The sequence below is a fragment of the Cherax quadricarinatus genome, chromosome 35 (genome assembly GCF_038502225.1).
Source record: "Cherax quadricarinatus isolate ZL_2023a chromosome 35, ASM3850222v1, whole genome shotgun sequence".
NCBI lineage: Eukaryota > Metazoa > Arthropoda > Malacostraca > Decapoda > Parastacidae > Cherax > Cherax quadricarinatus.
Genome location: NC_091326.1, coordinates 1,343,334 through 1,404,281, shown reverse-complemented (window position 1 = coordinate 1,404,281; position 60,948 = coordinate 1,343,334). Strand labels below are relative to the sequence as shown.

The 60,948-nt window shown below is 39.1% G+C and overlaps 2 protein-coding genes across 15 annotated transcripts in view; both read right to left on the bottom strand.

The window, feature by feature from the left end:
* Positions 1 to 2,950: 2,950 nt before the first annotated feature.
* Positions 2,951 to 44,192, bottom strand: LOC128695188 (galactosylgalactosylxylosylprotein 3-beta-glucuronosyltransferase P). 5 transcript variants are annotated; one of them, XM_070091289.1, is made up of 6 exons: positions 44,056 to 44,192; positions 26,259 to 26,456; positions 9,891 to 10,149; positions 8,784 to 8,938; positions 5,373 to 5,660; positions 2,951 to 4,551 (listed from the first exon to the last, which is right to left on the bottom strand). In XM_070091289.1, exons 2-6 carry the CDS (start codon positions 26,451 to 26,453, stop codon positions 4,414 to 4,416), a joined length of 1,035 nt encoding a protein of 344 aa, XP_069947390.1. In that variant the 5' UTR covers positions 26,454 to 26,456; positions 44,056 to 44,192; the 3' UTR covers positions 2,951 to 4,413. The 5 variants fall into 5 exon arrangements, with proteins under 5 accessions (XP_069947390.1, XP_053641664.1, XP_053641662.1 ...); XM_053785689.2 differs by lacking the exon at positions 44,056 to 44,192 and adding an exon at positions 43,889 to 43,991; XM_053785687.2 differs by lacking the exon at positions 44,056 to 44,192 and adding an exon at positions 30,984 to 31,146.
* A 15,650-nt stretch (positions 44,193 to 59,842) lies between these two features.
* IFT57 (intraflagellar transport 57) overlaps positions 59,843 to 60,948 on the bottom strand; it is a 14,405-nt gene continuing 13,299 nt past the window's right edge. For 7 of the 10 annotated variants that reach the window (XM_070091284.1, XM_070091281.1, XM_070091280.1 and 4 more), the window contains exon 8: positions 59,843 to 60,948. This exon is cut by the window's right edge and continues 3,059 nt beyond it. The gene's annotated coding sequence lies outside the window, so the exon portion shown is untranslated. The other 3 variants (XM_070091278.1, XM_053785686.2, XM_070091279.1) reach the window with 2 other exon arrangements.

Genomic DNA, 60,948 nt, shown 5'->3' with positions numbered 1-60,948 from the left:
CAGCCACTCAAGAGGGAGAGGTTTTTTAGTGCCAGGAAGGAAAAAAAACTGGCAGGAAATGGCAGAAATCGTACACCAAATCCAGTCATTCCTGGAGTGGAACCACAGTCGATGGCCTCCACTCCAAACCAACAGATACAGATACTAATGCCGGAAAAAAAAAAAATCCCCCCCCAGTACCAACAATACCACCAGTCCGATAACATTCTTCTTTGCAAATATACAGGGTCTAAAGCCAGCAACAAACAACAAAATACCTTTCATCCGTGGACTGCTTGCAGAGGCAAAGGCAATGTTCGCGGCTTTCACTGAGACCCACATAAAGGATCACTTGGACAACGAAATATGGATCCCAGGTTACAACCTATACAGATGTGACAGAGTGAACAGGCAAAAGGGGGGGGGGGGGGGTTGGCCTGTACATTGCAGAGTCACTTGTTTGCACAGAACTGCTTAATGCCTCAAATGACGTAGTGGAAGTTTTAGCAGTAAAGGTCGAGAACCAAAACCTAGTCATTGTGGTAGTCTACAAGCCTCCGGATGCAACATCCCAGCAATTCCAGGAACAGCTGTTAAAAATTGACCACTGTCTGGAAAATCTTCCAGCTCCTGCACCCAACATCTTGCTCCTGGGGGATTTCAACTTAAGGCACCTAAAATGGAGGAATATAGCAAATAATATTGTTGCAGTAATAACACCAGGAGGCAGCTCTGATGAAAACTCACACTCACACGAGCTTTTAAATCTCTGCACAAAATTCAATTTAAACCAGCAAATAATAGAGCCTACTAGACTGGAGAATACACTAGACCTCATCTTCACTAACAATGATGATCTGATAAGAAATGTCACCATATCAAAAACAATATACTCAGATCACAACATAATTGAGGTTCAGACATGTATGCGTGGAGCCCCAGACCGACAAAATGAGACTAGTCACGAGGGAGCATTCACCAAATTCAACTTCAATAACAAAAACATAAAGTGGGACCAAGTAAACCAAGTCCTAACCGATATAAGCTGGGAAGATATACTAAGCAACACAGACCCAAACTTATGCCTAGAACAGATTAACTCGGTGGCACTCGATGTATGCACAAGGCTTATTCCTCTAAGAAAAAGAAGGAGTAGATGTAAAATAGAAAGAGACAGGCGCTCCCTTTACAGGCGACGGAAAAGAATAACAGAGCGGCTAAAAGAGGTCAATATATCTGAAATGCGCAGGGAGACACTGGTCAGAGAAATAGCAAGCATCGAACTTAAGCTAAAAGAATCCTTTAGGAGTCAGGAATCGCGGGAAGAACTAAAAGCCATAAATGAAATCGAAAGAAACCCAAAGTATTTCTTCTCCTATGCCAAATCAAAATCGAGAACAACGTCCAGTATTGGGCCCCTACTTAAACAAGATGGGTCCTACACAGATGACAACAAGGAAATGAGTGAGCTACTCAAGTCCCAATATGACTCAGTTTTTAGCAAGCCGCTAACCAGACTGAGAGTCGAAGATCAAAATGAATTTTTTATGAGAGAGCCACAAAATTTGATTAACACAAGCCTATCCGATGTTATCCTGACGCCAAATGACTTCGAACAGGCGATAAATGACATGCCCATGCACTCTGCCCCAGGGCCAGACTCATGGAACTCTGTGTTCATCAAGAACTGCAAGAAGCCCCTATCACGAGCCTTTTCCATCCTATGGAGAGGGAGCATGGACACGGGGGTCGTCCCTCAGTTACTAAAAACAACAGACATAGCCCCACTCCACAAAGGGGGCAGTAAAGCAACAGCAAAGAACTACAGACCAATAGCACTAACATCCCATATCATAAAAATCTTTGAAAGGGTCCTAAGAAGCAAGATCACCACCCATCTAGAAACCCATCAGTTACACAACCCAGGGCAACATGGGTTTAGAACAGGTCGCTCCTGTCTGTCTCAACTACTGGATCACTACGACAAGGTCCTAAATGCACTAGAAGACAAAAAGAATGCAGATGTAATATATACAGACTTTGCAAAAGCCTTCGACAAGTGTGACCATGGCGTAATAGCGCACAAAATGCGCGCTAAAGGAATAACAGGAAAAGTCGGTCGATGGATCTATAATTTCCTCACTAACAGAACACAGAGAGTAGTCGTCAACAGAGTAAAGTCCGAGGCAGCTACGGTGAAAAGCTCTGTTCCACAAGGCACAGTACTAGCTCCCATCTTGTTCCTCATCCTCATATCCGACATAGACAAGGATGTCAGCCACAGCACCGTGTCTTCCTTTGCAGATGACACCCGAATCTGCATGACAGTGTCTTCCATTGCAGACACTGCAAGGCTCCAGGCGGACATCAACCAAATCTTTCAGTGGGCTGCAGAAAACAATATGAAGTTCAACGATGAGAAATTTCAATTACTCAGATATGGTAAACATGAGGAAATTAAATCTTCATCAGAGTACAAAACAAATTCTGGCCACAAAATAGAGCGAAACACCAACGTCAAAGACCTGGGAGTGATTATGTCGGAGGATCTCACCTTCAAGGACCATAACATTGTATCAATCGCATCTGCTAGAAAAATGACAGGATGGATAATGAGAACCTTCAAAACTAGGGAGGCCAAGCCCATGATGACACTCTTCAGGTCACTTGTTCTATCTAGGCTGGAATATTGCTGCACTCTAACAGCACCTTTCAAGGCAGGTGAAATTGCCGACCTAGAAAATGTACAGAGAACTTTCACGGCGCGCATAACGGAGATAAAACACCTCAATTACTGGGAGCGCTTGAGGTTTCTAAACCTGTATTCCCTGGAACGCAGGAGGGAGAGATACATGATTATATACACCTGGAAAATCCTAGAGGGACTAGTACCGAACTTGCACACGAAAATCACTCACTACGAAAGCAAAAGACTTGGCAGACGATGCACCATCCCCCCAATGAAAAGCAGGGGTGTCACTAGCACGTTAAGAGACCATACAATAAGTGTCAGGGGCCCGAGACTGTTCAACTGCCTCCCAGCACACATAAGGGGGATTACCAACAGACCCCTGGCAGTCTTCAAGCTGGCACTGGACAAGCACCTAAAGTCAGTTCCTGATCAGCCGGGCTGTGGCTCGTACGTTGGTTTGCGTGCAGCCAGCAGCAACAGCCTGGTTGATCAGGCGCTGATCCACCAGGAGGCCTGGTCACAGACCGGGCCGCGGGGGCGTTGACCCCCGAAACTCTCTCCAGGTAAACTCCAGGTAAACACCCTGCCTCGGTGGGATACGGCCGGTTTGTTGAAAGAAGAATGCTGTATTATCATAAAAGCAGAGACAATGCATTAACTGTATACAGAACAGTATTCCCATTAAAGTCCAAACATGAAAACTTATAAAGCTTACAGCTAAACAAACTCTATACTAAAAACACCTTTGTAAAAATTAATTAAGTTAGAGATCCAGTACTGAGTTCCTGAGTAATTAACTCACAAGCACACTATAATAGGTAATCAAGATAACAATCTAATTCAAACTCCATAACTGCAGTTAGCTAGCTCTGCTACCATTATATTCTTTTATATAACACATATAAAAAATAGCTAATGAACAAAAGCACTGTAGAAGAGTGTAATTCATATAAAAATAGTACAGTACTCCCTACAAATTTGCAGTAATCTAAATTCACTATTTTATTATTCATGATTTCTGCTATAGGGATTCTCATGAATACTCTAAATACATGCACATTTATGCTCATTTTTCTTTGGCTTGGCACATGATGCATAAATTTAAATTAAACCATAATATTTAGATGAAAACATGCTCACTGATTCCTCATACTCAAATCTCTCTTACTGAGCATCTTTCTTAGAGTGTCAATATTCATGAAAGTTGAACAAAATACAGTGGACCCCCGCTTAACGATCACCTCCCAATGCAACCAATCATGTAAGTGCGTTTGTACATGTATGTTTGGGGGTCTGAAATGGACTAATCTACTTCACAATATTCCTTATGGGAACAAATTCGGTCAGTACTGGCACCTGAACATACTTCTGGAATGAAAAAATATCGTAAACCGGGGGTCCACTGTACTGTGTAACAAAGTATGGCCTCTGCAACACAAAATGAGCCCATATATGAAACAAATTATTACAGCATTTCCAGTTTCTACTCACTGGGACTTCTAGCAACATATCTCTCTCAAATTTCTAGGGAGTACTGTGTATGTGTTCTGTACATTGATAAATATGTTATGAATAAATTTTATTCTTGAAATAAATTTATTCATGGTACACCTACTAAATAACTAATCATACAGGCAATAAGTTATATACAATATTAAACAGCTTTTTTTGTTAGATTTTAACCTCTCATTTATTTGTATTTATTGCTGTTTCTTTTTAATTTCCTATACAAAAAATATTTTTTAACTTTTAGTTTTAATTGCAGGTCCCTTCCATAACTGTTCACTAATTATTTTTAGATTAGTTCCCAAAGTGGCAATAGTATGGTTGATTGGTTTTGCAGGTTCATTCTTCTTCGTTTGTGTATGCCACACCCATATCTGTAAAAAAATAAGTTTGTTTATATAATGTAGAGAAAAGTGTACATGCTTTGGTGTACACGTGTACAAACATAACAGACAAGCAACCATACCACGGACAAGGATTGAAGTTGTGGAGAGTGAGTTTCATAACTCACTTGCCATAAATTCAATCCTTGCCTGAGGTATGGTTTGTTTGCAATCATGTCATTATGATTTCGTGAGTCAAAACAGATGAGATAAAGCACAAGTCTATGTTTATACATGTACCTAAAATTATACATGCATTTGTGAATGCATACATATTCAAAACAGAAGAGGTGAAGTTTTGGGAATGCACATTTTTTAATTTAATTGGCATGTCAATAATTTAATTTAAAAGCTTAACAGTACATACTATAATAAAGATGAATAATACAGTATTTATCTTTAAATTGCAGTTTCTGAAATGTATGTAAGTACAACAACACTGAACCAAAATTAAATCTATTTAATAGTATATCTAAAGCAGCACTTGCTAACCATGATTCCAAATATTATACTGCAAGCCTTGCTAACAATATTATTTGTAGAAAGAACAATATATAATATAGATATAGACATCAATGACTTGTTAGAATCAATAAACATTACTGAAGGGCTCTAGAGTCAAGGAATTGAAGCTACCCTCCCCATCTTTGGATCAAACCTGATTACTCCCATTTCCCAGACGATGTATGCTCCATACGAGTTTAATGCTTCCCCATGATAATGTTAATGCTAAACATCCCAATTTCCATTATGTAACACTACACCAGAAAACTGGCAACAGAATTGCTAACTATAACAGAGAAAAGTCTCACCTTTGTGCAATTGAATGCAAGTGGTTCTATCTCTGATGCTTTTATTCCTAGACTCTTTATGAAACCATCTTCTTCATAGCCAACCTTGTATGGCATTGACGCTAATGGTCGCTCTAAAAGGTACTGCACATTAACTGCAAACCCAGCCATGTCCACTGGGAACGTGCGTTTAGCAATCCAGCCATCATAGAAACCAACCACTTTTCCCTCCTTAACAATGGGTGTAGATACTCCAAGTTTGGTCACCAGTCCCACAGGAAACATCGACACCTTGCGAGTCCACCTAATCTATTAAGAAAAAAAAGTAAGATTATCATGCAAAATATTGATAAAAAAACATACACAGTACATAAACACTAAAAAAAAAAAGTGACTGCAGGATATCTCAGCCCTAAAATAACACCTGTACCATACCCCAGTATATATACTGTTACTCATGAAAAAAAGTAATTTTGAAATTTTTACAAAGACCTGCCTTCCTTCAAAGGAAAGTGCCTCAATTTTAATAAAGAGCTCTTGATCCAAGAAATGAGTTACCCTTCTTGGATGAAACCTGATTACTGTACCTCACAACCCCTTCTAGTGTAGTATACTTCCCCACAAATACAACATTAATAATAATAATACCATAATAATAATAATAATAATATTAATGCAATAATAATAATAAACATAGAAAAGAGTAAGGTAACAAAAGTAACAAAAAGTACAGTGGAACCTCAAAAATCGAACGTATCACATATCGAATGTTTCGAAAATAGGACCATTTTTTCGGACAAACTGTGTCCCTATTATCGAATGCGCCCCTATTTTCGGACCGCCGGGTACGGGACCTGTCTGCCGCCCGCTCTGTCCGCGTCCCCGCGCAGGCGCCATGAGCAGTCTAACTTTGTTTATGCTTGAGTGAACACTAACCTGCGCTCTCATTCACGCATTTTACGATTATTTCGTTGTGTTTAGTGCTTGTGGGACTGTGAAATAAGCTGCCATGGGCCCAAAGAAACTTGCTAGTGGTACCCCTGTGGTAAAGAAATTGAGAAACACCATAGATGTGAAGAAGGAAATAATACAGAAGTATGAGAGTGGTGTGAGACTTGTTGAGCTTGCAAGGATGTATGGGAAAAACAAGTCGACCATCGGTTCTATCCTGTCAAAGAAAGAACAAATCAAGGAAGCTGATGTTGCGAAGTGTTAATATAGGGAGTGGATGAGGTGCCTTCTTCAAAGATTAAAGAGATTTGTGCCAAGTGGAATGATGTCCAAATGTTTGTGCAGAAGTACCACCCCGAGCAAGCTGAAATAAGCCATCTTTGCAACAAGTTCAGTGACAGAACCATGTCCCATTTTAGGGAAATGTTAAAGAGGTGCCAGAAACAGAGGACTGTGGACAGTTATTTTGTGAGACAGGGGTCCAGTGACTCTCAAGCTGGTCCTAGTGACATTAAAAGACAGAGAAGGAAAGTAACTCCAGAGAGGGCTTTACCTGAAGTCCTCATGGAGGGGGATTCTCCTTCTAAACACTAATCCCAACTCCCTCTCTCCTCCTCCCTATCTTCCAGATGCCATCACCAATCTTCAATAAAGGTAAGTAAAAATGTTATTTTATATGTATTACTATACATAATTAAAAACTAGAGTATTTGTTGTATGTAAAACTGTAATTAATCTCTATAAAATGTATTTTTGTGTGAATATTTTTGGGTTTCTGGAACGGATTAATTGTATTTCCATTATTTCTTATGGGAAATATTGCTTCGAATTTCAGACTTTTCAAATTTAGAACTAGCTCTTGGAACAGATTAAGTTCGATTTTTGAGGTTCCACTGTATAGACATTGAAAGGTTAGATTTTAGACTGGAGGGAATATGGAGGAAAATGAGTCTATTGAAAGACAAAGAGAACCATAAAATAGATGAAGGGGGAAAAAGGTAGGTGGTGTACTGAGGCATCAGTAGAACAAAGAAGTTTATGGATGCAAAAATAGAAATATATCAGAGTATAGTGGGATCGACACTTTTATATGGGTGTGAAGCATGGGCTTTGGATGTTGCAGCAAGAAAGTTACAGACAGTGTGATATCAACTTACTGGAGTTACTGGTTAGTAGTCTGAGCTAATAACTCACAATCAGGCAAGTCTGACAGACAGAACAGCTATTTAGCAATAAGTGAGGGTATTTCTATGACTTAAGGGAGGTTCCTTGATGCTGATGAGGAGTAGTTGATCTAGGGAATTAGATCTGAACACCCTTTCCTTGGATCAAACCTGAATGCTGTATGACCCTTAGGGGTTTAGTGCTCCCCATGAATAAAATAATAATACTATATCTGATAAGAACAATAGAAATTGTTTTATTATAGCTTAAATGGAGTTTGGTGATAAAGCTTATACGTACAATATTTACAATATTCATATAGTGAGGTAAACCCATAGGTCATTAAGGGAAAAGTCAGATAATAAGAATATTATAGAGAAGCACACAACTCAGCAGGTGATCACAGACAAGTATGTCGAAACACAGACTAAGTTAAGAAGAGATACAGTATCAGAAATTTGTAATGACACAATTTGACCACTAAGTGTAGTAGTAGTCAGAATGATAACAAATTCCCACTACAGGCAGCACACTCCACCAATATTCAAAACACTAAACCTACTCACCATACAAAACACCCATACTTATTACTGCACCTATTACATACATAGAACACTTAACTCTGATATAAACCCTCCCCTCAAACATCTCCTTGCCAACCTCAACAGAACACATGACCATAACACAAGGCACAGATCACTCTTTGATGTTCCTCATGTCCATCTCACGCTATGCAAAAACTCAATGCACATAAAAGGCCCTAAAATCTGGAATTCATTACCTGTGAATATAAAAGAAACACTACCTGTTTATAAATTCAAGTCTCTTCTAAAAGATCACTTACTCACCCAAAACCAAATAAATACTGAATAACTGAACCTTATAAATTGTTTATCTTAAATGTTTCTCACAATTATATCACATAAATGTTAAACCTAAGACCCAATCTAACTTTGTTATCTTTTAAATACACTACCTAACAGAATACTCCACTCTACTGAATGTACAGCAATGCATGCAACCATATGACCTGTCTTTGTAATACTCATTTGTGCTTTATTGTTATCTGTTTACAATAATGTTTTATCACTGATTACAACATTGCTTAGTTAATCTAAAGTTAATTTTAAGCCTGCCCGTAATGCTATGCATACAAGTGGCTTTGGCATGCTACTCTTAACTGTATTTTTTTTTTTGTACCTCTGTATGCATGTTCAAATTATTAAATAAATAAATAAATAAATAAATAAAGCACTAAATTATATTTTTTACAAAATATTAGTTTACCATTATTATACTAATTAGGCATGAACCAACCTGTTCAAAAATACGTATGTCATATGTGTTGTCGTCATCAGCAAAGTACAAGACGCCATCTTTGGCATTTTCACGAACCCAATTTAATCCTGCCATACGGTTAGCCACGCCTCTGGGCTTGTTGCCTACTTTTTTGTATCTTGATGGCATCTGAACTGAGGATAAAAAAAGTATAGTCCATACATAATATAACCTATTAGAGTGGATAAAAAAGCAAAATGCAGACAAGTATGGGTATGAAGACACAATATGAAGAACAAGCTTTTACTGGGATTACATTTTGCTCAGGGTTTCACTCAACCCTGTGCAAAACAGTCCTAATAAAAGCTGCTGCAAATTGTGTCATTATACCCACAATTTATAAAAATCTATATTTCCCAAGCAGATAAAAAATAATGTACTCATATATATAAAACAAAGAATCCCAGAAGACTGCAAACTAGAGGCCTCCATCTTTCATCCTCCTTCACAGGGATGATTTGATGCTGATGAAGGGCTTCTGATCCAAGGAATTGGAACTACTTGTCTCTTCCTTGGATCAAACTTAAATGCTTTCCATACCTTCCTGTATAGCCCTTGTGGTTTAGTGCTTCCTTTTTATTATAATAATAATAATAATTTCCATATCTTCAGATGTATACACCTTATACTATATTTTATTTGGTTTTAGTTAGTAGATCAAAGTATGCCTTCAGTAAGTCATGGAACTATCTTTTGATTGCAATTTGTTTAGTTAGGAATCTAAACAGTACTTTCTGGCATCATATTTCACTTGATACTTACTTCAGGCTATACACAAAACTTTACATGAAACAGAGATTCACAATATAAACTAACAATAATGAAAAAATGTATACAAATATATTAATATGATTAAAAGTAATAATACCATGACTGGAACAACTGCCTCAAAAAGTCTACCCTTGGTGGGGAAAACATCAGATGACCATTATCAAGTCAGGTGTGACTTAATAATGGTTAATGACTTACCAAAATGTTGAGTAAAGTTTCTTCTTTAAAGTGAGGGTCATTTGTGAACACCATTAGATGATTTATGTTCAATTACACTAACTGCACACAGTCACTCTTAAAGAATATTGTACTTACCATGGAGATACACAGTGTTGAGACCTGATTCATTGAGATACTGAACTACTGATGTAGATGCAACAGTAGAGTCCTCAGACACAATCCATACCACATTTGGTACATTCATAAGCGTCTGAGCAGTACGTGTGAGCTCAGGCACCTGCTCAGCCCTCGGGTAGGTGGGCGTGATAATGTAGAGTGGAGGCAGACCCTCCACCCATTTTCCACTGCCACATCTGCCATTAACCAGGCTCACATGTTGAGTTTGCAACACATTCTGGAAAATATAGAGTTTAAGACTTGATTACACTGTCCTGTGTGTGTAGGCTAGACAGCCCACAGCTGCAAAGCTCGTATTAAAAGATATGTTCGTGTAAAAGATAATAACTTGTCAAGAAAACACAAAAACCATTATAGCGTGTTTGAAATACTTCACAAATAACTCACAATTGGAGAGGATCCTTTAGACAATGTTTCGGTTCATCAAATATTATTATTAAGTCCAGGAAGTAACAAAATATCTTCATAAAAATCTCTCCAAGGTGAGGGTTATTTAATAATCTTTAAATGTACATATGCATGTACGTATACATGCAAGCATGGCAGTGCCGTGTCAGAAGAATAACATTCTGCTGGCTAGAGAAATCAGCCTTTGGAACATACTCAAGATTCCTGAAGTGTCATGGACTCTTAACTAAACAATTCATTGCAATACAATTGTTCAAATTATTTTTACAAAAAACTACTTGTTTTATTATAATAAAAAATACACTACCATACTTGTAGTGTAACCTAGCACTCACACAAACTAGCCTCATCTGTGGGGGAGGAGAAGCTGCCCTAAAAACAGTGAGGAGCTCTTGATCCAAGGAACTGGGGATACCCTTTTTTTCCATAGATCAATTCTGGTTATCACCCATTCCCCAGAGGCTATGTGATCCCTATGGGTAAAGCACTTTTTTAATACAAAATACTATACAATACTATAATGACTCAGGAAAGTACAAAGGCTTTCTCAAAATAAAATTTTATTTAAAAAATACAGGGTACTGATTCAGCTCTGGGATTCCAGAACATACACATTTTTACTGGAAAGCCCCCTTGTTTTACACAGCATAATAATAATAATAATAATAATAATAATAATAATAATAATAATAATAATCACTCTTGCCAGAGGCATGCCCTCACTACAGTGATGGAGTGAATGATGAAAGTTTTCTTTTTCAGGCCACCCTGCCTTGGTGGGAAATGGCTGATGCATTAATAAAAATAATAATAATATTAATAATTATTATTTCTACATGTACAAGGTATACAGGTCTAGCTGATATCAATGACATACTACTACAGTATAGAGAAAGCCATTTGTTATGCAGAGCATTCTGGGCAATAAGTGAATTCTGTCTCCAAGAGGCGACCCACACCAGTTGACTAACACCCGAGTACCTATTTTACTGTTAGGTGAACATGGACAGCAGGTGCCTTAAAGGAACAGGTCCTGTTTCCACCTGCACCAGGGATCGAACCACAGACCTCGTTGTGCGAGCTAAGTGTACTAGCAATTGAGCTATTACCTGGAGTTTACCTGGAGAGAGTTCCGGGGGTCAACGCCCCCGCGGCCCGGTCTGTGACCAGGCCTCCTGGTGGATCAGAGCCTGATCAACCAGGCTGTTGCTGCTGGCTGCACGCAAACCAACGTACGAGCCACAGCCCGGCTGATCCGGAACTGACTTTAGGTGCTTGTCCAGTGCCAGCTTGAAGACTGCCAGGGGTCTGTTGGTAATCCCCCTTATGTATGCTGGGAGGCAGTTGAACAGTCTCGGGCCCCTGACACTTATTGTATGGTCTCTTAACGTGCTAGTGACACCCCTGCTTTTCATTGGGGGGATGGTGCATCGTCTGCCAAGTCTTTTGCTTTCGTAGTGAGTGATTTTCGTGTGCAAGTTCGGTACTAGTCCCTCTAGGATTTTCCAGGTGTATATAATCATGTATCTCTCCCTCCTGCGTTCCAGGGAATACAGGTTTAGGAACCTCAAGCGCTCCCAGTAATTGAGGTGTTTTATCTCCGTTATGCGCGCCGTGAAAGTTCTCTGTACATTTTCTAGGTCGGCAATTTCACCTGCCTTGAAAGGTGCTGTTAGTGTGCAGCAATATTCCAGCCTAGATAGAACAAGTGACCTGAAGAGTGTCATCATGGGCTTGGCCTCCCTAGTTTTGAAGGTTCTCATTATCCATCCTGTCATTTTTCTAGCAGATGCGATTGATACAATGTTATGGTCCTTGAAGGTGAGATCCTCCAACATAATCACTCCCAGGTCTTTGACGTTGGTGTTTCGCTCTATTTTGTGGCCAGAATTTGTTTTGTACTCTGATGAAGATTTAATTTCCTCATGTTTACCATATCTATGGGGCAAGATGTGGGAGTGTGGCTCATCTAGATACTTTAACATGATGGTTATGTTGTGGCAGCAGGGATGCTGCCACAACATACCCATCATGTTAAAGTATCTAGCTCAGGGTGTAGGACAGAATTTTATGTTTAGACTACGCATGTCTGTGCTTTAACAAAGGTCAACTCCAGTTAGTGAATGTTAACTTGTTGCTATGCCAGGTGCCCAATTTTGATTTATTGTCATCCATGTGTGTATTTTGTGTCTGACCTTTCAAAGGGGGAAAACTTGATACAGGCCAAGAGCTCTTGATACGAGGTATTGGAGCTACCCTCTCCTTCCTTGGATAAAACTTAAGTGACTTTTATTCTTCAGTCACTGTATGATCCCTATGGGTTAAGCACTGCCCCATAAATAATAATAATAATAATAATAATAATAATAATATTAATAATAATAGGTCCAATAATTAGATGTGTCAATCAATGAGTGATCTTACATTGGTATTCCCATATTCCTTCCAAGTAAGATACATCGGTGGTGAACAAAAACGGTGATTAAAAAAAGGCTTCCTTATCATACGAAAACCAAATTCAAGAATAGTTTATATAAACTTGACCAGAGGGCACTTGCATGTGTCAATATCTGCATAAACCTTTGTTATAGTCCATCTACTTTCAAAATTTGAGGCTGATTGGATGAAGTGTTCCTTAAGTTATAAGAAAAAAAACCTTGCAGAAAAAAATTAATGCAGCTACTCAAACATAACCCCCCTTTGAGATTAATAATAATAATAATAATAATAATAATAGTTTGTTGGATTATGTATTGGTAGATAAAAGACTGTTGAGTAGACTTCAGGATGTACATGTTTATAGAGGGGCCACAGATATATCAGATCACTTTCTAGTTGTAGCTACACTGAGAGTAAAAGGTAGATGGGATACAAGGAGAATAGAAGCATCAGGGAAGAGAGAGGTGAAGGTTTATAAACTAAAAGAGGAGGCAGTTAGGGTAAGATATAAACAGCTATTGGAGGATAGATGGGCTAATGAGAGCATAGGCAATGGGGTCGAAGAGGTATGGGGTAGGTTTAAAAATGTAGTGTTAGAGTGTTCAGCAGAAGTTTGTGGTTACAGGAAAGTGGGTGCAGGAGGGAAGAGGAGCGATTGGTGGAATGATGATGTAAAGAGAGTAGTAAGGGAGAAAAAGTTAGCATATGAGAAGTTTTTACAAAGTAGAAGTGATGCAAGGAGGGAAGAGTATATGGAGAAAAAGAGAGAAGTTAAGAGAGTGGTGAAGCAATGTAAAAAGAGAGCAAATGAGAGAGTGGGTGAGATGTTATCAACAAATTTTGTTGAAAATAAGAAAAAGTTTTGGAGTGAGATTAACAAGTTAAGAAAGCCTAGAGAACAAATGGATTTGTCAGTTAAAAATAGGAGAGGAGAGTTATTAAATGGAGAGTTAGAGGTATTGGGAAGATGGAAGGAATATTTTGAGGAATTGTTAAATGTTGATGAAGATAGGGAAGCTGTGATTTCGTGTATAGGGCAAGGAGGAATAACATCTTGTAGGAGTGAGGAAGAGCCAGTTGTGAGTGTGGGGGAAGTTCGTGAGGCAGTAGGTAAAATGAAAGGGGGTAAGGCAGCCGGGATTGATGGGATAAAGATAGAAATGTTAAAAGCAGGTGGGGATATAGTTTTGGAGTGGTTGGTGCAATTATTTAATAAATGTATGGAAGAGGGTAAGGTACCTAGGGATTGGCAGAGAGCATGCATAGTTCCTTTGTATAAAGGCAAAGGGGATAAAAGAGAGTGCAAAAATTATAGGGGGATAAGTCTGTTGAGTGTACCTGGTAAAGTGTATGGTAGAGTTATAATTGAAAGAATTAAGAGTAAGACGGAGAATAGGATAGCAGATGAACAAGGAGGCTTTAGGAAAGGTAGGGGGTGTGTGGACCAGGTGTTTACAGTGAAACATATAAGTGAACAGTATTTAGATAAGGCTAAAGAGGTCTTTGTGGCATTTATGGATTTGGAAAAGGCGTATGACAGGGTGGATAGGGGGGCAATGTGGCAGATGTTGCAAGTGTATGGTGTAGGAGGTAGGTTACTGAAAGCAGTGAAGAGTTTTTACGAGGATAGTGAGGCTCAAGTTAGAGTATGTAGGAAAGAGGGAAATTTTTTCCCAGTAAAAGTAGGCCTTAGACAAGGATGTGTGATGTCACCGTGGTTGTTTAATATATTTATAGATGGGGTTGTAAGAGAAGTAAATGCGAGGGTCTTGGCAAGAGGCGTGGAGTTAAAAGATAAAGAATCACACACAAAGTGGGAGTTGTCACAGCTGCTCTTTGCTGATGACACTGTGCTCTTGGGAGATTCTGAAGAGAAGTTGCAGAGATTGGTGGATGAATTTGGTAGGGTGTGCAAAAGAAGAAAATTAAAGGTGAATACAGGAAAGAGTAAGGTTATGAGGATAACAAAAAGATTAGGTGATGAAAGATTGAATATCAGATTGGAGGGAGAGAGTATGGAGGAGGTGAACGTATTCAGATATTTGGGAGTGGACGTGTCAGCGGATGGGTCTATGAAAGATGAGGTGAATCATAGAATTGATGAGGGAAAAAGAGTGAGTGGTGCACTGAGGAGTCTGTGGAGACAAAGAACTTTGTCCTTGGAGGCAAAGAGGGGAATGTATGAGAGTATAGTTTTACCAACGCTCTTATATGGGTGTGAAGCGTGGGTGATGAATGTTGCAGCGAGGAGAAGGCTGGAGGCAGTGGAGATGTCATGTCTGAGGGCAATGTGTGGTGTGAATATAATGCAGAGAATTCGTAGTTTGGAAGTTAGGAGGAGGTGCGGGATTACCAAAACTGTTGTCCAGAGGGCTGGGGAAGGGTTGTTGAGGTGGTTCGGACATGTAGAGAGAATGGAGCGAAACAGAATGACTTCAAGAGTGTATCAGTCTGTAGTGGAAGGAAGGCAGGGTAGGGGTCGGCCTAGGAAGGGTTGGAGGGAGGGGGTAAAGGAGGTTTTGTGTGCGAGGGGCTTGGACTTCCAGCAGGCATGCGTGAGCGTGTTTGATAGGAGTGAATGGAGACAAATGGTTTTTAATACTTGACGTGCTGTTGGAGTGTGAGCAAAGTAACATTTATGAAGGGATTCAGGGAAACCGGCAGGCCGGACTTGAGTCCTGGAGATGGGAAGTACAGTGCCTGCACTCTGAAGGAGGGGTGTTAATGTTGCAGTTTAAAAACTGTAGTGTAAAGCACCCTTCTGGCAAGACAGTGATGGAGTGAATGATGGTGAAAGTTTTTCTTTTTCGGGCCACCCTGCCTTGGTGGGAATCGGCCGGTGTGATAATAAATAAAAATAAAAAAATAATAATAATAATAATAATAATAATAATAATAATAATACATGTAATTCCTTTCCTGGGAATAATGGGAGGCAAAAGGGTTCCCCTCAAGGGAAGGACAAATCCAATTCTTTGGATCATGAGCTCCTCACAACATCAAAGAATCTTCCTCAATAAGTTTAACTCCTCTTAGTTGTGTGTTTAAAGTAACAACTTAATGCTACGTGACCAGGAAAAGAAAGTGTAAGAAAGCGCCTGTGTCGGGGATCGATCCCGTTCCCACAGTGTGTGAGCTGAGTATTTTATGTCCCCAATCCACCCTGAGGCTCCAAGTCACACCCACTGAAGGAGCACTGCTGCAGGTCAACTGGCCCAAGCCAGTCAGGTCAACTCACACCCACCCACACTCACTAATATTGTTGAAAATACTGTATATATTTTCCAGAAATTCAGTATTTGTATGTAAATAGATGGCCATACTGTATTTAATAATATTTATGTCATAGAAAATGGAAAGCCTGCGTCTGCGCAGACGAGACTGGCCATCTTGGTTTTGAATTGGGTACAATGTTAGCGTAAGGGGAAGGAATTTTCATGCTCTAGAGGTTAAAATTGGGCTGACACCTCTCAAATAGGAGGCGAAATTGTTGGACATGCATTCCTGCATAACTTGAGATATCAGACAACTGGACAAGACAGCTCCAGAAACCTCAGATAAGCTCTCTAGATTTGTGTGTAATTCTGGCCAGCATTATTTTAACAGATTTAGTTAGAGAGAGATTTTCTGAGTATGATACACCTTAATCTCCAGTCAAATTGGTGAGTTTTTAAGATATTCTCCTTCTGTTATGTAAATGTGTTTATAGATAATCATTTTTTAATTTTAATTTTAATATACAGTCCACAAATTTATATATTTACCAGCATTCCTGGTGATGTATATTTCATTTAATTAATAGGTCCAGAGCAACTTGTTTACCTGGAGTTTACCTGGAGAGAGTTCCGGGGGTCATCGCCCCCGCGGCCCGGTCTGTGACCAGGCCTCCTGGTGGATCAGAGCCTGATCAACCAGGCTGTTACTGTTGGCTGCACGCAAACCCACATACGAGCCACAGCCCGGCTGGTCAGGAACCGACTTGTGGATATGACAGTTGTAGGTATCGAAGGGGAACATTTTTTGCGACCTAGGTGTCCCAAATTCCTACTTGTCTAACTGATAAATAATAATTATCAATGTTCATTTACTGTTATGTATATAATAATGCATTCAGATAAATGCAATTTTCCACATTTCAATTGCCCGTTGGTCCTTCTTGAACCGGAGGTAATTAGTGAAGTCATTAATTGGTTAATTACTTAATAATTATATGTGAAATGACAGAAGGAGGTGGATGTTAAGTTCACAGATTTACTTAATGTGTAGTGGATTATAATTATTACAATACAGTGGACCCCCGGTTAACGATATTTTTTCACTCCAGAAGTATGTTCAGGTGCCAGTACTGACCGAATTTGTTCCCATAAGAAATATTGTGAAGTAGATTAGTCCATTTCAGACCCCCAAACATACACGTACAAACGCACTTACATAAATACACTTACATAATTGGTCGCATTCGGAGGTAATCGTTATGCGGGGGTCCACTGTATTAATTTTGATAAGTCAAGTCTGCCTAAGTTTACATTAATTCTATAATATTAATTTGAAAAGAAAATTCTGGCCAAGATTTATATCAATGTATGTGTAATTGATAAGAAAAGTGTGTCTAAAGATTATATTGTGTATAATAATTTTGCTATGCCAAATTCTGGCAAGGATTTATTAATTTGTATAATATTAATTTTGATGAGCCAAGTTTGTATTAATGTACATTTAAAATTTATATTATACATGTAATTGCTAAGCTCAGGTAGCTAGGATTTATTCAAAGGTAAGTTGTACTATTTACCTTTATAAAGTACATAATTTAGTACATAATCAGTGTTATTAAGTTGAATTTAATACATTGCATCATGGCTGAAATTGAGGAAATTAATATAGAAGACAAACATATGGAATATAGAGCAAAAAAAGCTTCACTGCAAGCTAGGAAGGGGCATGTAACAAAAGCATACAATAAATGTTTGGAATTAATGAATCAAGAAACTGCGAATACTGATGATTTAAAATTGTATTTAGATGCTTTAGGTAATAGATATGATTCATACAAATTATATTAGAACAAATATGAAGGAGATTTGTTTGTAAACTGTGTAGATGAGACTGAAGTAGATCTTATGATTAATCAGTATTATGAATTAGAGGAAAAGATTCTTTCTTGTAATAGTCAGGCCTTGAATAAATTAAAATGTGTAAACCAGGCAGTTGGTCAGTCTGCTCCAACAAATAATATGTTTTTGCCAAAACTCCCAGAATTGTGTTTGCCTGTGTTTAATCCTGGAGAAAACTGGGAGGAATTTTGGTCAATTTTTAAAGCAGCTGTGCATGACAGGAGCGACCTAGCCTGTGTAACTAAATTATTTTACCTAAAAGGACAGGTAAGAGGAGATGCTTACATACTCATACAAGCCTTTCCCAATGTAGATGACTCTTACAAGGAAGCAGTTGACTTGTTGAAGGTCACTTATGGTAATATAGAACAAAGTAGGTTGGATCTAGTGAATATCATTGTAAATTTAAAATCTCCAGATCACACTTACAAAGGTTTACAGCAGTTTCGAGTTAAACTGGAGAGCACTCTCAAAACTTTAAGTAATAAATATAATCTGAAGGAATCAGACTGGTTATTGAGTGCCATGGTACAGAATAAATTAAGCTGTAAAACACTTGAATGGCTCACGAATAAATATCACAAGGGTTATTTTGGTCTGGAGGAAATAAGACTAGGTCTACAAGAATTAATTGTTCAGTTGCAGACCAGCCAACTAACTCATTTTAAAGATGCAACACATAATAACTCTGAGGTAGCTGTCAAGTTTCATAAAGGGAAAAATTATACCAATAGTAATAATCAAAATTCATTTCCTAAAAAGAGTTGCATAGGTGCATATCAAGTAGCAGGAATCAGAAATAATGATTCTCCACAAGGTAAGAAGAATAAGTACCCTCCTAAGAGTATCCCAGTTAACAGGAAACCAGTCAAAGAAAAGAGAGATTGTCTTTTCTGCAAGGGTACTCATTTTTCTCAGAATTGCAATGCATACAATTCATGGAATGATAAAGTTGAAAGATTGGAGGAACTTGACAGATGTATCAGGTGTTTGGGCAATCACAATGTAAAGGATTGTTATGCCAAATTAAACTTCTGTTATCAATGTCACAAAGGAAGACACCATATAGTCATGTGTAAAGGTCTATATGATAATGTTGATAATAATGATAATGTTGACAATCCTGACACAACAGTGGCTAATGTAAAAATTGCTGCTAATGTTAATAATGATGGTTTGGCTGAAGTAGCCTTACCTGTGTTACAGGTAAAAATTGATGATAAAAGGCATAAATCAAAAAATGTGAATGCATTATTGGACCAGGGATCCCAGCGTACTTTCATAAAACGTAAATGTCTTGATGGTATGAAAGTACAGATGGGAGATCCCACAACTTTAAAATTATCTGTTTTTCTCTCAGATAAAAGAGCTCAATTGTATGACACTGTTTATGTAACTGTCAGGTTGGGCAATGAGAAAAATCGTGTTAATGCAGTAATTGTAGATAGACTTCCAGAGAAAATATCTACAGTAGGGCTTAGTAAAGCTACAGAAAGACTCTCACATAATGTAAATTTAGCACCTTCTGGTGTAAGTGATGATTCTGTAGGCCCAATAAATATTTTGATAGGTAGTGACTATTATGCCTCCTTTGTAAAGGGTATGATAAAGAAATGTGGTGTCACCCTTTTGAAGACTACTGGAGGCCATGTAATGTATGGCAGGATTCCTCGTAATAATAATTCATGACTAGAGGAAACTACAAATACCATAACTGTGTGTCTTACTCATGAAATCGTGCCCCAGCATAATTCTTCCATAGAGGATGGTGTTGAGCCAGTGCATAAATTGTGGGAATTAGATAGCATTGGAATAAATGTAAATGAAGAAAGTCCAGACGATTCTTTTACTCAGGAGCAATACCTGAGAGATGTAAAATTTGAATCTGGACAATACTGGGTACGACTTCCATGGAGACTGAACCATCCAGAATTGCCCACTAATTACAGAATGGCATATAGACAATTAAAGGCTCAGCTCTGCGAACTGAGTAAGACACCAGAATTGTTAACTGCCTATAATGATATAATTGCTGAGCAGTTAATTAATAAATTTATAGAAGAGGTACCTCCTGAGCAAGCCAAAATTTATGGTCACTATTTGCCACATCACGGAGTGAAGGATTCTAAGACCACTCCTCTGAGAATTGTGTTTAATTGTAGTGCCAGGAGTAACAAAAATGTACCTAGTTTAAATGACTGTTTGATGACAGGTCCGTCGTTGACGGAAAAATTAGGAGATATCTTATTAAATTTCAGGATGAAAAATTATGCCTTTACGGCTGACATAAGTAAAGCTTTCCTAAGAGTGGGTTTACAAGAGGCTGACCGGGATTGTACCCACTTCTTATGGCCTGAGAATCCTAGTGACCCACTTAGCCTCTGAAAACCTTTCGCTTTAGGAGCGTATTATTTGGTGCTACATCCAGTCCGTTCCTACTTCAAGCGACGATAAATGCACACCTTATATGTATGGAAAGTCCATTGAGTAAAGTAATGAGCAAACTATTTTATGTGGACAATTTCCTGGGTGTGATGTCAGCTGAAGAGGAACTGTTAATGACTTATGGAGAGGCTAATAAAATAATGCAGGGTGTAAATATGCCTCTGAGGGAATGGAATAGTAATTCGTCCAAATTAAAGGACAAAATAAGTAAAGATTACCCTGGAGATGAAGTGCCAAAATGTAGTAATGTATTGGGTTTAACTTGGGATACTGAGAGAGATTTGTTAATGTTAAAACCTAATAATTACAGTATGCCCAATAAATTAACTAAGAGAGTTTTGCTTGCTGAAGTTTCCAAATGTTTTGATCCACTAGGTTTAGTGTCACCCCTTACTATAAGAGGGAAATTATTAATTCAGGAAGCATGGAAACTTAAATGTGCTTGGGATGAAATTCTACCTGAGGAATTCATTAACAGGTGGGATGAATTAATTGGTGATTATGAAAAAATTCCAATGTTGGAGTTCCCACGCCAGGTGGCCAATCCAAATGGGAAAAATGTACTTCACATTTTTTGTGATGCTTCAAAATTGGCATATGGAGCAGTTGCTTACCTTCAATGTAATAGTGTTATTTCTCTTGTTATGTCTAAGGCTAAAGTGTCTCCAATTAAATTCCTTACCTCAGTTAGAATTAACAGCCATTTATGTAGGTGTCAAATTAGCTAATTATATAAGAAATAAGTTGCAGGAGATAAATATTAGCGACACTGTAATTTGGTCTGATAATGAGGTATCCTTACAATGGATTCGTAATGGAAACAGTAAAATTGTGTACGTACAAAACAGAGTCGCTGAAATTGATCAGATGCAAGAGAAGTATAATAGTTTGGGTCAGCATATGTTAACATTTAATCATATACCTGGTGAGGAGAATCAAGCTGATTTCTTGTCTCGAGGTTTACCTTATGCTAAATTTGTAAATGCTGCATCATGGTTTAAAGGACCGAGCTGGTTGGTAAATAAAGCTAATTGGCCTGTACAAAAGGTGTATATTGCTCCTGTTGAAATTACTGTGACCACTGCTCCAATAGTTTGTCCTTCCTTAGCCATTGATATAAATAGGTATTCTTCTTTACCCAAACTAATCAATGTAACTAAGTTGGTGTTTAAATTTCTAAATAAGATGAATATTTCATATAAGTTTTCACATCCTCTTGAATATTGGATAAAGAGGGTACAAGAAGAAATCTATGGAAATGAGATTAAATTGATGATGGAAAGAAAATTTGTGAAAGGTTCCATAATAGAGAAATTGGGGCTGTATTTAGAGAACAATGTAATTAGGTGCAGAAGTAAGTTACAAAATGCTGAATTGGGTGATTATGCTAAACACCCTATCTTACTGCCCAAAACTCATCATCTAACAAATTTAATTGTTCTAAATGCCCATAAAAATGTAATGCATGGTGGGGTACAAGATACCTTAAATTGTATTAGGGAAACTTTCTGGATTCCACAAGGACGGCAAAGTGTAAAAAGGGTGATTAAATCTTGTGTAATATGTCGCCGTGTGGATGCCAGATCCTATATGTACCCAGGTCCTCCACCATTCTCAAATGAGCAATTTGAGTCGTTTAGCAACGAACTCCGGCCAGCCGCAGTGTGGAAAATACTGTATATATTTTCCAGAAATTCAGTATTTGTATGTAAATAGATGGCCATACTGTATTTAATAATATTATGTCATAGAAAACGGAAAGCCTGCGTCTGCGCAGACGAGACTGGCCATCTTGGTTTTGAATTGGATACAACGTTAGCATAAGGGGAAGGAATTTTCTTGCTCTAGAGGTTAAAATTGGGCTGACACCTCTCAAATAGGAGGCGAAATTGTTGGACATGCATTCCTGCATAACTTGAGATATCAGACGACTGGACAAGACAGCTCCAGGAACCTCAGATAAGCTCTAGATTTGTGTGTGATTCTGGCCAGCATTATTTTCATAGATTTAGTTAGTGAGATTTTCTGAGTATGATACACCTTAATCTCCAGTCAAATTGGTGACTTTTTAAGATATTCTCCTTCTGTTATGTAAATGTGTTTATAGATAATCATTTTTTAATTTTAATATACAGTCCACAAATTTATATATTTACCAGCATTCCTGGTGATGTATATTTCATTTAATTAATAGGTCCAGAGCAACTTGTGGATATGGCAGTGGTAGGTATCGAAGGGGGACATTTTTTGCGACCTAGGTGTCCCAAATTCCTACTTGTCTAACTGATAAATAATAATTATCAATATTCATTTACTGTTATGTATATAATAATGCATTCAGATAAATGCAATTTTCCACAAATATTTCTCTTATGCTGTACAAAGGTAATGCAGTTTACATGTAATAAAACATAGTTACCTGGACCTGGAGTTTACCTGGAGAGAGTTTCGGGGGTCAACGCCCCCGCGGCCCGGTCTGTGACCAGGCCTCCTGGTGGATCAGCCCCTGATCAACCAGGCTGTTGCTGCTGGCTGCACGCAAACCAACGTACGAGCCACAGCCCAGCTGATCAGGAACTGACTTTAGGTGCTTGTCCAGTGCCAGCTTGAAGACTGCCAGGGGTCTGTTGGTAATCCCCCTTATGTGTGCTGGGAGGCAGTTGAACAGTTAGGCACAAAATAAAACCGCTAGAATGCAATTACGAAGGTAGTGATCCAATTTCCACTGTAATACCATTGCGTCGTTTGACTCATCCTGATTTAACTGGAGTTTACCTGGAGAGAGTTCCGGGGGTCAACGCCCCCGCGGCCCGGTCTGTGACCAGGCCTCCTGGTGGATCAGGGCCTGATCAACCAGGCTGTTACTGCTGGCTGCACGCAATCCAACGTACGAGCCACAGCCCGGCTGGTCAGGTACCACTTGTTCCTTGTTAATATTACATCTTTAATGGTAGTGGATTACCCTGATGTTACAGAAGGGTTTTTCATAACGGAATTGAATAAAATCTGATTACCTCCCGTTGTGACTAACAATAACCAATAATAGTACTAAATGACCCCATGGCTTTAGCATCTTCTGTGACTATATTCCCCTCAAGGAAGGTTCCTTGATCTTGGTGAGGGGCTCTTGATTTAGGGAATTGGATCTGTGCTCCAGTTCCCCGAATTAAGCCTGAATGCCTTCCACATCCCCCCCCCCAGGCGCTGTATAATCCTCCGGGTTTAGCGCTTCCCCCTTGATTATAATAATAATAATGCGACTATATTAGCAATAAGGTACTTATGTGTACTTGTGCCTAAATAAAATTACCAACACTGCATGACCCTTTCGGGTTTAGCACTGGATTAAATTATTATTATTCTTGTGACGATGATAATAATTCTAAGAGAACGTCGTTTTTTGCTGCAATATAGGAGTGACTAAATTTTTTAACAACGCGTGTTTTCCAATGTATAGATTTAAATGCGTTTTTCGTGGTTCCCGTTTTCTGTTACATGAGAAAATAAAGGCATTATTGCCTTTAGTAGTTTGTACTTTTTATTATAATTGGTTAATTTTGGCTTATCTGCAGTAACATAACATGAAATTATAGCATATGTAAGGAGACTGCTTTAATCTATACAGGATAAAATGACTTCTTGGTAAGTTGCGAATTTGGATGTTCTCGGTTGTAATTAATATTTGTGTTAACTGTCTTGTAGGTAGGACAGAATATTAACTGTGAATGGTCTAAGCTAAGGTATACAGATGAATTCTAAAGGCAATAATAACGTGTTGTCTGAGGGTCACGGCTCCCAAGATCCGATCTTAAACCAGGTCTCCTAAATTGGAAAGGAAATATTAAAGGTCTACGAACCCTTACGAAAAATGCAGGAAATTAAAGACAAAATGCGTATTGAATTTAAATAAAGTTCATGAGATTTGTCTCTCATCTTACATGTTCACCAGACAAAGATCAGCAATCCTGCCAGAGTGCAAATCGTTTAACGGGTTTCACCTCGTGTTAAGACGGATGGTTACTCTTTACCAACCCATTAACAGTCCACGTGGGCAACTGGACATTTTACGTGCCACTCATGGTTATTAATTTTATGTTGATGAAATCACGTAATAGATGAAAAACTATTTCGGGCTCCACCAATATACATCTACTAGACCCTTTTGGGTTTAATAATAAAATTATTATTATTATTACTAATTATCACGGGGGAGCGCTAAACCCGTAGGATTATACAGCGCATGTGGGGGGGATGTACTCAGGCTCAATCAGGGAACCGGAGCACAGATCCAATTCCCTAAATCAAGAGCCCCTCACCAGCGTCAAGGAACCTCCCTTAAGGGGGAATAATAATAATAATAATACATAACTGTGTTGTGGCCACAAATGATATTACATATTCACGTGGTAGTGCTAGTCCCGTAGGGGTCATATAGAGCATGAGAAATGGGAGGCAATCAAGTTTGATCCAAAAGGAGGGTATCTCTAATTCCTCGAAACAAAATCCTTCTACCACTTTTTTTTTTTTTTGAAGAGTTCTTGCAACATTAACACCACACAACGTGTCTGCCATGACCAATAACGGTACTGTAACGGCTATTGCCAATAATGATGCTGGTAATGGTGTTGTGGCTGTCATTACCTGTAGTGATTACACAGATGTCAGGTAATGGTGTTGGGTAAGTGGTGTTGTATGTGGCCTTCGGGTGCACAATCCATGGGTGGTCACGGCCAAGCCTGCCAGACAGCTAACACAGACTAAACACACAGTCATTTGTAAAAGCAACGCGGATATTTACCCAAGTTCAGATGTAAAGTTCTACGTCTGCCAGCATTCCTCCAAAACCTTTCATACATTCTGTGTATTTATTTATTTATTTTTTTGACAAATTGATTAAAGATGCAGCTTATTTTAAACTCGTCTGAGCAAGACTGCGATGAACATATTAATAAATGCTATGTTAATAAATGCTAACTTGATACAAAGAATTATTCAATACTTGTCCAACCTTTGGACGAAGACCTACTTACACAAGTGGATGGTTCCATTGTGATCCTAACCATACATTCACAAAATAACGGTGATCAGGTACAGAGTAGAACGGTGTCAATCACATCAAATTCGGAACGCTACCTAAACCTGAAGACCAACCCTGCATTAACACCAAACCTGTATTAGCGCCAAACCTGTATAACACCAAACTTGTATCAATACCAAATCTGTATCATTACTAAACGTTCATTAACACCAAACCTGTATGAGCATCAAATCTGCATCAATACCAGTCCCAGTCCTATATCAATACCAGTCTCAGTTCTGTATCAATACCAATTCCAGTCTTATATCAATACCCGTCCTGTATCAACACCTGTCCTGTATCAACACCTGTCCTGTATCAACAGACCTGCATCAACACAGTCCTGCAATAACATACCTGAATCAACACCAGATCTGCATCAACAACAGACCTACATCAACACCAGTCTTGCAACAACAGACCTAAATAGCTCAGTATGAATCGTCCAAAAGGCGTGTTCAATTAGTCATCTTTTATCAACAATTATGATAATCTAGAAAAAATAAATCACAATCTTACTGTTATATGCTGGAAAGATAGTGTAATGTGAATTTAAGCCAGTGTCACAAGAGGGTGGATTTAGTGGTACTAGAAAATTTTTTACTCATTCATTTAAGGATAAACAAAATATTCAAATTAGAAAGAGAATGACGCTCCTTGTACAGGAGAAAAATAATCACAGAACTTGTCAAAGATTCCAGACTTTATGGAGAATATTCATAAATATAAATGAAATTACAATGCCCAGGAGAGAGAGAGAACATCACTCGTGATGTGAGGCTGGTGTGTGAGTTTTAAGGGGGGAGGGCAGGGGTCAGTGTTTCCTGGTGTTTGTGCACTCACCTGTGGGTGAGGTTGAGCTGGAGGTTGCACTGGCAGCGGCCGCTGCACTGCACTCAGGGCTCTGACGGCGCTTCGAACCTGGCCCCCGTCATCGTCCCTGCGGGCTGAGTTCCTTGTCGCCAGCACTACCAGCAGCACCAGCACCAGCGCCACCAGCCAAGATATCACCAGCCGCTGGTTTCCACCTCGCACCATTTTCTGTCGTAGAACACGAAACATTGTAGTGCTGGAGTTGTGCTGAGGCACCATAGTAACAGCCGGTGTTGACACACCGTCCTTGACATTACGAGCTAAAATACGATAAGCTAAATTCCCAATAAGATACATTAGTTGTATTCTTACGTTAACAGTGTACGTATCTGCAAGGAAAATCCCAGTTATGAACATTACTAGCAATCTTAATTAATCCTGGGTGATTAATTTGGCTTAGTCTATCAAATACACCTGGTAACCACTACTCAAGAAAACTTTAATCCCTCGAAGACGGATCAAACTCTCAGCATATATACACTGAGACATACCTCACGGTGTATACATCCTTCGTGTATCTACTGTGTAAACCCCTTTTATTAAATTAACGCTCATCGTATTTTGAACCTATAGAACATAGTGTTCTCAATTACATTGTATCCATGTGCTTATTGCACCTGTAGAGCATAATGTTCTCAGTTACATTGTATCACTCTGCCTGTATGTGAGTTGCTGTGTAATGTCTGTATGGATGTTGAGTACATCAGTGAATTGAGTCTGATGAGTCATTAGTGTAGTGAATATTTAGTGTGAAGGAGAGAACAGAGCCTTGGGGTATTCTTATACAATGAGAAAAATCAGTGTTGCTTTTGAAATTTTATTAGCATTATGGTATTATATAAAAAGTTGAAGTGTCTGTGTGGTGCTTGGGATGTTGAAATTGTTACAGATTTTGTACTTTAGCTGCAGTGCCAGTGTCAAACACTTCTTTGATATCCTTTTCGAAGAGTGCTCTTATAAGACCTTGGGTTTTGTTTATGTACAAATACTTAATGATGATGTTTAGAGCGTTTTGTGTTGATCTGTGACATCTGAAGCCAAACTGTTTTTCTATTAGGATGTTATTAGTTTCAAGGTTTTTGCGGAAGCATTGGTTGATGAGTCTTTCAAATGTTTTGAAAGGTGTTTCAAGCAAACTGGTTTGGTTGAAACGTTTCGTAGTGAAACATTTCCTCTAATAAATGTTCTGAATTGTACATAAGTGTCTTTTTCCACATTTCTCGTCATGTAAAAGGAAAGGTGGTAGTTCTCGGTATATGTAGTAAAAGGTGGCATTCCCCAATGTATGTACAGTAAAGGATGGTATCCCTTGAGGGTACATACAAATTATTATTATAATCAAAAAGAAGCGCTAAGCCACAAGGACTATACAGCACGGGTACATACAAAGAGGCGGATATCTGACTCACGAAATCGTAATGACACGATTGTAAACAAATCATACCACGGTCGGGGTTAGAACCCGCGATGTCTCAAAACTCCAGACCGTCGCGTTAGCCACTGGGCTAGCGAGACTGATCGCGGGTTCTAACCCCGCCCGTGGTATTTTTTTTTTTTAGGCGGATATCTCAATGCATATATACAAACTATATTCTGTGTACATACAAAGCTTACCTTAATCCCTATTATAAAGTTTAAGAGTATTCTCAAGTGTATAGGTGAACTGCAGCCTCAATTACCCACCTGTGATCCCTAGGCTTTAAACCTAACAGACTGACTGACTACTACAGGTCTTGAATATGGAGCCGTGAGTGTAAGCAGGTGAATGTAGACAGGAGAATGAACAAAAAGGCACAATACTGTGACCGGAATAATGTACAAATAACCCACACATAGGAGAAGCTTACGACGACGTTCCGGTCGGACTTGAACCATTTTGCAAGTCAAGTGTGACTTGAAGATGGTCCCATGTGCGGGTTATTTGGAGTAGATAAGTGTTTCTTGTGTAGACAGTTGATTCTTATACAATTACCCATATTTGTAGTAACAGGAGCAGAGCTATACTCGTGGATGTGGCACTACATCCTCTTATAATCTTATAAATACACAAATAACCAGCACACAGGAGAAAGAAACTTATGATGACGTTGTTATAAGGTTTTTTTTTCTCTTGTGCGGATTACGTATTTTGTATTGTTCCAGACACGGTATTGTGCCATTTTTGTTCTTTTTATTTTCTTGCAATCCATTAAATTGTTCTAGAAATGTTATTTCATAGTATTCTTTTGACCGATTTTTTTTTCAGTTAACAACTAAGTCCATCTTGTATTAATGTTGGTGGAATTACCGACAATATGTAAAGTAAAAGGACACAAGTGCAACTAATGTGACATTTTATTGTGGCAACATTTCGGTCTCCAGGACCCCTCAAGGAAGGTTCCTTGATGTTGGTGAGGGGCTCTTGATTTAGGGAATTGGATCTGTGCTCCAGTTCCCCGAATTAAGCCTGAATGCCTTCCACATCCCTTCCCCCAGGCGCTGTATAATCCTCCGGGTTTAGCGCTTCCCCCTTGATTATAATAATAATCGGTCTCCAGGAGCTTTATATTATTATAATCAAGGGGGAAGCGCTAAACCCGGAGGATTATACAGCGCCTGGGGGGATGTGGAAGGCATTCAGGCTTAATTCGGGGAACGAGCACAGATCCAATTCCCTAAATCAAGAGCCCCTCACCAACATCAAGGAACCTTCCTTGAGGGGATCTGTGACTGTAACTTAGTGGTGTCACCGAATTCCCGTTTCTCGCTTCGATAAGAGCCTATCCCTGTCTACTTCATCAATGGCCATGAATGTTTTTTTATGTTATCGTCGCCTTCTGGTTATCTTCCCATGTCGTTAGGTTCAATTCAGTTAGCCTCTCCTCGTTGCTCACGCCCTTTAGCTTAGAAACAAGCCTTGTTGCACACTTCTACAGTTTCCTAAACATTTTTTTTTTCAAGTGCGGATTCCATACTGGCGCTGCATATTCCAAAACAGGCTTTATGTACATTGTATAAAGGGCCCGAAATGACTGTTGAGATTCCTAAAGGCTACCTACTCTTAGATTTGCCAGACAAGCACTGAATGCAGAGATTATTCGCTGATGTGAGCATCTAGCGTTATACTGGTCACTGTGCTTACCCTAGGGTCTTTGTGAGTGAATTTTGCAGCCTCTTCCCCCACCTTAGTCTATACCTCATTTGTTTTTATTCTCATTAGTTTTACATTATTAACAAACAGAGATATATTTATATCAATCCCATATGGAATGTCATTCAAATAAACCAGAAACAGTACTAGCTCTAAAACCGATCCTTGAAGAGCCCCGCTAGTTACTTTTCCCCATTCTGACGTCTCTTACCTGACAATTACTTTTTATTACCTTTCCTATGATATTCTTTGATCCACCATGTGTGTGAGTTTATTAAAGGCAGGAAGTGTTGCTATATATCTCGTCTCTAATAGACAACAAAAACTACACGTCTGCTTTTATATCTACTAGTGATAAGACATACAACAACAGTGCCTCCTCGGATACACAAACCCTCCACCACCAGGCCAAGTATCTAGCGATAAGCGCCTTTGACAACTAGTAACTACTACTACTACACACACAAAAAGCTCGAGTAGCAGGTAGGGATAACAGGAAAACACTGCAATGGATCAGGGAATACTTTACAGGAAGGACACGAGTGATGGTCCGTGATGTGGAGTCGGAATGGGTGCACGTGTCGAGTGGGGTTCCAGAAGGGTCAGTCCTAGGCCTGGTGTTGTTTTTCGTATACGTGAATGACATGACAGAAGGGACAGAGTCAAAGGTATCTTTATTCGCAGATTACGTGAAACTAATGAGGAGAATACAAACTGACGAGGACCAGGAAAGGCTACAAAGGAATCTGGATAGGCTACAAGCCTGGTCCGACAAATGGCTCCAAGATTTGACTTGAGAAACGTGATCATGTTATCAGGTTTGACTTGAGAAAACTCATAAATAGGATTAATAGACTACAAGAAATGAAGATTGAAGACAGTAAACTAAAGAAATATAATGGTCTATAATATTAATATACATTTTAAGTTAGGTTTACCTGTATATTATTTGTAGACAAATAAAATGGACTATAATATTAAGGCATTTATACTTGAGTTTACCTGCAGATTATCTGTAGACTATTTCAGGGCACACCGCCCCCACGGCCCGGTCTCAAACCAGGCCTCTATGCTGCTGGCCTAATCGACCAGGCTGTGGAGGGCGGCACTCTATCAAGATTGTGCATCACAGCCCGGTTTATCAGAAAATAATTTGAGGAATTTCTCAAGTTTCCTCTTGAAGACTACTAGAAGAATGTTGGTATTCCTTTTACGTATGTAGAGGACGTGTTGAGTCTTGATCCCCCTTATACTTAATGAATTGTTTCTTGGTGTGCTTGTCTCGCCCCTGCTTTTCATCGGAGGCATTTTGCACAGCTTGCCAAACCTCTTCTTGTTTTCTTAAGTGATTCTAATATGTTGATGTGGGACCAAGGTTACGTTATGTTGGCTTGCAACCGTTACATTAACTTAGAAAAACAATATTTAATCCCAAATAAGTACACAATAGTCCAATATAGTTTGGCAATATAAATATATCACTGGTGGTGGAAGAACGGGTTATGTATGAAAACCATTTCAGTAGTATCACCAGTGGGTTGATAAGCATAGAGAACAACACTCACGAGTCTTCTTTTAATACTCATGGCGCCAGGCGTGTGAGGGTGACAACCCAACTTCAGTAAGTTCACCCGCTGCCTTCCTCGTCTACAATGACCGTGCCCTCACTCGTATCTAGTACCAACACCAGCACCAGCACCATTACTGCTTATCACCATTGTCACCACCAACATAATCACTATCACCTCCACCAATACTGCCTGAGACCAGACCGGTGTATCACTGGTAGTATCAGGAGCTGTAGCTCAATATATTCGAGACCCTGGAGTTGAAACTCAACTCTGTTAAACTGTGTAGCATGACCTACGTCCACTAGAGGGCAAGCTTTCTTGCGATGTCACCTCCAGCTGCTTCACCTCACTTCTGCTCTAATATATAAGGTTTGACTCAAGAAATCGTAATGACACGATTGCAAACAAACCATACCCCCGGCCGGGATTGAACCCGCGGTCATAGAGTTTTGAGACTCTATGACCGCGGGTTCAATCCCGGCCGGGGGTATGGTTTATATAAGGTTTCACCGAAAGTCTTTGCTTTATAAGCTTGAGGGACTGATCACGTCAAATCAAATACTACTATCTCCAATTTTATATTCGACTGAAGAAGCTTGTTGTGTAAGTGAAAAGTTTCGAGAGTAAAGATACCCAAGTGTTGAACATGTATTTTAGTCTTCAGAAAACCATCTCTTATCATGCAAGGGGTAAAACTACACACCGTGTCAACCGGAAATATTTCAACACCGGCTCGGTACAAGTGGAAGTGTGTAATAAACATACGAGGCTTCCTTGAAGCTGTATCATCAATAATCATGAAACAATACAACTGCTCGTATCACAGCCAGACATACCCTCACTCCTTCCATCTCTTCACCACAGCAACACTCAACCTCTTTCCATCTCTTCACCAAAGCAACACTCTACCTCCTTCCATCTCTTCACAGCAACACCCTACCTCCATCTCTGCCCCACAGCAACACCCTTCCTACATTTCTGCACCACAGCAATACCCTCCGTCCATCTCTGCACCACAGCAATACCCTCCGTCCATCTCTGCCCCACATCAACACCCTTCCTCCATCTCTGCACCACAGCAATACCCTCCGTCCATCTCCGCACCACAGCAATACCCTCCGTCCATCTCTGCACCACAGCAATACCCTCCGTCCATCTCTGCACCACATCAACACCCTCCCTCCATCTCTGCCTCACAACAATACCCTCCGTCCATCTCTGCACCACAGAAACACCCTCAGTCCATCTCTGCTCCACAGCAACACCCTCCGTCCATCTCTGCACCACAGTAATACCCTCCGTCCATCTCTGCACCACAGCAATACCCTCCGTCCATCTCTGCACCACAGGAACACCCTCCGTCCATCCCTGCAACACAGCAATACCCTCCCTTCCCCACAGACTTACCCTTCCTCCTTCTACTACCAAACCCTCCCTTTCTCCTTTATAGCCAAACCCTCACTCTCCCCACCACAGCTCAGCTAATCGTAACGTCAGCAGGTAGTAGGCTTTCCAGTGTCTGGGTAAATGCTGGCTGTAACCAGTCATACACCCTGTTAGTTTAACAGTTTAACATCTTTATTATGCACCCCATACCCATCCTGTGGGCGGTAGTCAAAACAGTACAGAGGTACATAAAGAGTCCAGGGACTGGGCCCCAAAGTTTTGATAGCTGAGCAAGTTACAAAGGTAATGAATTCCAGGTAGATCTGGTCACAATCATGACAAGTTACAAAGGTACCCTGGCAGCCAACAATTCCCCGTTGCCTTCAAACTCCCCTAACCCAATCCCTGAGTAGTAAAAATCAACCTGGATCGTATTCTTCACTGCTAACTCGCATGTGAAAGTTAGCGTGTGAATCAGATGTAATACTAAATCACAAGTTGGGGTGGGTGTGAGGCCTCTATTCCTTCCCCCTCTTTACCTCTAAAAGTTAAACAAAAAAATCCCAACGTTATACGTACACATAATACTTTAAATTCAGCAGTGAAAAAAAAAAATATATATATCAAAATGAACCACTGTATGATTCTGCACTTGTGAAGCGACATGTCAGAGGTGAGACTTTCTGGAAGTGATGTGGAATTAGGCATGAACTAGTCAAGAGTTAAATATAAGTTTTTGAATTGTAAAAACAGGTAGAAAAAAAATCTTTATTTAACAATCCTGGATATATAACCATTAGGCTATATATCCAGGAATGTTGCATGATAGAACCACAAGCTAGTTATATTTCCTCTGTTTTATTCCATTACACAGGATGGGTGGTTGTATACATGAGGTAATGAAAATGTGTCAGCCTGAGCTAGAAGACTTCAGGAAGGCGATGAGGAAATGGTCAAGCACTCTAGTATGAGTTCAGTAGTTACGGCAGATTTTCAGGTTTCCTTCCAGCAGGGTTGGAACTACTTTTACCATCTCTTATGAGCTGCCAGACTTTGAGAAAAGGAATGGAAAGGCGAGGAGGGCCAATGGAAACATCATCAATAAGTGTCTAGATTCTGGACATAAGATAACACAAACAGGTACCTAGAAAACAGTGTGGGGTCATGCATGGGGATCTATATAGTCCAGATACTCGATGCTATTTTTTTTCTTTTACACAGCTGAATTTAGAGGCTAAGAGCTGTTATCCTGCCATAGCTCATTTCAAAGCCAAGTCCTATATGAGGTATACTAACACCCCTTGGGATGTGGCCCACAAAAGCCGATAACATCCAAGTTTTAACTGCCAGGTTAATAGGGGTAACAGGTGTAAGGAAACATGCCCTACGTTTCACCCTTGCTGGGGCTCGAACCCCGGACCTCAAGAATACGAGCTGAGAGCGCTACCAACTGAACCACAGATGAGGATCAGTGATAAGCTTTATTCAAAAAGTCTACAAATTATTTTGTACACAAAAGCATAAATTTATACGATGATTCTGGGGCACATAGATGTACGCATACCACATGCAGCTATAACCTATGATGACACTTAAAAATCAGTGTCACTTTATTTCAAATGAAGTTTTACATTTCACTGCAGCCCCTGCCTATGGTTTTCTCAGTAGCACTGTAATAGTTTAATATTTGCACAAGGATCTGGCTGTGTGTTACCACACAACCTGTGAAACCCCATGTCATCGTCCCCTTTCCCTGGTGTCGGCCTCTGCCTGGTATGCAAGCGCGCGTCTGTCAGCTCAACCTGAACTTCTCCTTGCCTGGGTCTTCGTGAATGCATTATATATATATATATATATATATATATATATATATATATATATATATATATATATATATATATATATATATATATATATATATATATATATATATATATATATATATATCTATATATAATGTGTATTTTTTTTTTTTTTTATTATCACACCGGCCGATTCCCACCAAGGCAGGGTGGCCCGAAAAAGAAAAACTTTCACCATCATTCACTCCATCACTGTCTTGCCAGAAGGGTGCTTTACACTACAGTTTTTAAACTGCAACATTAACACCCCTCCTTCAGAGTGCAGGCACTGTACTTCCCATCTCCAGAACTCAAGTCCGGCCTGCCGGTTTCCCTGAATCCCTTCATAAATGTTACTTTGCTCACACTCCAACAGCACGTCAAGTATTAAAAACCATTTGTCTCCATTCACTCCTATCAAACACGCTCACGCATGCCTGCTGGAAGTCCAAGCCCCTCGCACACAAAACCTTCTTTACCCCCTCCCTCCAACCCTTCCTAGGCCGACCCCTACCCCGCCTTCCTTCCACTACAGACTGATACACTCTTGAAGTCATTCTGTTTCGCTCCATTCTCTCTACATGTCCGAACCACCTCAACAACCCTTCCTCAGCCCTCTGGACAACAGTTTTGGTAATCCCGCACCTCCTCCTAACTTCCAAACTACTAATTCTCTGCATTATATTCACACCACACATTGCCCTCAGACATGACATCTCCACTGCCTCCAGCCTTCTCCTCGCTGCAACATTCATCACCCACGCTTCACACCCATATAAGAGCGTTGGTAAAACTATACTCTCATACATTCCCCTCTTTGCCTCCAAGGACAAAGTTCTTTGTCTCCACAGACTCCTAAGTGCACCACTCACTCTTTTTCCCTCATCAATTCTATGATTCACCTCATCTTTCATAGACCCATCCGCTGACACGTCCACTCCCAAATATCTGAATACGTTCACCTCCTCCATACTCTCTCCCTCCAATCTGATATTCAATCTTTCATCACCTAATCTTTTTGTTATCCTCATAACCTTACTCTTTCCTGTATTCACCTTTAATTTTCTTCTTTTGCACACCCTACCAAATTCATCCACCAATCTCTGCAACTTCTCTTCAGAATCTCCCAAGAGCACAGTGTCATCAGCAAAGAGCAGCTGTGACAACTCCCACTTTGTGTGTGATTCTTTATCTTTTAACTCCACGCCTCTTGCCAAGACCCTCGCATTTACTTCTCTTACAACCCCATCTATAAATATATTAAACAACCACGGTGACATCACACATCCTTGTCTAAGGCCTACTTTTACTGGGAAAAAATTTCCCTCTTTCCTACATACTCTAACTTGAGCCTCACTATCCTCGTAAAAACTCTTCACTGCTTTCAGTAACCTACCTCCTACACCATACACTTGCACCATCTGCCACATTGCCCCCCTATCCACCCTGTCATACGCCTTTTCCAAATCCATAAATGCCACAAAGACCTCTTTAGCCTTATCTAAATACTGTTCACTTATATGTTTCACTGTAAACACCTGGTCCACACACCCCCTACCTTTCCTAAAGCCTCCTTGTTCATCTGCTATCCTATTCTCCGTCTTACTCTTAATTCTTTCAATTATAACTCTACCATACACTTTACCAGGTACACTCAACAGACTTATCCCCCTATAATTTTTGCACTCTCTTTTATCCCCTTTGCCTTTATACAAAGGAACTATGCATGCTCTCTGCCAATCCCTAGGTACCTTACCCTCTTCCATACATTTATTAAATAATTGCACCAACCACTCCAAAACTATATCCCCACCTGCTTTTAACATTTCTATCTTTATCCCATCAATCCCGGCTGCCTTACCCCCTTTCATTTTACCTACTGCCTCACGAACTTCCCCCACACTCACAACTGGCTCTTCCTCACTCCTACAAGATGTTATTCCTCCTTGCCCTATACACGAAATCACAGCTTCCCTATCTTCATCAACATTTAACAATTCCTCAAAATATTCCTTCCATCTTCCCAATACCTCTAACTCTCCATTTAATAACTCTCCTCTCCTATTTTTAACTGACAAATCAATTTGTTCTCTAGGCTTTCTTAACTTGTTAATCTCACTCCAAAACTTTTTCTTATTTTCAACAAAATTTGTTGATAACATCTCACCCACTCTCTCATTTGCTCTCTTTTTACATTGCTTCACCACTCTCTTAACCTCTCTCTTTTTCTCCATATACTCTTCCCTCCTTGCATCACTTCTACTTTGTAAAAACTTCTCATATGCTAACTTTTTCTCCCTTACTACTCTCTTTACATCATCATTCCACCAATCGCTCCTCTTCCCTCCTGCACCCACTTTCCTGTAACCACAAACTTCTGCTGAACACTCTAACACTACATTTTTAAACCTACCCCATACCTCTTCGACCCCATTGCCTATGCTCTCATTAGCCCATCTATCCTCCAATAGCTGTTTATATCTTACCCTAACTGCCTCCTCTTTTAGTTTATAAACCTTCACCTCTCTCTTCCCTGATGCTTCTATTCTCCTTGTATCCCATCTACCTTTTACTCTCAGTGTAGCTACAACTAGAAAGTGATCTGATATATCTGTGGCCCCTCTATAAACATGTACATCCTGAAGTCTACTCAACAGTCTTTTATCTACCAATACATAATCCAACAAACTACTGTCATTTCGCCCTACATCATATCGTGTATACTTATTTATCCTCTTTTTCTTAAAATATGTATTACCTATAACTAAACCCCTTTCTATACAAAGTTCAATCAAAGGGCTCCCATTATCATTTACACCTGGCACCCCAAACTTACCTACCACACCCTCTCTAAAAGTTTCTCCTACTTTAGCATTCAAGTCCCCTACCACAATTACTCTCTCACTTGGTTCAAAGGCTCCTATACATTCACTTAACATCTCCCAAAATCTCTCTCTCTCCTCTGCATTCCTCTCTTCTCCAGGTGCATACACGCTTATTATGACCCACTTCTCGCATCCAACCTTTACTTTAATCCACATAATTCTTGAATTTACACATTCATATTCTCTTTTCTCCTTCCATAACTGATCATTTAACATTACTGCTACCCCTTCCTTTGCTCTAACTCTCTCAGATACTCCAGATTTAATCCCATTTATTTCCCCCCACTGAAACTCTCCTACCCCCTTCAGCTTTGTTTCGCTTAGGGCCAGGACATCCAACTTCTTTTCATTCATAACATCAGCAATCATCTGTTTCTTGTCATCCGCACTACATCCACGCACATTTAAGCAACCCAGTTTTATAAAGTTTTTCTTCTTCTCTTTTTTAGTAATTGTATACAGGAGAAGGGGTTACTAGCCCATTGCTCCCGGCATTTTAGTCGCCTCATACGACACGCATGGCTTACGGAGGAAAGATTCTTTTCCACTTCCCCATGGACAATAGAAGAAATAAAAAAGAACAAGAGCTATTTAGAAAAAGGAGAAAAACCTAGATGTATGTATATATATATATGCATGTGCGTGTCTGTGAAGTGTGACCAAAGTGTAAGTAGGAGTAGCAAGATATCCCTGTTATCTTAGCGTGTTTATGAGACAGAAAAAGAAACCAGCAATCCTATATATATGTATATATATGTATATATATATATACACAAGTGGTGTCCTATCGTCTATTATAAATTATCATACGAGTTGCTAAAATTTCAATGTTCTTGACAATTTTTATTGATTCTATGCTAGCTATCTACCCTTTTCTTCTTTTTATTAATATTACCAAGAAATATACTTTTATATTGTTTTATAAACGTGTATGTAGTTATTCATGTCTTACAACTAGCGCATTTCCTGTATTTTATTCTTTCTTCCAAACTCATATTTCCGAATTCTAGAATCCAATTAGTAGTATATCTTTCAGATTTGTCTATTTAGTTATGTTTTCAAAGTGCGTATACCATAGTACAGCCGCATACTGCAACATGTCTTTCCTTCATGTGGTCACTGAAAAATATTCTCCCACTCAACCCATCTTGAGGGTGTCTGAGCAGCACCACTACTACTACTACTACTACTACTCTTACTACTACTCTTCCTCCTCCTCCTCTTCCTCTTTCTCCTACTCTTCCTCCTCCTCCTTCTCCTCCCCCCCAAAAAAGCCGTCTGACCCTACAATTGTAGAGCTACACTATCCCAAAACAGAAAGCCATATACTCATAAACTTGTCTACATAATTTTGAAGCACTAACTACTGCCAATTCTGAAACCCTTAAGATGCCAAGTTGATACCTGAGCTGAACACTATAACCACCACCAAAAAAAAAAAAAAAAAAAAAAAAAAAAAAAAAAAAAAAAAAAAAAAAAAAAAAAAAAAAAAAAAAAAAAAAAAAACTCAACGCTACCACAAACAGAGCTACAAATATCACCCGGTGACCATTACGGCGAGGGTCTGGGTTCGATACCCAGCCAGGGTAGAAACATCGGGCGTGTTTCTTTACACCTGTTGTTTATGTTCCCCATCAGTAAATTGGGTACCTGGGTGTTAGTCGACAGGTGTGGGTCGCATCCTGGGACACTGGCCTAATTTGCCCGAAATGCTCAGCATAACAAGGGGCTTTCTATATAGTAGTATGTCATTGATGTCAGCTAGGCCATGTACATGTACTTGTAGTAAATAAATATATTATTATATTATTATTATTAGTTAGCGATAGACGAGGCATCACATGAATTTAGCACCCGAGGTGGATCGTCGTGTACCGAACGACAGTAAGTTGTCTCTGACAACTGCTATTCGGTTTATTAACCCCCAATGGATTAGTAACCCATAATAAACCAAGATAGACAAGCACCGTGGTTTATTTTCTTTGGGGTCTTTATTGCCTCTTCCCTTGAATGCAAAAAAAAATAAAAAATACTACTTACTCAACCCCTGGGTATTTATTTACTTCCAGGATATAGCCCCACTTCATAAAGGTGGCAGCAAAGCGATAGCTAAGAACTATAGACCAGTAGCTCTAACGTCCCATATCATGAAAAAAAAGAAGAGTTCTAAGAAGCATCATCACAAATCACTTGGTTTCCCAAAATTGCACAATCCGGGGAAGCATGGTTTAGAGCACGTCGATCCTGCCTCACGCAACTACTGGACCACTATGATATAGTCCTGGGTGCACTAGATGACAAACAATGCAGATTTTGCAAAAGCCTTTGACAAGTGCGATCATGGTATAATACCACACAAAATGCGTGCTACAGAGTGGGCAGATGGATCTTCAACTTTCTAACCAATCGAACACAGAGAGTAGTGGTAAACAGAGTAAGTCAGAGGATGTCACAGTGAAAAGCCCCCCAACCTGTTCCTCATCCTCATATCAGACATAGAGATGTAAACCATAGCACCGTGTCATCTGCATGAAACTGTCCTCCACTGAGGACACGGTAAATCTCCAAGCAGATATAAACCAAGTTTTCCAGTGGACAACGGAAAACAACATAACACTTAATGAGGACAAATTTCAACTACTCCGTTATGGAAAACTGGAGGAAATAATAGCTAGAACTGAGTATACTACAAACTCTAATCACACAATAGTGGAAAAGTAGTGTGAAGGACTTGGGAGTGTTAATGTCAGAGGATTTCTCTCCCAAATCTGCACACACAAATCCCTCCATACGAAAGCAAAAGACTAGGGAGATAGTGCAACATACCCCCAATGAAAAGTAGGGGTGCTATTAATACACTAAAAGAAAACACATTAAGTGTCAGGGGCCCCAGATTATTCGACAGCCTCCCACCTGTCTCCAGGTGGGAGGCTGCCTCCCACCAAGAGACCTCTGGCTGCTTTCAAGAGGGAACTGGACAGATACCTGTCAGTACCCAGTCAGTCTGGTTGTGGTTCGTACGCTGGACGAACCCTGATCCACCAGGCCTGGTCAAGGACTGGGCGGAGGAGGCGTTCACCCCCGGCACACCCTCTAGGTCTAGGTGAACAGGGACAGAAAGTGTTAAGTGGCCTGTCCATTCGCCTCACCTCCCCCTAGATTAAATTTTAATATTCAAATGACTTGAATACCTTCTTCAATACTGTTTTAAGGGGAAAGGAAGGTGTAATATCCATTACGTGGAAGGGGTAATAACCATTACATGGAGCAACACCTCAGCCTCTGCAGGATGTGGCGGTCTCCACCAACACATGCTACACTATACTTGCCAGCACAGAGTTTGTAAATATTCCAGGTGCCTGTTCAATAAGACTGTCATGTTTGGCTCCCACAATTTTCATGATTATTGATGGACAGGCTGGAGCTGTGGTGATTTAGTGAAAGTCAGGTTATAGACCCCACTCTCTTTTAATGGATTTCTATCTTAAAATGTTTAACAGTTAATTGCGACAATACTGCCACTATTCCTGTGTTATAAATCCTTACAGAGAATTAGTCTACTCTACAGAGCGAATGAACATCAACGAGAACACATATCGAGGATCCTACGAATCTAGAATCTACTTATAACAATTTCATAGTTTAATTTCTTGGCGATTACCAATTTCATCACTGTATTCACTTGTTAATAACTCATAATATGCTCAGAGGTGAAGTCAGGTTTAGATATTAAAAAAAAATAATGCACAAAGCATATGGATTCTATCTCATACTGACTTGTTCTTACGTAAGGCTGATGAATTACTCTGAATGAAGCAGTCGCTTATAACTTTAGGCTGTGTCAAGCATTAGGAATATTACGAGATAATTAAAAAAATAATTTAAATGCTACAGGAATGCAGTTTGATCTATAACATGTTATAATAACATGAACGTAGATCAACACATTTAAACAGTAACTTGCAATTTAAAGAGACTGGTGGATGTTGGAGTAGCCAGGTATAGACTTGGTTTGGGCTACAGCTACTTCTGGCAATCTGGCATCTACACACACGATGATGTAACTAAATGTAATGTATACGGTCAGTATTATAGTTACTTTCTTGAACGCCATGTATTTGTGTATTCATTTATCGAGGAATACTGGACTAGGCAGTACACTAAACTATATGCTATGTCAAGATATCTTACAAACGAAAGTAAGGCCGATGTTAAGCAATCATCCTACATTTGTTTCAAAATAAAGGAATAACACAGCGATGTATGACCCTTGTGGGTTTAGCGCTTAGTTTTGATATAATAATAATAATAATAATAATAATAATAATAATAATAATAATAATAATAATAATAAATAAATAAATAAATGGCAAATTGTAAATAATATACAGTATCCCCAAGGAAACGTTATATGCAAATTAATCTTTTATATATATATATATATATATATATATATATATATATATATATATATATATATATATATATATATATATATATATATATATATATATATATATATAGTTCCTTGATATTGTGAGTCGTCACGAAAGCGCTTGGAATTTCTCTATTCTTTCACAGTGGTTGTTTTGCATATTCTGAAATCACCTGTTTACTGTGATCTTATTGTGTGTATATATATATATATATATATATATATATATATATATATATATATATATATATATATATATATATATATATATATATATATATATATATATATATATATATATATATATATATATATATATATATATATATATATATATATATATATATATATATATATATATATATATATATATATATATATATATATATATATATATATATATATATATATATATATATATATATATATATATATATATATATATATATATATATATATATATATATATATATATATATATATATATATATATATATATATATATATATATATATATATATATATATTAAGTAAATTTCGGCAAGGTCAGGCTAGGATATAAGTTTATTATGTGTACCAAGTTTGTTGTTTTCAATGGAGGGAAGGGAAGCACTCCCCAGGTGATGCTGCATGCGTCAAGAAATATTAAATTTATTTTTACAAGGCTAACCACAATTAAAATTCAAACATTTGCTGTGCGTAATTTCTTAGAAATAAATTTCTCCAAAACATCAGTAAATTGTAAGTTGAGAACATCTCTGGAGGCCCTCCAGCCCCTTGGGAAGGCCCATGGGTTGTACCCCCTAAAGTTCATGCCTAATTCAACCCTGACTGCTGACGTAAGTTTTTCACTCCATAAAAAAAAAACAGGTTTTTCACTCCGTTAAGAGAGAGAGAGAGAGAGAATCACTGCATAGTGGTGTCCTAAAATATTGTGATTACCTTATTGCATTCATGCACTCTGCGTTATTGTCTATAGTCTATATGATGGCTATAGCATGCACAAAAGATAAGATTTGTTCAGATTTTTAACCCGGAGGGTTAGCCACCCAGAATAACCCAAGAAAGTCAGTGCATCATTGAGAAATGGTCTATTTCCATTGGGATCCTTCAATCTTGTCTCCCAGAATGCGACTAACACCAAGGTGCGTACTTATTGCTAGGTGATCAGGGGCAGCAAGTGTCAGGAAACATACCCAACGTTTCCACCCATGCCAGGGATTGAACCACGGACAAACAACGTGAGACGAAGTGTTACCAACCAAGCCACTAGACTACCATGGCAGTAGCTTCCTCGGCTAATTCTAGTATCTAACGGAAATGAGATATGTGGCAAGGGATATGTTGGTAAAAATTTCACCTAAAAAACAACACCCCATAAAATATAATTTAGGTGTCCTGTGGCTCGGTTGATAGCGCACACCACTCACATACCGAGTATCCGCTGTTCAATCCTCGGCATGAGTGGAAACATACGGCATGTTTCCTTATACCTTCTGTCCTTGTTCACCTAGCAGTAAGTAGGTACCTGGGTGTTAGCCGACTGTTGTGGGTCGCATCATGAGGAACAAGCTTAAAGAACACTGATGTAAATACATCAGTCCTCGATGACGCACTGACTAATTTTATTGGGCTCTCCTGGGTGACTAACACTGGATTAAATACCCAAGCAAAATCTTATTTTATCTAGAATGTGATTGAATTTACTGAGCTAGCATGTTAGTTTTTAAACGCTGAAAAAAAGGTATTAGCATTAGAATCTGAAGGTGACATAAAATGTCATTTGTGTCTACCTATAGTATATGCAATTTGTAATTATTTAAAATACATTATATATAATGTAATCACCTGTGTATCCTTTATTATATAATTAAATATATAATTTTTCATTAGGATTACATTCATGAAAAGCGCTAAACTCATTGGCATCACAGCGCCTAAGAGTTGATCCAAGGGAGGGGCAGCCCCAATTCCTTGGATCAAGAGCCCTTTACAAGCATGAAGGCACTTTATCAAGGGCCTTTGGGTCGTAAGTCCTTCACCAGCATCAAGACACACCTCCCTGCAGGGTTATATATCTGATATACTTACCAAATAAACGGACCTAAATTTCACTCAATAGCTGCCTAGAGTACGTGATTTGTTCCTATAAATGTTTGCTGTTAGTTGAAACACAAGTGGTTAAGTACGTTAAGTCCTCGTGCACTGAGAGAGAACTTTTATATGTACTTAAGGAACCGAAAATATAACAAAACTTCAAGTTAGGCTACGACATCTTCCACTACTGTGACTTGCTGCCGTTGAAGTCCCTATCCAGGGCCAGTCTTTTATGAGGCCAACACTGGTTAATACCTGTCATATACCTGTGTGATGTGTGGTCAGTACATAGATTATCAAGGTCGCAGTAGTTGGTGAGGTTAAGAGGAGGAGCAACACGTAGTACCACTATCACTGCTGAAGGACTACTGAGCTTCTGCTGCAGGATGGAATATAGGATGCCACACTACGTTGCCACTTACCTTTATTCATGTATACCCTAATTATTATTATACTCAAAGTTATGCGCCATATCCGTCGGAGCTATACAGCGCTTGAGAAACGGGAGGTAATCAGATTTGATCCAAGGAAAGTGAGAATATGTAATTCCAGAGTTCAAAAGCCTTCACTGGCACCCAGACACCTCCCTTCAAGGGATGTACATCCCAAATGTCGTACACTGGCACAAGTAATACCAAATTTGCACACTGGGTGTCTTCTTGCAAATTTAAACACTATCTTCAGTCCTGCCATCCAAGGAACGGGAGCTACGCTCCCCTTCCTTGGATCAAATCCGATTACCTCGCATTTCCCAGCAGCTATATGACCTATTACGGACTGAGTGCTTTGCCATTAATATAATGCAACTACTAATAATAATGCTAATCCTGCTAAAACTTTTATGTTTGGCAAAATTCCTGTTAATGGGTAAGAAACTCTAGTCTTGTTAGAAGTCATCCTGTAAATATATTTCAAGCTTAAAACTATAAATAAACATAAGCAGCATTTGTCATGAAAAATTAGGTTTGGCATACCACTTAACAATATACCGTAGAAGGTTATTATTAATCTTTTAATTAAACTTACAAAAGACTTGCATAGTAACAGCCATTGTACACTGATATAACAGAATATAATTAAAGCCAATTAAAGTGCGCAAACCAAAACTGAAATACTACAATGAAGCTAAATGTAATACACTCACAAAACAATACACAAAAAGTATACACAAATTACTATTCTCACAATACATCAAAGCTGATGACACCATAACACAGTGAGCCTTCATACATAATAAAGTGTAATAAATACACCACAGAACTGAAACATTACTGATAAACCATACTAAAATATAAGGTAAACCACAGATACTGAAATATAAGGTAAACCACAGATACTGAAATATAAGATAAACCACAGATACTAAAATATAAGGTAAACCACAGATACTAAAATATAAGGTAAACCACAGTTACTAAAATATAAGGTAAACCACAGATACTGAAATATAAGGTAAACCACAGATACTAAAATATAAGGTAAACCACAGATACTAAAATATAAGGTAAACCACAGATACTGAAATATAAGGTAAACCACAGATACTGAAATATAAGATAAACCACAGATACTGAAATATAAGGTAAACCACAAATACTGAAATATAAGGTAAACCACAGATACTAAAATATAAGGTAAACCACAGATATTGAAATATAAGGTAAACCACAGATACTGAAATATAAGGTAAACCACAGATACTGAAATATAAGGTAAACCACAGATACTGAAATATAAGATAAACCACAGATACTGAAATATAAGGTAAACCACAGATACTGAAATATAAGATAAACCACAGATACTGAAATATAAGGTAAACCACAGATACTGAAATATAAGATAAACCACAGATACTGAAATATAAAATAAACTATTGATGACGAAATATAAGATAAACCATATAATACTGAAACAAATCATACCACGTGTGTACTCACCTATTTGTGGTTGCAGGGGTCGATTCATAGCTCCTGGCCCCGCCACTTCAATGATTTCTACTAGGTCCTCTCTCCCTGCTCCATGAGCTTTATCATACCTCGTCTTAAAACTTAAAACTGTGTGTGTGTGTGTGTGTGTGTGTGTGTGTGTGTGTGTGTGTGTGTGTGTGTGTGTGTGTGTGTGTGTGTGTGTGTGTGTGTGTGTGTGTGTGACTCAACAATCAATATTCGCACCAATAACTCATTACAGTTGTGACCAGATGTGGACGTGTGAATTGTTCATTACTCTATAATTTGTTCATGATTGTAGCCATGTATAAATGTAAGTAAGTAAATTTACTTACAGGATTCTTTACCTTTGTAACTTGTGAGTTCATTACCTTTGTACCTAGTTCAGCTATTAAAACTTTGGGTGCCCAGTCCCTGGACCCATTATGTACCTCTGTAATCTGTAAATACCTTTGTAACTTCTCATGATTGTGACCAGATCTACCTGGAGTTCATTACCTTTGTAACTTGCTCAGCTATCAAAACTTTGGGACCCAGTCCCTGGACCCATTCTGTACCTCTGCAATCTTTTAACTGCCGCCCACAGGATAGGTATGGGATGCATAATAAACATATTAAACTAAAACCAAACACGGGTGGGGTTTGAACCCGCGGTCAGTCTCAAAACTCCAGACCGGCGCGTTAACCACTGGGCCAGCTAGCTTCAATAAGATTCATTTAACTAGGTATATTTCTACACCATAGGAAGGTTAGAATAGGCACCACTGTGACCACTGTGACTCTGACCGCGGGTTCAAAGCCTACCCAATGGAAATAAGTCACTCTGTCTGACTTTTTTGGGTTATCCTAGGTTCTCTACACATATGCTGCTATGTATGATAATTCTATGTAACTGTATTGTGTATACCTGAATAAATTTACTTACTTACTTACCCGTGGTATGGTTTGTTTGCAATCGTGTCATTATGATTTCGTGAGTTATACTGAAACAATATGAACACCAAAGATACTGAAACAACGCAAACACCACGGATAGTGAAACAACAAATACACCATGGATAGTGAAACAACAAATACACCATGGATAGTGAAACAACAAATACACCATGGATAGTGAAACAACAAATACACCATGGATAGTGAAACAACAAATACACCATGGATAGTGAAACAACAAATACACCATGGATAGTGAAACAAATACACCATGGATAGTGAAACAACAAATACACCACGGATAGTGAAACAACAAATACACCATGGATAGTGAAACAAATACACCATGGATAGTGAAACAAATACACCATGGATAGTGAAACAACAAATACACCACGGATAGTGAAACAACAAATACATCATGGATAGTGAAACAACAAATACACCATGGATAGTGAAACAACAAATACACCATGGATAGTAAAACAACAAATACACCATGAATAGTGAAACAACAAATACACCATGGATAGTGAAACAACAAATACACCATGGATAGTGAAACAACACATACACCATGGATAGTGAAACAACAAATACACCATGGATAGTGAAACAACAAATACACCATGGATAGTGAAACAAATACACCATGGATAGTGAAACAACAAATACACCATGGATAGTGAAACAAATACACCATGGATAGTGAAACAACAAATACACCATGGATAGTGAAACAACACATACACCATGGATAGTGAAACAACAAATACACCATGGATAGTGAAACAACAAATACACCATGGATAGTGAAACAAATACACCATGGATAGTGAAACAAATACACCATGGATAGTGAAACAACACATACACCATGGATAGTGAAACAACAAATACACCATGGATAGTGAAACAACAAATACAACATGGATAGTGAAACAAATACACCATGGATAGTGAAACAACAAATACACCATGGATAGTGAAACAAATACACCATGGATAGTGAAACAAATACACCATGGATAGTGAAACAACACATACATCATGGATAGTGAAACAACACATACACCATGGATAGTGAAACAACAAATACACCATGGATAGTGAAACAAATACACCATGGATAGTGAAACAACACATACATCATGGATAGTGAAACAACAAATACACCATGGATAGTGAAACAAATACACCATGGATAGTGAAACAACAAATACACCATGGATAGTGAAACAACAAATACACCATGGATAGTGAAACAACAAATACACCATGGATAGTGAAACAACAAATACACCATGGATAGTGAAACAAATACACCATGGATAGTGAAACAACACATACATCATGGATAGTGAAACAACAAATACACCATGGATAGTGAAACAACAAATACACCACGGATAGTGAAACAACAAATACACCATGGATAGTGAAACAACAAATACACCATGGATAGTGAAACAACAAATACACCATGGATAGTGAAACAACAAATACACCATGGATAGTGAAACAACACATACATCATGGATAGTGAAACAACACATACATCATGGATAGTGAAACAACAAATACATCATGGATAGTGAAACAACAAATACACCATGGATAGTGAAACAACACATACATCATGGATAGTGAAACAACAAATACACCATGGATAGTGAAACAACAAATACACCATGGATAGTGAAACAACAAATACACCATGGATAGTGAAACAACAAATACACCATGGATAGTGAAACAACAAATACACCATGGATAGTGAAACAAATACACCATGGATAGTGAAACAACAAATACACCATGGATAGTGAAACAAATACACCATGGATAGTGAAACAACAAATACACCATGGATAGTGAAACAAATACACCATGGATAGTGAAACAACAAATACACCATGGATAGTGAAACAAATACACCATGGATAGTGAAACAACAAATACACCATGGATAGTGAAACAACACATACACCATGGATAGTGAAACAAATACACCATGGATAGTGAAACAACAAATACACCATGGATAGTGAAACAAATACACCATGGATAGTGAAACAACACATACATCATGGATAGTGAAACAACAAATACACCATGGATAGTGAAACAACACATACATCATGGATAGTGAAACAACAAATACACCATGGATAGTGAAACAACACATACACCATGGATAGTGAAACAACACATACATCATGGATAGTGAAACAACAAATACACCATGGATAGTGAAACAACACATACATCATGGATAGTGAAACAACAAATACACCATGGATAGTGAAACAACACATGCATCATGGATAGTGAAACAACACATACACCATGGATAGTGAAACAAATACACCATGGATAGTGAAACAACAAATACACCATGGATAGTGAAACAACAAATACACCACGGATAGTGAAACAACAAATACACCACGGATAGTGAAACAACAAATACACCATGGATAGTGAAACAACACATACATCATGGATAGTGAAACAACAAATACACCATGGATAGTGAAACAACACATACATCATGGATAGTGAAACAACACATACACCATGGATAGTGAAACAACACATACACCATGGATAGTGAAACAACACATACACCATGGATAGTGAAACAACACATACACCATGGATAGTGAAACAACACATACATCATGGATAGTGAAACAACAAATACACCATGGATAGTGAAACAACAAATACACCATGGATAGTGAAACAACACATACATCATGGATAGTGAAATAACACATACACCATGGATAGTGAAACAACACATACATCATGGATAGTGAAACAACAAATACACCACGGATAGTGAAACAACAAATACACCATGGATAGTGAAACAACAAATACACCACGGATAGTGAAACAACAAATACACCATGGATAGTGAAACAACAAATACATCATGGATAGTGAAACAACAAATACACCATGGATAGTGAAACAACACATACATCATGGATAGTGAAACAACAAATACACCATGAATAGTGAAACAAATACACCATGGATAGTGAAACAACAAATACACCATGGATAGTGAAACAACAAATACACCATGGATAGTGAAACAACAAATACACCATGGATAGTGAAACAACAAATACACCATGGATAGTGAAACAAATACACCATGGATAGTGAAACAACACATACACCATGGATAGTGAAACAACACATACACCATGGATAGTGAAACACGGATACACGACAGGGTGACTTGTAAATTTTCTAAGTCGGACTGAAACATCGTTAAAAGCTTCTTTCTTTTATGTGCAGGCTATTTGTGAATATACACGACAAATACTGAAACATAACAGATACACCAGAGATACTGCAACATAGCGGACATATAATACTAATAAAAGCCGATACTGCATAAATTACAAGACAAAATTTTTGGCCATCTTACAACTGTCGTATTATGAACATTGTCAGGTATACGACTAACAAATTAATCTCTGTTATATAAACCGCAATTGGCACATTATGCACATAAATAGACTCTAATGCCTAACCTCTTTGCAGTTCTACCACACGAATAGTGACACAAACCAAGAGATTTATCTGGGAGGGTTTGTTGCAATTTCTTGGATCAAGAGCCCGTTACAAGCATCAAGGCAGCTCCCTCAAAGGGGCCCCCAAACGTGGTCACCCATTTTATTACTGGTTAGACCAGATGGTGCTTAACCCAACTTCCTTTGGTCGATACTGTTGAGTTTCCTAGGACAGTTATGCTAGGTACAAATGATAATACAAGAGTTTCCTAGGACAGTTATGCTAGGTACTGATGATAATACAAGAGGACCCCAATGGAAATATGTCACTCTGTCTGACTTTTTTGGGTTATCCCAGGTTCTCTACACATATGCTGCTATGTATGATAATCTGTGTAACTGTATTTGTGTATACCTGAATAAACTTACTTAATTAATACTACAGTTATACTGGGCATCTTATCACTGAGCGTCGTTCCAGGAGTGACCTTCATCCTGTCATGGTCCTTGCTCCTACTCAGTTTTTTTTTTTTTGCCTTTTTACTTTGCAGATGATAGGTTTTTGTAACATATATATATGGAAAAAAAACTTGTTTAGATTTTATGCGTATATAAGTTTTACAGTTTCTTACACAATAAGCACAATTTTAGCAACATGTTAAGCTACACACACACACAGGACTTCAAAGAGACCTGGACAGACTGGACACCTGGTCCAGCAAATGGCTTCTCGAATTTAATCCTGCCAAATGCAAAGTCATGAAGATAGGGGAAGGGCACAGAAGACCACAGACAGAGTATAGGCTAGGTGGCCAGACTGCAAACCTCACTCAAGGAGAAAGATCTTGGGGTGAGTATAACACCGAGCATGTCTCCGGAAGCACACATCAATCAGATAACTGCTGCAGCATATGGGCGCCTGGCAAACCTGAGAACAGCATTCCGATACCTTAGTAAGGAATCGTTCAAGACACTGTACACCGTGCATACTGGAGTATGCAGCACCTGTTTGGAACCCGCACTTGATAAAGCACGTCAAGAAACTAGAGAAAGTACAAAGGTTTGCGACAAGGTTAGTTCCAGAGCTAAGGGGAATGTCCTATGAAGAAAGATTAAGGGAAATCGGCCTGACGACACTGGAGGACAGGGTCAGGGGAGACATGATAACGACATATAAAATACTGCGTGGAATAGACAAAGTGGACAAAGACAGGATGTTCCAGGGAGGGGACACAGAAACAAGAGGCCACAATTGGAAGTTGAAGACACAAATGAGTCAGAGAGATATTAGGAAGTATTTCTTCAGTCATAGAGTTGTAAGGCAGTGGAATAGCCTAGAAAATGACGTAGTGGAGGCAGGAACCATACACAGTTTTAAGACGAGGTTTGATAAAGCTCATGGAGCGGGGAGAGAGAGGGCCCAGTAGCAACCGGTGAAGAGGCGGGGCCAGGAGCTAAGACTCGACCCCTGCAACCACAAATAGGTGAGTACAAATAGGTGAGTACACACAATATATATATATATATATATATATATATATATATATATATATATATATATATATATAATTAACGATAATACAAAGTTAATTTAGCTTAACATGTTGCTAAAATCGTGCTTATTGTAGTCATTATATACATGTATAGCAAATTGTAAAACCTATATACGAAGAAAGTCTAAACAAGGTTTTTCCCATACATATGTTACAAAGACCTCTCATCTGAAAAAAAAGTACTGGGTAGGAGAAAGGAGCATGACAGGACGCATGCATGCACGTCCACAACGCGTGTGTACTCAAGGCCACGCAATTTGTGGATTTAAAGTGAAAATCGGGGAATATAAAAATACATTTTAACGTATTGTGATAGCGTAATACTTTTACTGATGTATAGTGAATTCTGATTTGTAGAGTGCAAGTGACCTTGTAAAAAAAAAAAACTTCGCGGTTGGTTACATTAGGTATAACAATACACCGCACCTCTACCAGACGTATGACCAACAATTTTTTTTACAACTAAACGAACATAACTCACGAAATCGTAATGACACGATTGCAAACAAACCATGTCATGTTGACGGCTTTGAGGGGACTTGAGCTAGAGTTCGTCATGGCCACGCTAGCTGGAGATTAGTCTGTAAAAACTTGCATTTGTGGTCACAGTGGTGCCTATGCTAACATTCTTATGGAGTAGAAATATACCTAGTTGGACGAATCTTATTATAGCTAGCTGTTCCAGTGGCTAACGCGACGGTCTGGAGTTTTGAGACTCTCTGACCGCGGGTTCTATCCACCCGTGGTATGGTTTAAACGAACATAAATTACCAATTCATAGTTGGTGGGAAATTAAACAGAATGTGCATTCCATTAGCAACTCAAGAGATTACAGTATTGTATTCACGAGGAAGCGCTAAAACTGCAACTGATCACAATAATAATATCTTTATTTACTACATGTACATATACAAGGTATACAGGCCTAGCTGACATAAGGTTACCTGGAGTTTACCTGGAGAGAGTTCCGGGGGTCAACGCCCCCGCGGCCCGGTCTGTGACCAGGCCTCCTGGTGGATCAGAGCCTGATCAACCAGGCTGTTGCTGCTGGCTGCACGCAAACCAACGTACGAGCCACAGCCCGGCTGATCAGGAACTGACTTTAAAGTTGAATTTAAGTTGAATTTATGGAAAAGCACTAAATCCGTGAAGGTAATACAGATTTTAGATTTTGCCACCAAAGTGGCTAGTTTATTGTGCACCCCATATCCATCCTGTGGACGGTAGCGCAAGAGCATATATGGATACACATTATTATTATTATAATCAAGGGGGAAGCGCTAAACCCGTAAGATTATACAGCGCCCAGGGGGGGATGTGGAAGGCATTCAGGCTTAATTCGGGGAACTGGAGCACAGATTCAATTCCCTAAATCAAGAGCCCCTCACCAACATCAAGGAACCTTCCATGAGGGTATGGATACACAACAGGCCTAGGAACTAGGCCCCCAAAAGGATTACCAGGTGTACATATGGGTTTTTATTTATCTACATATCTACAGTTCAGTTATCTGTTACATGCAAATTTAGGAAATTTGCTTAGTATATTTGGTATCTTATTTTCATTAAGATATCTTGACATGTCACATAGGAGTCAGGAATCGCGGGAAGAACTAAAAGCCATAAATGAAATCGAAAGACACCCAAAGTATTTCTTTTCTTAAGCCAAATCAAAGTCGAGAACAACATCCAGTATTTGGCCCCTACTTAAACAAGTTGGGTCCTACACAGATGACAGCAAGGAAATGAGTGAGCTACTCAAGTCCCAATATGACTCAGTTCTTAGCAAGCCGCTAACCAGACTGAGAGTCGAAGATCTAAATGAATTTTTTATGAGAGAGCCACAGAATTTGGTAAACACAAGCCTATCTGATGTTATCCTGACGCCAAATGACTTCGAACAGGCGATAAATGACATGCCCACGCACTCTGCCCCAGGGCCAGACTCGTGGAACTCCGTGTTCATCAAGAACTGCAAGAAGCCCCTATCACGAGCTTTTACCATCCTATGGAGAAGGAACATGGACACGGGGGTCGTCCCAAAGTTCCTAAAAACAACAGACATAGCCCCACTCCACAAAGGGGGCAGTAAAGCAATAGCAAAGAACTACAGACCGATAGCACTAACATCCCATATCATAAAAATATTTGAAAGGGTCCTAAGAAGCAAGATCGCCACCCATCTAGATACCCATCAATTACACAACCCAGGGCAACATGGGTTTAGAGCAAGTCGCTCCTGTCTGTCCCAACTACTGGATCACTACGACAAGGTCCTAGATGCACTAGAAGACAAAAAGAATGCAGATGTAATATATACAGACTTTGCAAAAGCCTTCGACAAGTGTGACCATGGCGTAATAGCGCACAAAATGCGTGCCAAAGGAATAACAGGAAAAGTTGGTAGATGGATCTATAATTTCCTCACAAACAAAACACAAAGAGTAGTAGTCAACAGAGTAAAGTCCGAGGTGGCTACGGTGAAAAGCTCTGTTCCACAATGCACAGTACTCGCTCCCATCTTGTTTCTCATCCTCATATCTGACATAGACAATGATGTTAGCCACAGCACCGTGTTTTCCTTTGCAGATGACACCCGAATCTGCATGACAGTGTCTTCCATTGCAGACACTGCAAGGCTCCAGGCGGACATCAACCAAATCTTTCAATGGGCTGCAGAAAACAATATGAAGTTCAACGATGAGAAATTTCAATTACTCCGATATGGTAAACATGAGGAAATTAAAACTTCATCCGAGTACAAAACAAATTCCGGCCACAAAATAGAGCGAAAAACCAACGTCAAAGACCTGGGAGTGATCATGTCGGAGGATCTCACCTTCAAGGACCATAACATTGTATCAATCGCATCTGCTAGAAAAATGACAGGATGGATAATGAGAACCTTCAAAACTAGGGATGCCAAGCCCATGATGACACTCTTCAGGTCGCTTGTTTTATCTAGGCTGGAATACTGCTGCACACTAACAGCACCTTTCAAGGCAGGTGAAATTGCTGACGTAGAAAATGTACAGAGAACCTTCACGGCGCGTATAACAGAGATAAAACACCTCAATTACTGGGAGCGCTTGAGGTTCCTGAACCTGTACTTCCTGGAATGCAGGTGGGAGAGATACATGATTATGTATATGGCACAGCCATATACTACTCAGACCAACTAGAATGTATCACTAATACTTGCACAAGGGATGAACATGGGGAATATATAATAGCTAAATTCAAATCCAAATACCTACAAAAACCTCTCACATTGATAAACATCTACAGAGTTCCACAGTCAAACATTAGCCAATTTAGTCAAAACCTAGGAAGTATGATAACTGATGCATGCATGAACAAAGATCACTTACTACTCTCAGGTGACTTCAATATAAATCTCCTGCAAGACCAGGACCCACACGTTACTGAATTCACAAACACAATGAGTAACTGTATGTTACTACCAACAGTAACAAAACCTACAAGAGTTACAGAGACTAGTGTTTCCCTACTTGACCACATCTGGACCAACACCATATCCCCTTTAAAATCAGGCATAATTACAGATAATACCACAGACCACTACCCTACTTTCCTCATAACAACTCTTGGTAAACTACCCCAAGACACTACTAAAGTCACCTTCAGACTTCACAATGAGGCAGCCATTAATAACTTCACAACAGCAGTAGCAAACATTGATTGGCACACTGAGCTAGAAATCTATACAGATATTGACGAATGTATTAATAATTTTCTAAAAAAGACCCAATACCTCTATAACAAGCACTGCCCTAAAAAAATTAAACAGATGACAGCTAAGAGACTGAACAGTCCCTGGCTAACACCCAGCATTCTCAAATCCATAAATACAAAACACCAATATGAAAAACAGTACAGAATGGGTCACATAACCAGAGACCAAACAAAACGTTACTCGTCAATCCTAACCAGCCTGATAAGAAGGGCAAAAAAATTGTATTATGAGAACAGATTATCCAACTTACGAGGTGATATAAAAAAGACCTGGAAAACCCTATCAGAAATTCTGGGAACAAAAAAGATATCACGAAATAGCGAAATAAAATTAGCAAAATCAGATGAACCCCAACTCCCACCAACAGAAACAGCAAACAGACTCAATGATTTCTTCTCCACTATAGGACAAAACCTTGCCAATAAAATCCCAAGCTCAGATACCCCACCAAATGACTACCTCACCGGCAACTACCCGAACACACTGTTCCTAGCTCCGACTAACCCATACGAAGTCTCCCTTATTATCAACGCACTAAAAAACAAGGCAGGGGATTTAAATACCTTACCACCCTTTATATACAAAAAACTGTCACAAATGCTATCACCAATCATTGCAACACTCTTTAACAAATCCATAGAATCCTCCACCTTCCCTACAGTACTCAAAATAGCAAGGGTCACCCCGATCCACAAAGGAGGAGACCAAACAGAGTTGAATAACTATAGGCCAATATCCAACTTACACCCTCTCTCAAAAATCTTCGAAAAATTAATTCATAAACGAATCTACTCCTACCTTATCTCCCAAAACATACTCAACCCCTGCCAATTTGGATTCAGGCCTAATAAAAATACTAATGATGCTATTATACACATGCTAGAACATATATACACTGCAATAGAGAAAAAAGAAGTTCCACTGGGGATCTTCATTGACTTACGTAAAGCTTTTGATACAGTTGACCATGACTTGCTCCACGTAAAATTGTCACACTATGGTATAAGAGGGCACTCCCTCAACTACCTCAAGTCATACCTCAGCAACAGAAGCCAATATGTGTACGCAAATGGGGCAAACTCTTCTGCGCAACCAATTACAGTTGGTGTCCCACAGGGAAGTGTCCTTGGCCCTCTTCTCTTTCTCCTATACATAAATGACCTTCCAAATGCTTCGCAATTACTCAAACCCACACTATTTGCAGATGACACTACATACGTCTTCTCTCACCCGAGCCCAGTCATGCTAGCCAATACTGTAAATACCGAATTACAGAAAATATCTACCTGGATGAGGACTAACAAACTTACACTAAACATTGACAAAACCTACTTCATTCAGTTTGGTAACAGAGCTACAGATGTCCCTCTTAACATAATGATAAATGGATCACCTATCACAAAGCTAACAGAGGGAAAATTCTTAGGAATCCACCTTGATAATAGACTCAAATTTCATACACATATACAACAAATTTCTAAGAAAATTTCCAAGACTGTAGGCATACTATCGAAGATACGGTACTATGTTCCACAGTCAGCCCTCCTGGCCCTATATCACTCTCTTATTTACCCCTATCTCACCTATGGAATTTGTGCATGGGGCTCAACAACAATTAACCATCTCACTACAGGCAGCACACTCCACCAATATTCAATACACTAAACCTACTCACCATACAAAACACCCATACTTATTACTGCACCTATTACATACATAGAACACTTAACTCTGATATTAACCCTCCCCTCAAACATCTCCTTGCCAACCTCAACAGAACACATGACCATAACACAAGGCACAGATCACTCTTTGATGTTCCTCGTGTCCATTTCACACTATGCAAAAACTCAATGCACATAAAAGGCCCTAAAATCTGGAATTCATTACCTGTAAATATAAAAGAAACACTACCTGTTTATAAATTCAAGTCTCTTCTCAAAGATCACTTACTCACCCAAAACCAAATAAATACTGAATAACTGAACCTTATAAATTGTATATCTTAAATGTTTCTCTCAATTATATCACATAAATGTTAAACCTAAAACCCAATCTAACTTTATTATTTTTTAAATACACTACCTAACAGAATACTCCATACGACTGAATGTACAACAATGCATGCAACCATATGACCTGTCTTTGTAATACTCATTTGTGCTTTATAGTTATCTGTTTACAATAATGTATTATCACTGATTTCATCATTGCTTAGTTAATTTTAAGCCAGCCCGTAATGCTATGCATAGTATAAGTGGCTTTGGCATGCTGCTCTTATCTGTATTTTTTTTGTACCTCTGTATGTATGCTCAAATTGTTAATAAATAAATAAAAAATAAATAAATAAATAAATATACACCTGGAAAATCCTAGAGGGACTAGTACCAAACTTGCACACGAAAATCATTCACAACAAAAGCAAAAGACTCGGCAGACGATGCAACATCCCCCAAATGAAAAGCAGGGGTGCCACATGCACATTAAGAGACAATACAATAAGTGTCAGGGGCCCAAGACTGTTCAACTGCCTCCCAGCATACATAAGAGGGATTACCATTACACCCCTGGCTGTCTTTAAGCATGCACTGGACAAGCACCCAAAGTCGGTACCTGACCAGCCGGGCTGTGGCTCGTATGTTGGATTGCGTGCAGCCAGCAGTAACAGCCTGGTTGATCAGGCTCTGATCCACCATGAGGCCTGGTCACAGACCGGGCCGCGGGGGCATTGACCCCCGGAACTCTCTCCAGGTAAACTCCAGGTAGGTTATTATACTGTCTGTCTCTTTATTCCTCAATAAGTGGACAATTAAGCACATAGTGTTCAAGACAGTGACCATATGCCTGATCACATAATTTACATTTAGTCTGATCATCATCTGTGTGTCTCCCAAACTGCCAGAAGTACTTGTAACCAAGCCTAAGCCTGGCCACTACAACATCAGTCAGTCTGTTCACACTGCACGTTGCTCCATAAACATACTTATCTACGTTCATGTTATCATAGTGGGTTATAGATCTACTCAGGCTTCTAACTGCATTCGTATAACAATCATTTTCATTATTTACTTCTCTCTTAATATTATTCCTAATGCTAGACACAGATACCTGGAGTTTACCTGGAGAGAGTTTCGGGGGTCAACGCCCCCGCGGCCCGGTCTGTGACCAGGCCTCCTGGTGGATCAGCGCCTGATCAACCAGGCTGTTGCTGCTGGCTGCACGCAAACCAACGTACGAGCCACAGCCCGGCTGATCAGGAACTGACTTTAGGTGCTTGTCCAGTGCCAGCTTGAAGACTGCCAGGGGTCTGTTGGTAATCCCCCTTATGTGTGCTGGGAGGCAGTTGAACAGTCTCGGGCCCCTGACACTTATTGTATGGTCTCTTAACGTGCTAGTGACACCCCTGCTTTTCATTGGGGGGATGGTGCATCGTCTGCCAAGTCTTTTGCTTTCGTAGTGAGTGATTTTCGTGTGCAAGTTCGGTACTAGTCCCTCTAGGATTTTCCAGGTGTATATAATCATGTATCTCTCCCTCCTGCGTTCCAGGGAATACAGGTTTAGAAACCTCAAGCGCTCCCAGTAATTGAGGTGTTTTATCTCCGTTATGCGCGCCGTGAAAGTTCTCTGTACATTTTCTAGGTCGGCAATTTCACCTGCCTTGAAAGGTGCTGTTAGAGTGCAGCAATATTCCAGCCTAGATAGAACAAGTGACCTGAAGAGTGTCATCATGGGCTTGGCCTCCCTAGTTTTGAAGGTTCTCATTATCCATCCTGTCATTTTTCTAGCAGATGCGATTGATACAATGTTATGGTCCTTGAAGGTGAGATCCTCCGACATAATCACTCCCAGGTCTTTGACGTTGGTGTTTCGCTCTATTTTGTGGCCAGAATTTGTTTTGTACTCTGATGAAGATTTAATTTCCTCATGTTTACCATATCTGAGTAATTGAAATTTCTCATCGTTGAACTTCATATTGTTTTCTGCAGCCCACTGAAAGATTTGGTTGATGTCCGCCTGGAGCCTTGCAGTGTCTGCAATGGAAGACACTGTCATGCAGATTCGGGTGTCATCTGCAAAGGAAGACACAGTGCTGTGGCTGACATCCTTGTCTATGTCGGATATGAGGATGAGGAACAAGATGGGAGCTAGTACTGTGCCTTGTGGAACAGAGCTTTTCACCGTAGCTGCCTCGGACTTTACTCTGTTGACGACTACTCTCTGTGTTCTGTTAGTGAGGAAATTATAGATCCATCGACCGACTTTTCCTGTTATTCCTTTAGCGCGCATTTTGTGCGCTATTACGCCATGGTCACACTTGTCGAAGGCTTTTGCAAAGTCTGTATATATTACATCTGCATTCTTTTTGTCTTCTAGTGCATTTAGGACCTTGTCGTAGTGATCCAGTAGTTGAGACAGACAGGAGCGACCTGTTCTAAACCCATGTTGCCCTGGGTTGTGTAACTGATGGGTTTCTAGATGGGTGGTGATCTTGCTTCTTAGGACCCTTTCAAAGATTTTTATGATATGGGATGTTAGTGCTATTGGTCTACATTCTCCTTCTGGGTACTCTTCTTGGCTAACATATCAACTTTATCATGAAGAAGTAATCCAATGTGTGATGGGATCCATAGCAATTGTACATTAATTCCTTTGTCCCTGATTTTTGAGTATCTATACCTGGCTTCTCCAATGAGCATGTTGTTGGAGTCATTATATGAGTCAAGAGCCTTCAATGATGACATAGAATCAGTAATGCTGATAGAGTCAAGCTCAGTGTCATAGGTTAGCTTTAGATACAGCACCTGGGGAAATGGGAAAATGAGCTCGCTCCAAGGAATAGGAGAACAGGTTGTTTCTTGGATCAAGAGCCTCTCACCAGCATAAAGGAACCTCAATTGAGAGTTAGCCTTCAATCCTTATCCAAACTAAGGGATATTTAGCACCATAACTGAGGTGGCCATTATGCAGCCATCCTCTGCATCTTACCAATCTAGCAAATAAATGATTTTACTTGTATCCTTGATATCTAGAGTCCTACTTCATTCACTCTGCCGGTCGCCAGTGTCTCAAGAATTTCTGAATCTCTCACTCATACTGCTGGATCCAATACAGTTTAAGACCTGCAACAGTCAACTTGTGACCATGTCCTACCTTGGAAAACACATTCTGTAACTGATTAATTTCCTTAACCCGTAAACGGTCCAAGCAGATCTACGTTCACATGTGTAGTGCTACAAAAGTAGATCTACGTTTTTTTTACACATTTTCAAATATAACAAAAAAAAGTAGATCAAAGTTTTTTTACACATTTTCAAATGTAAAAAAACAAAAAGATCTACTTTTTTGACATACTACTTTCAAATGTTGAAAAAAAGTATATATACGTTTGGACCGTTTACGGGTTAATAGAGCAAACTGGGTGCGATCGAGTAACTTAGTTTCCATAAGTTGTACTACACAGTCCTTCTCAGATGACAATCAAACAGGACCTCTTACAATGGTTATGTATTAAATTGGCTATAATTGATTCTAACAATTTCCCTACTTTTGATGTCAGGCTTATTTGGTGGTAATTTGATGGGGTT

What these genes read in the sequence shown, in the direction of transcription:
- LOC128695188 (XM_053785687.2), bottom strand. Translation starts at nt 31,004, where the DNA reads ATGAGTATTAAAAGAAGACTC. An exon ending in CAGCTCAACCTCACCCACAG is followed by an intron (nt 10,150 to 26,258) that starts GTGAGTGCACAA and finishes TATATTTTCCAG; the next exon opens with AATGTGTTGCAAACTCAACA. An exon ending in CAACACTGTGTATCTCCATG is followed by an intron (nt 8,939 to 9,890) that starts GTAAGTACAATA and finishes TTTTATCCTCAG; the next exon opens with TTCAGATGCCATCAAGATAC.